This window comes from Sus scrofa, chromosome 7 (assembly GCF_054392235.1).
Source record: "Sus scrofa isolate SSC_HxYL_T2T_F1_AM1 chromosome 7, Sscrofa_HxYL_maternal_Yorkshire_Landrace_v2.0, whole genome shotgun sequence".
NCBI classification, from domain to species: Eukaryota; Metazoa; Chordata; class Mammalia; order Artiodactyla; family Suidae; genus Sus; species Sus scrofa.
This window is the reverse complement of record NC_139389.1, coordinates 84,840,162-84,912,250: the sequence shown is the minus strand read 5'-3', so window position 1 is coordinate 84,912,250 and position 72,089 is coordinate 84,840,162. Positions and strand designations below refer to the sequence as shown.

Sequence of the window (72,089 nt, the reverse complement as noted above, 5' to 3'; positions counted from 1 at the left end):
ACAACCCACCTGTCTAAAGTATAGAAATCAATAGCTTTTAGTACTTAGTTGTGCATTCCTCATCACAATCAATTTAAAAACAATTTTAGTGTTGCTGAGGCTCTGGCATAAGCCAGCAGCTACAGCTCCAATTCCACCCCTAGCCTGGGAACCTCCATATGCCATGGGTTTGGCCCCGGAAAAATGAACCAAACAAACAACAAAGCAAATAAAAACAATTTTATCAACCCCTCCTACTCCTGGCAATTATTTATTTACTTTCTGTGTCTGGGGATTTGCCTATTCCAGACATTTCATATAAATATACTATATGGAGTTCCTGCTGTGGCACAGCGTGTTAATGATCTGGCTTGTCTCTCTGGAGGCACCAGGTCGCCTGGCATAGTGGGTTATGGATCCAGCATTGCTGCATCTGTGATGTAGGTGCAACTCAAGATTCAATCCCTGGCCCAGGAACTTCCATATGCTGTGGGTGTGGCTAAAAAGGAAAATTTTTAAAATATTGTACAATACGTGGTACTTTGTGTCTGGCCACTTTCCCTTACCACAATGTTTTCAAGGTTCTTCCATGTTGTAGCACAGATCAGTGCCAAGGATCTCAAAGAAGGAATGTGGCAGGAGGAAAGGCCATGGCCTCAGGGAGAAGCCCTGTCCTCCTGTCATAGCAGACACACTTGCTCGCTCGCTCTCCCTCTCCCTCTCCCTCTCCCTCTCCCTCTCCCTCTCCCTCTCCCTCTCCCTCTCTCTCTCTCACACACACACACACACACACATAGCAGTTACCAAGACCAGATATACTCAACTCTAGAAAATCAAGAAGAATGGTGAAGAGAATAAACCTATTACCAAATCTGGAAATTTTATGATGAGGGAATAAGACAACTCATTTAATGCTCAAAATGTGTCTTTGCAGGAATTGCCACTTGTACCCAGTGGAAAGTAACCCCCTTATATCAGAAATATCAAGAAGTTTAATGAAGGCAAAAATGAATGCCTTAGATTATAGCAGGAACTTTTGTCCTCTAGGCAACTCAGAAAAGCCAAATTGTTGTTCTTCATTCAGCTCAACCAGGGTCCCTCATGCCACCTCTAAGCTCAAGTCTGCTCATTCAGGTTTTGCTGCCACCTAGAACCTTCTGCAGTAATTACCTTGATCGAAAGCAACAGTGAGCTTCTCATTGGACCAGCAGCATCTGATAGGTGTAATGAACCCCTCCCAAATCATCTGGTCTTCTGCCTTAGCTGTGAAGTCTTCCCTGATGGGTGTGCACATGGTGTAGACAGCTGGAAGATTTAGGAAGTAACTTTCAGTCTAGCTGGGCCATCCATTGACCAACTGGAGTTTCCCATGCGTCTGCACAATCTGACCCTGCCACCACCAGAGATCCTGAAAAAGGGATGGCGTGGTATAACAAAATACACGAGACTCTTACATTTAGAAAGGGGGGGACCAGGAGGCACTCTACTCTGCAGAACAAAGGCGCTAGGCTTTAGCCCAGATGAATTTTATTAAGGAAGGTAAAGCTATCTCTTAGTGATATCAAAGGGGCCTACCCTTAGGATATAGCACAGCTGTTTATGAAAGAGCATGGTGAATGCCTAAGTCCCTTATCTTGTCTTTGAAGGACACCCTGTACTTGAGAACTCTGCATGGGCATACATGCTTTTCTCTGGCTTTCCACACACCAAGTTTGCTTTCTGCAGAGTTCAGCAGCTCAGTGGCTCCAACATGACCTGGCTAGGGGGGATGGTGGGAAGCTCCTCCAGGAAGCTATAGGATGATAGCTATAGGATGATTTGTCCCCTTCCTGTGCTGTCATGCCCCTCTCTGGTCCTCTGCTCAATGCTACAGCCCAGTCGTGGTTGCTTCTTGTGGGGAGAAACGCAGCACTCACCTGATAGGCAACAATTAGCATCCTGCTTCTCTTATTTCCTCCTTCTCAATCTACCATTTACATCCTCCTCATCAGATGTTTTCAGAGACTGGTAGGCCAAGGGTCCCTACAGGTAAATTTCTGAGTTACTGAGGACAGTTGAAAATTGTCAGGAGACAATATAGTTAGTGCATCAAGAAAAATCTGGACTTGGAGCCAAGAGACCTGATTTCAATTCCACCTCTGACCACTTTTGAGACTGGACAAATCACTCAACTTTCCAGATGTCTGCCCATAAATCCTCACATGCTAAGCAGGGATAATACTCTTTCTCACAGCCTAGTCGAGAAGCTCAAAACTGAAAATAAAATACTTCACATGAAGAGTCTTAGGAAATCTTAAACCACTATCAAATGTTGCTGTTGTTTCAAGAAGCTCTGCTATTCTGCAATACTGGCAAAGAACAAATCCTGTTTTCCTCATCTTTATGAGATATCCTGTTTTCCTCATCCTGCCTTGGAATACTGTCACTTCTGGCCCTGAGATACATCCTGTCAGACCACAGTTCTGCCTCAATCATTTTTTCCTTGGACAGCATATCTTGTTGGCTACAAAGAGTGAAGACAAGGGAAGATGCTTCTTTACATGGGAATTTTGCTTGATCCACCTTGCCTAGGATTCCTGGAATGAAGAAACCACCCCATTGTCCTCCCCCACCTGCCTTCTACATCAGGGTCAGCAATTCTCAAAGCAACACTTACAAGGGGGCTTAGCGATACTCACTTTAGCCTAAATGAGGCAGATTGGCCAGTCCCCAGCATGTCCTACCCACAGGGCAGCCCCAGGCTTGGGCACTCTCACACTGAGACTTCTACTGCTGCTGACAGACTCTGTACCATCAGGACTGAAAGGAACAATACAATGGAAGGGTCTCATGTTTGGATCCCAGGCTTGGACTCCACTGGAGTGAGGTGGGGCAGGTTTGGCTCAGATGAGAGCATGCACTTTCTGAGAAGGATCCAATCATGGAAGAGTCCTCAGGGGCACAATTTACAAAGCTGTCCCTTAACACCGAAACTGAACCTGAGGCCCCTGAGACCCACTTAGAAAGGATGTGAATCCAAACATGTCTACACTAGCCATTATCAACACCACCAAATACATCCCAGAAAGTCTCAGAGTACATAGTCCTCCATCCACCCTTCTCAGTCCCACCATGACAACTGCATCCACCCCATCACTCCATGCTTCCTAGTACCCTCCTCTCCAGCATCCTAAAGTACTGCTATTAATTTGCCAACTCTTCAGTAATCTGCCACCAGCCAAAAGGAAAAACTGGAGTTCCCGTCGTGGCTCAGTGGTTAAAGAATCCGACCAGACACCAGGAGGTTCTGGATTCGATCCCTGGCCTTGCTCAGTGGGTTAAGGATCCAGCGTTGCCGTGAGCTGTGGTGTAGGTTGCAGTCATGGCTCGGATCTCGCATTGCTGTGGCTCTGGCGTAGGCTGGCAGCCACAGCTCCAATTCAACCCCTAGCCCGGGAACCTCCATATGCCACAGGAGCGGCCCAAGAAATGGCAAAAAGACAAAAAACTAAGCTGCTCAGCTGGGTGCTCAAGAGCTCCACCCATGGTGGCTCCCATAATTACCTCCCTGCCGTGGCTCCCACCTTACACACTCTTGTACGCAGGCATCTTGTGCTTCAATCTAACCACTCTCTTCACTCTGCCCCCGCTTGCCCTGTGTCCCCACGTGTCCTACCATTGAGAATGTCTTTTCCACACCCTTGGTTTCCAGAGCCCAGCTCTTGTCCCTCCTACTCAACCCTAAGCTGGGCTCTCCTCTAGACATATTTTTCTTGTACTTGGAATCCAGATTCCACAATGTAGAGCTTGAGGGTTTTAAACTTTTTTTTTCCAGTATAACACATACACACATAAGTGCACAAATCATAAGCTCAGTGAATTATCATAAAGTGACCTCTTGTGTAACCACCACCACTTACGTCAAAAGATAGAAAGTTACTAGCATCCTAAAAGTCCCTCTCCAGCTCCTTCCCTCCATCCCAAAGGTAAACTTTATCCTGATTTCTAACATAATGGGTTAGCTTGGCCTGTTTTTGAAACTCATTTAAATGGATCCATGTAGTATGCATGGTTTTGTGCCTGGCATCTTTTGCTCAAACTTAAATTTGCGTGATTCAACTGTGCTATGTGTGACTCATTTTCATTGCCATATAAAATTTCATCATTCCATGTATGTACACATACTCCTTTAGTCAAATAGCTTGAATAGGACTTGGTGTTTTTTTAAAAAAACTTTTATTAAAGTATATTTTATTTACAATGTTGTGTCAATTTCTGCTATACAGCAATGTGACCCACTCGTACATATACTTACATTCTTTTTCTTGTATTATCTATCATGTTCTATCATAAGTGATTAGATATAGGTCCGTGTGCTATATAGCAGGACCTCATCGTTTATCTTCTAAATGTAATGGTTTGCATCTACTAACCCCAAACTCCCAGTCCACCCCACTCCCTCCTCTTCTCCCTTGGCAACCACAAGTCTGTTTTCTATGTTCTCAAGTCTTTTTCTGTTCTGTAAATGGGATCATTTGTGCCATATTTTAGATTCCACATATAAGTGATATCATATGGTATTTGTCTTTCTCTTTCTAACTTACTTCACTTAGTATGAGAATCTCTAGTTGCAACAGTGTTGTTTTTTTTTTTAATTGAAGTGTAGTTTATTTACAATGTTCTGTTAGTTTCGGGTGTACAGCAAAATGATTCAATTATGCATTCTTTTTCAGATTCTTTTCCATTATGGGTTATTATAATATACTGAATATAATTCTGTGTTATACAGTAAATCCTTGTTTTTTATCTATTTTATATATAGTAATGTGTATCTGTTTATTTATTTATTTTTGTCTTTTTAGGGCCACACCCATGGCATATGGAGGTTCCCGGGCTAGTGGTCAAATCAGAGCTGTAGCTGCTGCCATACAGTAGCAATGCAGGATCCGAGCCTTGCCTGCGACCTACACCACAGCTCACAGCAACACCGGATCTTTAACCCACTGAGCAAGGCTGGGGATCGAACCTGCAACCTCATCGTTCCTAGTCAGATTTGTTAACCACTGAGCCATGACCGGAACTCCCCTATGTTGTATTTTATTTTGTTTTTAATTTAATTTAATTTAAGTTAAGTTAATTTAATTTAATTTTAGTTTTTTTGCCTTTTCTAGGGCTGCTCCTGCGGCATATGGAGGTTCCCAGGCTAAGGGTCAAATCAGAGCTATATCTGCTGGCCTACAGCAGCAACGCAGGATCTGAGCTGCGTCTGTGATCTACACCACAGCTCACGGCAATGCCAGATCCTTAACCCACTGAGCAATGCCAAGGATAGAACCCGAAACCTCATGGTTACTAGTCAGGTTCATTAACCACTGAACCACGATGGGAACTCCAATCTGTTAATCTCAAATTCTTAATTTATCTCCCCTACCCACCTTGGTAGCCATAAGTTTGTTTTCTATGTCTATGAATCTATTTCTGTTTTATAAATAAGTTCATTTGTACCTTTTTTTAGATTCCTTATATAAGTGATATCATGATATTTATCTTTGTCTGACATTTCATTTAGTACAATAATCTCTGAGTCCATCCATGTTGCTGCAAGTGGCACTATGTATTCTTTTTTACTGCTGGGTAGTATTCCATTGTATATCTATTCCACATCTTCTTTATCTATTCATCTGTTGATGGACATTTAGATTTCTTCCATGTTAGACCTCTGCTTTTTACATTCAAAGTATCAATGACTAAGGAAACAATATCACTTCTCTAATCAGAAATTTATTCTTTAAGATCCAGAGCAGAACTCTTACTCCATAGAAATTTATTTAATATGAATAGCATTTATAAGTTTATTGACTAAAGCACAAACTTACTATAAAGACCAATGATCTTAGACTAGTACCTATATGAGGACAATCCTTCCTGAAAGTTTAAGGCTGCCATCTTAGAGTGCTTTAATTTCAGTCACTCCCATGCTTGCCTTCACTTTACCTGAGCATGTTTATAGCTCTGAAGACTGGCTAATTATGATAGGTGCTAAGGACAAATATTTTCCAGACTCAACAAAGAATTTTACGATGTGCTGGCAACCCCCATGAGGATGCTACCCATAAGTTGTTTTTTCGCTTTTTTTTTTTTTTTTTTTTGTCTTTTGTATTTTTAGGGCCGCACCTGGAGGGCATATGGAGGGCCCCAGACTAGGGTTCCAACTGGGGCTACAGCTGCCGGCCTGCATCACAGCCACAGCAACGCCAGATCCGAGCTGTGTCTGCGGCCTACACCACAGCTCACAGCAACGCTGGGTCCTTAATCCACTGAGCAAGGCCAGGGATCAAACCCGAAATCACATGGTTCCTAGTTGGATTTGTTTCCGCTGCACCACTATAGGAACTCCAGTTTTTTTTTGTTTTTTTAAAGCATTAGCTTTGCTATATCATTGCTGTTTCGTATTAGCCATTGCCTCCCTCCAATTGTAAATGACATAGAATTTTAGAGATGGAAGAATCCTGGCACTACAACCTTCTCATTCCACAGATGGAGATATTAAGTCTAATACAGGAGCTCCTGCTGTGGGGCAATGAGATCAGCAGCCTCTTGGGAGTACTGGGACGCAGGTTTGATCCCCAGCCTGGCACAGTGGGTTAAGCATCCTAAGTTGCCACAGCTGCGGCTTAAGCCAAGACTGCAGCTCTTATCTGATCCCTGACCCCACAACTCCATATGCTGCAGGGCAGCCAGAAAGAAAAAATCCAACACAGGTCAAGTGAGTTACCTGAGGCAAGAAAACTGTTGAAGAAATAAAACACAGCTCTCCTGACTAGAGAAGTTCAGTGGAGAACAAATCAATGAAGTTGCAGGCAAAAGAGTCATAGAAGATGCAACATTAAACTTGAGTGTGAATATATAACTTCAGGGTCTTTAGACAGAAGCAATGAGCACTGGAATGTGAGTAGAAGGAAACAGGTACTGGGTCAGGCTATCACTTATCAGTTACAGAACTGAAAGCAGAAACTAGATTTTTTTTTTTTTTTTCTGTTGGGTTCCACCTGAAGCGTGGAAGTTCCTGGGCCAGAAATTGAACCTGCGCCACAGCAGAGACCCAAGCCACAGCAGTAAAAAAGCTGGATCCTTATCCCACTTCACCATCAGGAACTCAAGATTTTGTTCATCTTTCTGTTCTCTAAGCCTAGTACCACATAAGAGACATGAGAGAGGCTCAGTACTGAGTGATCAGGACTGAGAGAGAGGCTCAGTACTGAGTGATCAGGACTGAATGAGTGGATATGAAACTGTATACTCTGGAGAAACTTATGTAGAGAAGGAAGAAAAGGATGGAGCTTCAGTGAAAGCCCTTGGTTCAACCACCACAGGGAATGAGAGGAGTAGTCAGAAAGCAAACCAACAGAAACAGACTCGTGCAGGGTTAACAAGCAGGGGAGGAGAAATCCAAGATGGCAGGAGTGTCAACCGTACCAAATACATGAAGAGGTTAGAAAGAACAAGAATAAAGAAAAAGTCACTAGACTATTTTTATTTTTTTAATTTAATTTAATTTTTGCTTTTTAGGGCTGCATTCACGGTATATGGATGTTCCCAGGCTAGGGGTCTAATTGGAACTGTAGCTGCCGGCCTACACCACAGCCACAGCAATGCCAGATCTGAGCCACATCTGTGACCTACACCACAGCTCACGACAACACCAGATCCTTAGCCCACTGAGCGAAGCCAAGGATAGAACCCACAACCTCATGGTTCTTGGTCAGATTTGTTCCTGCTGAGCCACAATGAGAACTCCCATTAGAGTATTTTTTAAAATAAGGCAAAAAATATGTTACTAAGCTAGATCCGCAACATATTTTGACTGGGCAAGAGCTGGGATTCTAGTGCATCTGGGAAAAGCAGCTAACATCCATCCATCACCTGGTACCACTGGCATCTTCCCTGAGTTCATATCCCAGAGCATCCACTTATGTTAATTAGTGCTTTGAATTCTGCAGCAAAGAGAGGTAAGAAGTGCCCCCTCATATCTATTTGCATATACCAATTTGCATTTACAATAAGGCCTCTCTCTCAGGGATTCAAAGGGAATGGAACTCTAACCTTCATTGAGATTCAAAGACATAAAAATAGATCTGATATATATGAGTGGTCCCAGTCTGACTTGCAGGAAAGGACAATGGTGTCCCTAAGAGGGAGCTCTCCACAGGGAAGAGAGGGTGTGAACTGGTGGGCTACGCAGAATAGTGTCTACTATTCTGGCAGTACTTGGGGAGAATCTGTGAGTTGGGGGCTTCTGAATTGATAAATCTTTTTCACTAAAGTCTCTAACGCTTTGAGACCCAGTCCTCTTTGCTATGGAGTCCCATTTCCTTCTGAACTTATAGAACCTAATCCCAGGCTAGTCTCAAGCATCTTGACTGGTTCCTCTCGTTCCCTCCCTGGCAGTGGCAGAGGACTTTGAAGTGCCCCAGATCAGCATTTGTCAAGCATCCTCCTGGAGCCCAACACACACTAAGATGCTTAGTAAATGTAACTGAATGATGACTTCAGAGAAGCATTTAGAATAAATTGATATCAAAGGCACTGCAAAAACGAGGTATAAATGTGAGAACCTTCAAAATGTCACTTCTCATCTCTTCCCCAGACCCCCATTACCATACATGCCTCAGGTCACCACACCAGGTCAGGACCCGAGGGTCCGGAGAGCAAAGAGCTCACACTCCAGCAGCCCCAGATTTAAATGTCAAGGCAAATAGTGATGAGGATTTCTCTATCAAAACGTCTTGAGGCATTGATGCCACTAATGTTTGCACACCCTGGCCTGGCTTCTGCCAGACAAGTGCAGGTTTTCTTCTACCTTTGAGTACTTAACAAACATTTATTGACACTTTCTTTATCTCAGGCACTTTTAGTAGGCACTGTACTTGCTTTTCAGGAGTTTACAGTCTAGAGCAGAAGGTCCACAGATGAACTTCAGGGTATTTTGGGAAAACCCTTAAATTATATGCAAAAGGATGTGTCTGTGTAGGTTAGGGTGGGGGAGGGAAGAGTTAAATTGTCAAGTGGCTCTATGATTCCAAAAAGGTTAAGAAGCACTGATGGGACCATCCATTTCTCTCATTTCCTGGTAAGTAACCATGCGCTGACAGCACCTCCCAGCGTCTCTAACCTTTTGCTGTGTCCATAACTTACCTTCCCCACCAGCTCATGGCAGACTCCTGATGGCAGTGAAGGGGAGCATGTCTCATGATTACCACTGTCTCATAGTTCCCAGTGCTCTGTCCCCAGGAAGGATGATTTCATCCAGGGAGTGACTGCCCTGCTCTTTCGGATGACTTTGGGCTTATCCAGGGAGCAGGCCACCACTTACTCCCTGATAGGCAGATTGACTAGAGAGGATTTTTTTCTTTTGGCTGCACGTACAACATGTGAAATTTCCTAGGGTAGGAATCCAACCTACGCCACAGCAGCAATCCAAGCCACTGCTTAACCTGCTTAATGGCAGATCCTTAACCCACTGGGCCACAAGGGAACTCCCTAGAAAGGAATTTTCATCCGTTTGTGAAGTATCGTTTGCTTCCTGAGACTTCTCTAGTCTAGACATCCACCAACTGAGATGGAAGAACACACTTTTATTTTACAAATGGGTCAAAGAGATCTCAGCAAGTGGTTCTGACTAGAAGAAAGCAGGCAGAAGGAGAGTGCACTGAGTCCTATTTCTCAGGCAAATACTCATCACTATTTTTTATTTTTTGCTTTTTAGGGCTGCACCTGTGGCATATGGAGGTTCCCAGGCTAGGGGTCAAATCAGAGTTACAGCTGCTGGCCTGCATCCCTGCCACAGCAACGCCAGATCCGAGCTGCCTCTGTGACCCACACCACAGCTCACAGCAACGCCGGATCCTTAACCCACTGAATGAGGCCAGGAATGGAACCCACAACCTCATGGTTCCTAGTCAGATTTGTTTCTGCTGAGCTACAATGGGAACTCCGCTCATCACTCTTAAGTACATTTTTGTTAGTGTGACTCTCTTGGAACATGACACACCTTTGAAGGGGAGGAACAGGTTCCCCTGGCCTTCCTTCAGATGACACCACCATTCTCCTCCTAGCTGCTTTACTATTCTACTGATTTCTGTAAGATATAAAACACTTTTACAGGAAAAAAAAAAAGTGTACTGGACTTGTTGAAGACACGGCCTCTGTCAATCAGTGCCAAATAGCAATGCAGAGACAGAGTTCTGGGTGAAGTAGAAAGAAGTAGCTTTCATTGCTTTGCCAGCCAGAGGAGGCCACAGCAGGCTAATGTCTTAAAGACTGTGTCCTCCTTTGGGAGAGAGTAGGAAAGGGTCTTATAGCTTGGGAGTAGAAAACAGGGCCACAGATAAGGATGAGGGTAGATGCAAGCTTGCATTCTTCTTCAAAGCTGGAGTCAGACAGTCCCCAGACGTGTTCTAGTTGTCCTTATGGTTATCACACTATGACCTTCTTTCTGGAAGGAGCAATGCTTCAACAAGTAGTTAACATCTTCCATTGGCTGGGGGTTTTATTTTTGCAGAAGAGCTCAAAGGTAGAGTTATGTGTATCCCTTGGGGAGAAACCAGGACCCTACCCCAAGACCACCTTATTGTTTCTGGGTTTTTTTCTTTCCTTCTTTCTTTCTTTTTCTTTTTTTGGCCTCGCCCATGGCATGTGGAAGTTCACAGAACAGGGATCAAACCTGTGCCACAGAAGAGATCCAAGCCGCTGCAGTGACAATGCCATGTCCTTCAACTGCTGAGCCACAGGGGAACTATTGTCTCTTCCCTTGTCTCTGCATCCCCCCCTCCCCTCTATTAGCAACTGTTTGAACCTGTCCTTTGGAACTCATGGAAGATCATGGACGCTGAATGAGGTCTATTTCCTAAAAACAAGAAATGGGGAACACGGAAAGGCTTTTGTGTCCAGGAGCCCCACAGGGCCCTGCTCAGTTTCAAAGTGTTCTAATGAGGTTGAACTCCAAAACGTTTCAAAATGTCATGCCTAAAATCCAGAATAAGTTATATTTAAAATATCATCAATTTTCTTATTCAGTTTTAGGAATAGCCTATGTTTGTTGGGGAAAACATTTCAATGGCTTTCTGGCAATAAAGCCAAGTTAGTGTCTTTAATGGTTTAAGAAGGAGAAAGCTACACTGCTATCCTTGAAGATATATATTGAAATGGCTGGCATTGTAGAATAAGATTCAACTCTGCAGGGGGTTCCCTGCAGAAGTGAATTGTGGCTCAGCGGAAACGAATCTGCCTAGCATCCAAGAGGACGCAGGTTTGATCCCTGGCCTCGCTCAGTGGGTTAAGGATCCGGCATTGCCGTGAGCTACGGTGTAGGTCACAGATGCGACTCAGATCTAGCATTGCTGTGGCTGTGGTGTAGGTCAGTGGCTACAGCTCCAATTTGACCCCTAGCCTGGGAAACTCCATGTGCTGAGGATGCAGCCCTATGAAGAAGAAGAAAAAAAAAGATACAACTCTGCAGAATAAGATGTGTCCTGGGAAGTGAGCCTGGGCCTAAAATGGGATTTTCCCTTTTTACTGGGCCTCAAAGATCAGGGTCCCACACTCAGGAGCAAAAGGAGCAGAGAGAGATGTAGGCAGGGATACTGCACGGCAGAAGGTAAGATTTGTGGCCATGTGGTCACAGAATGAGAAATGAGGGGAGTATAAAAGAAAAAACAATATCTTGTGTAGGTGTGTGGCAGGTAGACTCTAAGAACAATAGTTTCCTCTATCTCATTCTATGGGATTTTTCTCCCTTTATCCCCCACTCCTTTTCTAAACAAGAATCCGTTTCTATTATCCCAAAGCTTCAGTAGGGGCTACAGCTGGTCTCTGATGTGCTTGGACAGATAACAGAGAGGCCTTTGTCTGCATTTGGGGTAAGGAGGTATGTAGAAAGCAGTAGAAGTTGGAGAAGCGATTGGTCATAAGATGGCCAGCAGGGATGGGCAGAAAACATGTAAGTCTTCCTTCGGGCATTACATGGGAGGGGAATCAGCCAACTGCTGAACATTTTTTTTTTTTTTTTTTGTCTTTTCTAGGGCTGCACCTGCAGCACATTGGAGGTTCCCAGGCTAGGGGTTTAATTGGAGCTGTAACCGCTGGCCTACGCCAGAGCCATAGCAACTCCAGAATCCGAGCTGTGTCTGTGACCTACACCACAGCTCATGGCAACGCCAGATCCTTAACCCACTGAGTGAGGCCAGGGATCAAACCAGCAACCTCATGGTTCCTAGTCAGATTTGTTAACCACTGAGCCACGACAGGAACTCCATGAACTTTCAGTTGTTGATCAGGATTCGGGCTTGGACTCTTGCGATTTTAAGCAGGAAAGGAAAGGATGACCTTTAAAGACTAGAGAAGCCAAAAACTTCAGAGTTAGTTGGTTGTTACTTGGGTTGCCCCCAAATCATTCATGGTCAAATGTTGTGAAAGCATGAACAGCAAGACTTAAAGGGGTTCAGAGGAAGAAAGTTTGCTCTTCCCTATGGTGTCTGGGAAGGCTCCACGAAATAAGAATTTGAACTAGGTCTTGAAGCGGAGGTAGCAGTTAGAACGGAGGAGGAGGGAGAGCTCTCTTGTTAGGAGAAATGGCAAGAGCAAAAGCAGGAAGGCCAAGGGTAAGTGTGCTTTAAACAAGGTATGGTCCTACCTGGCTGGAAGCAAGTCTATATTCTTGAATATTCATCCTCCATACCTCAAACCACTTTAGGTCCCCTTCTTGTGGTCAAAGGATGAGAACATATTAAGCTCAGCTCAGGGGAGCAATCAAAAGCGCTGAAAACATTTGAGTTAACTGGTATCATTCTCAGAGAGATGTCAATCATCTCAAGAGGATGGGAACTGGTCTAAGTGATTCACTGTTGGTTTTCTTATGTCTCACATCCCCTTCTCAAAAGGCGCTCCTGGGAATTCCCATCATGACTCAGGGGTTAATGACCCCAGCTAGTATCCATGAAGTTGTGGGTTTGATCCCTGGCCTCAGTGGGTTAAGGATCCAGTGTTGCCATGAACTCTGGTGTAGGTCACAGATTCGACTCAGATCCTGCATTGCTGTGGCTGTGGCAAAGGCCAGCAGCTACAGCTCCAATTCGACCTCTAGCCTGGTAGCCTCCATTTGCCTCAGGTGCAGCCCTAAAAAGACAAAAAAAAAAAAAAAAAAAAAAACAAGGCGCTCCTGTGTATTATACCCCAAACTCCTGCAAGATGCTGCAAGAAGTATGCATGTTTCCCCTTCTGCCTGTAGCCCACAGCTACTCTCCTCCATGCAAACATTCCTCTGGGAAAGACAAGTATTGCTTTCTTATTTTCATAGAAGATGCTTTTTCAGGAATTCCCTTGTGGCGCAGCAGGTTAAGGATCTGGCATTGTCATTGTAGTGGCTTGGGTCGCTGCTGTGGTGCGGGTTCAATCCCTGACCAGAGAACTTCCATTTGCCACAAGCACAGCAAAAAAAAAAAAAAAAAAAAAAAAAAAAAAGCTTGGAGTTCCCTCTGCGGTGCAAGGGCATTGGCAGCATCTCTGCAGTGCCAGGACACAGGTTTGATCCTCACCCAGCACAGTAGTTTAAAAGGATCTGGCGTTGCTGCAGCCGCAGTGTAGGTTGCAACTGCGGCTAGTATCTGATCTCTGGCCCAGAAATTGCATATGCTGTGGGGTGGCCAAAAAAGAAACGGGAAAATGTTATTCAGCACCTCCTCTTTGTCAAGCCTGTTCTAAGCACAGAGTATACAGCAATGAACACGTCAGTCTGTCCATAGTTTTCCTTCTAGCAGAGAACACAGACAAATATAAATATGTAAATAAACTATCAGGTAATGTTATGAATAAAAGTAACTAAGCAGAGCAAGGGGACAGCCCATCTAAAGTGGTGACATTGAGCAAAGAGAGGCTGTAAGTGCGGGGGCTCCAAGCCTTGAGATGAGCCCAGGTTTTGAGAAGGCTGCTCTGAGTGGGGCAGGCTCAGTGAACATGGGAGATGAAGAGGTCCAGGGGCAGACAGAGATGCCTAGGAAGGGGGCAGGAGGAATTATCCTGCAGCCCCGGGACTTGGTGCAATCCTGCCATTAGGGTTGCACAATGCCCACAGTCATAGCCCCAGTGGTCCAGCCCTTGGAAGGGCCTTTGCCTGCCATTTTTTCCTTCACTCCCTCAACCAGACTCATTAATCTTCTCCAAATTTACTAGGCTCTACAACTGGGAATAAAAGGGCAAACTTCCAGTTTTAAAGTTAGAGCAATCAAGAACCAAGGTATTTCAGGTGGCTGGGGCCTTGTTATCATAGGGTTGTAATGAGTCTCCAGAGAAGTCCTGCAACTTCACTCCAGAGAGGTGAAGAAAGTCTCCCTCAGTGAATCAGTGCTTGGGGCTCCAAGTTTCAAAATTCCACAGAAACCAGGAAACAATCTAAACACACCAAGCCTGTACTAAATGCACCCGGAGTCATCAAGTTTCCCCAAAATGGCATATACCAAGACCTTGTTAGAGATGTTACTTCTGAATGTGGATGAAGGAGAATCCAGAAGGCCCCCTGGGACTGACAAGGTTGAGCTAAGTGACTCTCATCTCCCACAGTTACCTTTCTAGCACAAGAGGAAAGGACAGAAAGGAAGGACAAGGCCATCACCATAGGATGGTTTACTTGCTTCATCACCTGCAGAACCCAATAGCAAGGGTCAGAGTCCCCACAGCTGAGAATTTAGCGGTTTTGATAAAGCTAGAAAGGCAAGAAGCTCCTGAGAGCCTAGAAACTCCCTCCAGCTGGGTCACCAAGAAAATCCTTCTCAGCTCTGAGGGAACAAGGCCTGTTGAAAGTAGCCGAGCTGCTGGAAAATGAAGAGCAAAGGGCTTATCAAAGAAGATACAACACATGCTAGGAGTTCCCATGGTGGCGCAGTGGTTAATGAATCCAACTAGGAACCCTGAGGTTGCAGGTTCGATCCCTGGCCTTGCTCAGTGGGTTAAGGATCTGGCATTGCTGTGAGCTGTGGTGTAGGTCACAGATGTGGCTCAGATCCCATGTTGCTGTGGCTGTAGTATAGGCCAACGGCTATAGCTCCAATTAGACCCCTAGCCTGGGAACCTCCATATGCCATGGAAGCTGCCCTAGAAAAGGCAAAAAGACAAAAAGACAAAAAAAAAAAAAAAAAGATACAACACATGCTAATAATAACAGTGAACATTCACTGAATGTTACTACGTGCCATTCCAAATGCTTTAAACATGTTATCTCAAATTCTCCAAGTAGGCCCCATCTCTAAGTACTGTTATTATGATACCTAATCCACTGAGGAGGAGGCTGAGTCATGGAGACTAATAAGGCACTTGCTTACAAAGTTGGATAACTGGTTAATGGAAGAGTCAGGTTTTAAATCTGGGTCCAGGAGTTCCCATCATGGCGCTGTGGAAACGAATCCATCTAGGATCCATGAGGTTGCAGGTTCGATCCCTGGCCTCGCTCAGTGGGTTAAGGATCCGGCGTTGCCATGAGCTGTGGTGGAGGTCGAAGACGCAACTCGGAACTGGCGTGGCTGTGGCTGTGGCATAGGCCAGCAGCTACAGCTCCAGTTCAACCCCTGGCTTGGGTACTTCCATGTGCCAAGGGTGTGGCTCTAAACACACACACACACAAAATAATAAAAATAGAAATATTTATTATTGGAAACCACACGCGTTTAAAATGTTTGTTTTCAGAAGACTACGTGTGTTCATGTAAAGTTGTAAATTCTGTTTTCCTGAGAGGCTGATTTAGTCACCACTATTATTATTATTACCTCACATATAGAATTATATAACTAAATGAATGCTCAGGGATTCATAGCCTAAAATGCTTATATTAATAAATAAGAAAGAATAAAAAGGAATGAATTGATATGCAAAACAATAAATTGGGAAGAAAAAATTAAGAGGAAGGAATTAATATGGAGAAAAGCACAAAATAAGGAGTTTTTATAACTAAAAACAGCAAATACAAGAACTGATTTTTGAAAATCAACTAAATAGATTAACTATTAGTGAGCCTAATATTCTTTTTTTGTTTGTTTGTTTGTTTGTTTTGGTCTTTTTAGGGCTGAACTCACAGCACATGAAGGTTTCCAGGCTAGAGCTCTAATTGGAGCTGTAGCCTCTGGCCTTCACCAGAGCCACAGCAACGCCAGATCCAAACCATGTCTGCAACCTACACCACAGCTCATGGGCAACACCGGATCCTTAACCCACTAAACTAGGTCAGGGATTAAACCTGCAACCTCATGGTTCCTAGTAGGATTCATTTCCACCACGCCACAATGGGAACTCCGAGCCTAACATTCGTAAAAGGAGAAAGCACAAACACACCAAATAGGAAAGGAAGAAATAACCAGTTAGAAACAGAAATGTACATATATATGTATACACAATAAAAATACACATATTTGGTTTTGCTTACATCTATTCGAATACATTTGAAAACCTGTATGAAATTGATCAAAACTGACCCAAGAAAAGACAGAAAATTTAAATATACCAAGTAGCACAGAAGTAACATAGAATGAAGTTGTCAAAGAGTCACTCTCTACATGCCCTCTCCCTCCAAAAAAATCATCAGATACAGATAATTTCACAGAGCTAAGTACAGAAACATAAGGTCATTTTCCTAATTATTCTCATAAAGCAAGCATTATAGCAATAGGAAAACAGCAAAAATAGTACAAAAAAAGGAAAACTACCCACTTATAAATACCAATGGAAAAAGATCAAAAAATATCAGCAATGACAATGGATTAAAGCATTTAAAAAAATAAGATACCATGACCAAGTGAGATTTTTCAAGGAATGCAAGACAGTTTAATACTAGAACACCTATTACTATCATTCATTATATGAGTAGGAAAGTCATTTCCATAGATGTTGAAAAAAATTATAAAAATCAACTTCCATTTTTAACTTTTTCAAATAAGAAAGTTCTTAATAAAATGGGGACAACGAATACTTTATTAACATTATATATCTCTAATATCCAAAGCCAGATTTATTTCCACCCGGGAAGACTAAAGACTAGAAACTACCCTATTAAAGTTAGAAAAATCATAAAATGTTCACTATTGCCTACAATATATGGTGCAAATATTCAAGAGAAATGAGGAAGGAATTAGCAGAGAGGGGATGAAAACTGTACAATTTTTTTTTTTTTTTTTGTCTTTTTGCTATTTCTTTGGGCCGCTCCCGCGGCATATGGAGGTTCCCAGGCTAGGGGTCGAATCGGAGCTGTAGCCACTGGCCTATGCCAGAGCCACAGCAACGCAGGATCCAAGCCGCGTCTGCAACCTACACCACAGCTCACGGCAACGTCGGATCGTTAACCCACTGAGCAAGGGCAGGGACCAAACCCTCAACCTCATGGTTCCTAGTTGGATTCGTTAACCACTGCGCCACGACGGGAACTCCAGAAAACTGTACAATTTTTAACTGGAAATCCCCAGAAAATTATCTGGAAAAACTATTACAGCCAATAAATAAATTAAGATGACTCAGTACAAAAATAATATACAAAAATCAATAATCTTATTATTAGTGAGAAATAGATCACAGATAATAGAAATCATCCAAATTGGTATAAGCAGAAGTCTATTTGAGTGTGTGTATGTGTAAATTACAAAGTTACTGGAAAAGCCTAGAAGAAGAGGATCTAAGCAGAACCTCCAGGAACTCTTAGGGTACTTGTGCTGTGACGGGTGCACTGCCATTCCTGCTGCTGGAAGCTGCTGGATCAGGAAGATTGACACTGTCTGTGGGGAACCATGTTGGAATATGGTTATCTCATGCCCTACCACTCTCCCCACATAACACAGCTCCAGATTTCATTTTCTGCATGTACAAAATCTAAATTTCATCCAGAAAGCTAGTTATGATACAGTGTTGGAAATGTAGTTTTCTGCTATAGAAAGTCAGCTCTAGTGAAAAGTCGTAAAAAATAATCTCTGTGGACCTAAAGCACTTTTAAATTTAGATGCTGTATTATGAAATGCCTTGTTTTGTGCTGATAAGAAAACTTAATTTTATAAGCTTTCAAATTAAACACAGCTGGTTAATCAACCAGAGTGAAAGATTCAAGTACGAATAAATTGAACTGTGTTCTCAAACAAAAGTAGCAGATTTCTCTGTTGCTTTCCTGCTGTTCAATATAAAAGTAAATAAGTAAATGTAATTCTCTCACTGTTAAATTATTTCATTACTTGTTTTAAATGAATACTTTGAAGTTGGTCAAGAATTACGAACTGGATTTAGTTAAATAGGAGAAGTCATGAGGCACAGCTAAGTGTAGGAGATAAGAATAGTTTATTAAGGTTATTTGTGAATCATTTCCAGTAAATCTGATCCTCCAATGAACTCCCTAAAGATTCCTGGTTGGTATTCAGATGTGGCTCTTCGTAAGCTATAAAAAGCCCAAATGACTTTTAATTATTGAGCTGAGTGCCAGAATTAATTAACTCCTTTCTGCAAAAGTTTAAAACAATCTAGACAGAATAACAAATAGTTGATGAATATTCTCCCAAGTTTTCCAGCTACTAAAAAGAAAAGTATGAAAGAATTAGGATATGACTACATGAAATATTCTTGCCAAGGAAATCAAATCTGAATCTGATCCTCTACATCAAACGAATCCCCAGAGAATACAGAGGGGCAGAGGAACAGGTTACACAGCACCACAAGGATGCAAACAGTAAGCAGAGACTGTGAGCATGCTACAGGACAAACGACCAGTTCATTCAACTAAACTGAAAGGAAAAAAGAGAGTGAGGATGAGGATCTAGATTTTGGAAATCTGGGGGAATGTCAGCAAGTTGTAAAGTAATGTCTGTTATGTTAAAATTTTTTCAAGATGATAAGAGAGATATATGGACAGAATATATGAAAGGCTACTCAGTACACCAAGTTACTAGGCTGTATTAGATGGCTTGTTCTATTAATATCATGTATATTAATATGTCAGATCATTAGTATAAAGAAATTATTGTTAAATGTTAAAAAATATGTCAAGAGAGAAAAAATAAACGTGGTACACTGTTAACATATGGGAACTCTGGATGAAGGATATATGGGCCTTCCTTCCAAGTTGACTATAAATCGAAAGTTATGCCCAAATAAAAAGCTAAAAGGTAATAAAACTGTGTTTCAATTCCACCAGTCTCAATTAAAAACAAAATAACCAAGACAGTTAACCGTCACAAAATCCCAGTTCATACTGAGGAAGTTTATATTTTCCAGGTGGAGAGCCAGCTGTGCCATCATCACTTATTTAATGTCTTGGCCCTGGGGCGGGGTGGGGGAGACTGACAAAAAGCAGGAATGGACCGGGGTCTCTGGACTCTGCGTCTCTTCGCTCCGCTGTCCCTGAGCTGCGGTGGAGCCAGAGGGAAGGCGCGGCAGTCAAGCCCCGCCCCCTGACCCCGCCCACGGCCGCACAGCCCCCGATCTGGGGCAGACGCTGGACTGAAGCCCCATCAGCCCTTGGGGCCGGTTGCCAGGTCACCAGAGCTCCCAAGCTATGGTAGCTCCTAACGTCGTCTTATCTCGGTGTCTCTTAACCTGTGGACTCCTTCAAGGCCAATTAGCATCACAGCTTTGGCTGAACTAGATCTGGGAGTTGCCAGGGCTTTGGCTTTCAGACAAGGCTTGGCGGAGTCCACGGAGACGGCAGGTTCGTCTCCTCAGGACATACTGGAGCTTCAGCTTCTGGGCAACTCTGTCCTTGCAGACCGTAGACGAGTGTCCTCAGGACCCACTGGGAGGCCACAGCACAGGAGAAAAAGGTGAAGAAAAATTGGGGAGAAGTTTCCTGGATGTGGTTTACTGCTGAGGGGGGGGTCCATTTTCAGAGGAGCCAGCAGAGGAAGGCCTTGATGTGGAAAATGGTGGATTTCAGGTAGGTTTGTGTGTGGGGTAAACAATTTCCAGTGTCTTTCTTTGGTGTTTGGTATCTAGTTTCTTTGGCATCGATTATTGAGGGGTCTTTCCCCAGTGTATGTTCTTGGCAGCTTTCTTATAAATTAACTGATCACATACACTCGGGTTTATTTTAAGGGTTCTCTGTTTCTGTTCCTCTGGTGTGTGTGCACCTGTCTTTGTTGTTGTTGTTTTGTTTTGTTTTTTGCCAATTCCATACTGTTTTTGTTCCTGTAGCTTCGTAGCATAGTTTGAAGTCAGGGAGCAAGTTGACTCCAGCTGTGCTCTCTTGTCTTAGGATTGCTTTGGCTGTTTGGGGTGCATTTTGGTTCCACACACACGACAGGATTGTTAGTTTTGTTTTGTGAAAAATGCAGTTTCAGTTGTGTTGGAGATTGAATTGTATGTGTACACTGCTTTGGCTGGATGAATGTTTTAACAATATTTCTCCACTGCCTGACCGCAGAATATTCTTCTATTTATTTGTTTCTTCATCAGTTTTGTTTTTGCTTTTGTTTTGCTTTTTAGGGCGGCACCTGGGGCATATGGAGGTTCCCAAGCTAGGGGTTGAATTGGAGCTACAGCTGCCAGCCTACGCCACAGCAGCTCGGGATCTGAGTCACATCTGCGACCTACACCATAGCTCAGGGCAACGCCGGATCCTTAACCGACTGAGCAAGGGAAGAGATTGAACCTGCAACCCCATGGTTCCCAGTCAGATTCCTTTCTGCTGTTCTAGAACAGGAACTGCTCCCCCCCCCTTTTCTTTTTTAGGGCCGTGCCCCCACCCCACCCTGGGCAAATGAAAGTTGCCTGGCTAGGGGTCCAATCAGAGCTGTAGCCACTGGCCTACACCACAGCAACACCACATCCTAGCCAAGTCTGCAACCTACACCACAGCTCACAGCATTGCCAGATCCTTAACCCACCGAGCTGGGCCAGGGATCTAACATGCAAACTCATGGTTATTGGATTTCCTTTCTTTTTATTTATTTATTTTTTTTATTTTCCCACTGTACAGCAAGGGGATCAAGTTACCCTTACATGTATACATTACAATTACAGTTTTTCCCCTCCCTTTGTTCTGTTGCAACATGAGTATCTAGACAAAGTTCTTAATGCTATTCAGCAGGATCTCCTTGTAAATCTATTCTAAATTGTGTTGATAAGCCCAAGCTCCGGATCCCTCCCACTCCCGATCCCTCCCACTCCCTCCCCCTCCCATCAGGCAGCCACAAGTCTCTTCTCCAAGTCCATGATTTTCTTTTCTGAGGAGATGTTCATTTGTGCTGGATATTAGATTCCAGTTATAAGTGATATCCTATGGTATTTGTCTTTGTCTTTCTGGCTCATTTCACTCAGGATGAGATTCTCTAGTTCCATCCATGTTGCTGCAAATGGCATTATGTCATTCTTTTTTATGGCTGAGTAGTATTCCATTGTGTATATATACCACCTCTTCTGAATCCAATCCTCTGTCGATGGACATTTGGGTTGTTTCCATGTCCTGGCTATTGTGAATAGTGCTTCAATGAACATGCGGGTGCACGTGTCTCTTTTAAGTAGAGTTTTGTCCGGATAGATGCCCAAGAGTGGGATTGCGGGGTCATATGGAAGTTCTATGTATAGATTTCTAAGGTATCTCCAAACTGTTCTCCATAGTGGCTGTACCAGTTGACATTTCCACCAACAGTGCAGGAGGGTTCCCTTTTCTCCACAGCCCCTCCAGCACTTGTTATTTGTGGACTTATGAATGATGGCCATTCTGACTGGTGTGAGGTGATATCTCATGGTAGTTTTGATTTGCATTTCTCTTATAATCAGCGATGTTGAGCATTTTTTCATGTGTTTGTTGGCCATCTGTATATCTTCTTTGGAGAACAGTCTATTCAGGTCTTTTGCCCATTTTTCCATTGATTGATTGGCTTTTTTGCTGTTGGGTTGTATAAGTTGTTTATATATTCTAGAGATTAAGCCCTTGTCCGTTGCATCATTTGAAACTATTTTCTCCCATTCTGAAAGTTGTCTTTTTGTTTTCTTTTGGGTTTCCTTTGCTGTGCAAAAGCTTTTCAGTTTGATGAGGTTCCATGGGTTTATTTTTGCTCTAATTTCTATTGCTTTGGGAGACTGACCTGAGAAAATATTCATGATGTTGATGTCAGAGAGTGTTTTGCCTATGTTTTCTTCTAGGAGTTTGATGGTGTCCTGTCGTATATTTAAGTCTTTCAGCCATTTGGAGTTTATTTTTGTGCATGGTGTGAGGGTGTGTTCTAGTTTCATTGCTTTGCATGCAGCTGTCCAGGTTTCCCAGCAATGCTTGCTGAATAGACTTTCTTTTTCCCATTTTATGTTCTTGCCTCCCTTGTCAAAGATTAATTGACCATAGGTGTCAGGGTTTATTTCCGGATTCTCTATTCTGTTCCATTGGTCTGTCTGTCTGTTTTGATACCAGTACCACACTGTTTTGATGACTGTGACTTTGTAGTATTTCTTGAAGTCTGGGAGAGTTATGCCTCCTGCTTGGTTTTTGTTTCTCAGGATTGCTTTGGCGATTCTGGGTCTTTTGTGGTTCCATATAAATGTTTGGATTGTTTGTTCTAGTTCTGTGAAAAATATCATGGGTAATTTGATAGGGATTGCATTGAATCTGTAGATTGCTTTGGGTAGTATGGCCATTTTTACAATATTGATTTTTCCAATCCGGGAACATGGAATATCTTTCCATTTCTTTACATCTTCTTTGATTTCTTTGATTAAGGTTTTATAGTTCTCGGCATATAGGTCCTTTACCTCTTTGGTCAGGTGTATTCCGAGGTATTTGATTTTGTGTGGTACAATTTTAAAAGGTATCGTATTTTTGTATTCCTTTTCTAATGTTTCATTGCTGGTATACAGAAATGCAACTGACTTCTGAATGTTAATCTTATATCCTGCTACTTTGCTGAATTTATGAATCAGTTCAAGTGGTTTTGGGGTTGAGTCCTTAGGGTTTTCTAGGTATAGTATCATGTCATCTGCATACAGTGACAGTTTGATCTCTTCTCTTCCTATATGGATGCCTTTTATTTCTTTTGTTTGTCTAATTGCTATGGCTAGGACTTCCAAAACTATGTTGAAGAGCAGTGGTGAGAGTGGGCATCCCTGTCTTGTTCCAGATTTGAGTGAGAAGGCTTTCAGTTTTTCCCCATTGAGGATTATATTTGCTGTGGGTTTATCATAAATGGCTTTGGTTATTCAGGAATGTTCCCTCTGTACCCTCTTTGGCGAGGGTCTTGATCATGAATGGATGTTGAACTTTGTCAAATGCTTTTTCTGCGTCTATTGAGATAATCATATGATTTTTGACTTTTTTTTTAAACATCACAAATAAGATCTTTTATTTGTCACCATTAAAACTCTGAATTTTAAACAGATTCTTGCACTGGGGGCTCATCGTCATCAGCTCATTCAACTTTAGCACCTGTCTCATCCCCAGTAGCTTTTCCAGAACTACTACCTTCACCATGTAGCTCCATGAGTTTTCCCAATTCAAACTTGGGCTTCTTCAGCATTTTTACTTTTCCAACGAAGACGTCATGAAGCAGATAAATAGATTGGCAAGCCTTTTCTATGTCCTTTCCAATGCTGTCTTGAATCAATTTATTGACCACCTCTTTCAAGTCATTTGTCTGCACCTCTCGTGTCATGATTTCCATCATCTTCTTCTGGATTTGGCAGACTTGTTGGTGCTGGGTGTAAGAGGTCTTCCGAATCTGATTGTTGCATTTTTTAGTAAAACCAACACAGAACAGACGAAGCAAATAACCATCGGTAGTCTTGACATCAACGTGAGCTTCAATCATGGTCTGCCGTTTTTTGACCATTGAGCACATCTTGTCATGGGTAAGATCCATGCCGTGGAAGTTGGTCAAGCAGTTTTTGCCCTGAACATCCTCAGTAATCAGCTTGAATTTTCTAAATGCAACTTCATCGTTCTGCAGATAGGCAAGGCTCACTTCAAACACACGACCCTTGAGGCTGTCAGATGCAACTTTGGTTCCTTGAGTTCTTGTGACCAGTGTTTTCCCAATATTTCTTATATTGAACATAGCTGGTGCTTTCACATCATACCAATCTTTCTTAGAAAATGGGTCAACCACTTTCTTCTTGGCTCCCTTTTTGCCGCCTTTCGTAAGGCACTTATTCTTGCCAACCGCCATGGTGCTGCACAGAGAGCCAAAAGGCTGGATTTCCTTTCTGCTGAACTACTACAGGAACTCCCAGTTTCTTTATTAGTGTCATAAAGTTTTCTGCAGATCTTTCACGGCATTGGTTAAATTTATACCTAGGTATTTTGTTTTTGTTGCCAATGTAAATGGTATTGTTTTCTTAATTTTTCTTTCTGATACCTCTTTATTACTGTGTAGAATACAGTAACTGATTTTTGTGTATTGCCTCTGTATCATGCAACTTTACTAAATTATTGTATTACTTCTCACTTTTGGTGGTTCAATGTGGAAAATTGTCATTAAAAAATCCCATTGTTTCTACTATAGCTCAGATCATCCACAACACTCAAGACATAGTGACTACTAATATAATCTTCCCACAGTAAAAAGTAAAAAATCAAATCTCCGCATTTTCCCATTTGGTTGCTTTTCATATATTTTAAGCTCTCATACACAATGGGATGTATTTTGGTTCTTTCATTCTATTTCACCACTCTATTTGCTATTCTTATGTCACAGTCATTCTGATTTGCTATCGAGCTTTGAAGTCCATTCTGATATGTGGGAAGGCAAGCACATCATTGCTTGTTTGTAATGTTTCACACACAACAAATTCCTTGCCTATTCTGAGGCACTTTTTCTTTTTTCTTTCTTTCTTTCTTTTTTTTCGGGGGGGGGGCACACCTGCGGCGTATGGAGATTCCCAGGCTACAGGTGGAATCAGAGGCTGCAGCTGCCAGCCTACACCACAGCTCACAGCAACACCGGATCCTTAACCCACTGAGCAGGGCCACGGAGTGAGCCCATGTCCTTATGAATGAATTCTAGTTGGGTTAATCACTGTTGAGCCACAACAGGAACTCCTCTCTCTTTTTTTTTTTTAATTTTAAAGTTGTATTGAAGTATAATTGATTTACGATGTGATAATTTCTGCTGTACAACAAAATGCTTCAGTTATACACATACACTTAGCCATTCTTTTTCAAATTCTTTTCCCATATAGATTGTCACAGAATATTGGGTAGGATTCCCTGTGCTATGTAGCAGATCCTTGTTGGCCAAACATTCCATGTACCACAGCGTGTATGTGCCAATTCCAGACTCCCAATCTGGCCTCCCCTCTACCTGTCCCCTTTGGTAACCATAAGCTTGTTTTCAAAGTCTGTGAGTCTGTTTTTGATCTGCAAATAAGTTCATCTGTATCCTTTTTTTAGATTCCACATATGTGATAACAATATGATGTTTGAATTTCTCTGACTTACTTCACTTAGTAAGGTCACTCTAGGTCTGTCCATGTTGCTGCAAGTGGCATTATTTTATTCTTTTTATGGCTGAGTAATATTCCAGTGTATATATTACCACATTTCTTTTTTTCTTTTTTTTTGTCTTTTGTCCTTTTAGGGCCACACCTAAAGCATATGGAGGTTCCCAGGCTAGGGGTCTAAATGGAGCTGTTGCTGCCAGCCTACGCCAGTGCCACAGCAATGCCAGATCTGAGCTGAGTCTGCAACCTACACAACAGCTCATGGCAATGCCGGATCCTTAACCCACTGAAGTGAGGCCAGGGATCGAACCTGCAACCTCATGGTTCCTCGTCAGATTCGTTTTCACTGCGCCATGATGGGAACTCCATATTACCACATTTCTTTATTCATTCCTCTTTTGTTGGACAGAGGTTTGCATCCATGTCTTGGCTGTTGTAAATAGTGCTTCAATAACATTGGGGTGACTATATCTTTTCTTTTCTTTTCTTTTCTTTTCTTTTTTCTTTTAGGGCTTCACTGGCGCATATGGAAGTTCCCAGGCTAGGGACTGAATTGGAGCTGCAGCTGCCAGCCTGTGCCACAGCTGCAGCAACATCAGATCCAAGCCAAGTCTGCAACCTACACCATAGCTCATGGCAATGCCAGATTCTTAAACCACTGAATGGGGCCAGAGATTGAACCTGCACCCTCATGGAGACTAGTTGGGTTCTTTACTACTGAGCCACAATGAGAACTCCTGTGTATCTTTTCTTTCTTTCTTTCTTTTTTTTGGGGGGGGGGTCTTTTTTTTAGGGCTGCACCCAGGGCATATGAAGTTTCCCAGGCTAGGGGTGGAATTGGAGCTGTAGCCACTGGCCTACACCACAGCCACAGCAAGGCCAGATCCAAGCCACCTCTGCAACCTACACCACAGTTCACAGCAACGCTGGATCCTTAACCCACTGAGTGAGGCCAGGGATTAAACCTGCATCTTCATGGATACTAGTCAGATTAACTTCTGCTGAGCCACCACAGGAACTCCCCCGTGTATCTTTTTGAATTATGGTTTTCTCCAGATATATGCCCAGGAATGGGATTGCTGGATCATATGGTAGTCCTTTTTTTAGTTTTTTGAGGAACCTCCAAACTGCTTTCCATAGTGCATGTACCAATTTACATTCCCACCAGCAGTGTAGGAGGATTCCCTTTTCTCTGTATCCTCTCCAGTATTTTTTGTAGACTTTTTGATGATGGCCGTTCTGACTGGTGCAATGATATCTCATCGTAGGTTGTTTGGTTGTTGGTTTTTTTGTTTTTGTTTTTGTCTTTGGCTACATCCAGGCCAGGGATTGAACCCATAGCAGCGACCCAAGCCACTGCAGCGACAACATCAGATCCTTAACATGCTGGGCCCTAAGGGAACTCCTCGTCGTAGTTTTGATTTGCATTTCTTGAATAATTAGTGATATTGAGCATCTTTCCATGTGTTTGTTTTTTTTTTTTTTGGCCATCTGTATGTCTTCTTTGGAGAGATGTCTATTTAGGTCTTCTAAATAGATATTTTTTTGATTGGGTTGGGTTTTTTTGATATTGAGTTATACTGAGGTATCTGTATACTTTGAAGATTAGTCCTTTGTCATTTGCAAATATTTTCTCCCATTCTGTGGGTTGTCTTTTTGTTTTGTGTATGGTTTCCTTTGCTGTGCAAAAGCTTTTAAGTTTAATTAGATCCCATTTGTTTATTTTTGCTTTTATTTTCATTACTCTAGGAGGTGGATCCAAAAAGATATTGCTGCAGTTTATGTCAGAGAGTGTTTTGCCTGTTTTTCCTCTAAGAATTTTATAGTATCCAGTGTAAGATTTAGGTCTTTAATACATTTTGAGTATATTTTTGTGTATGGTGTTAGAGAGTGTTCTAATTTCTTTTTTTTACATGTAGCTGTACAGTTTTCCCAGCAATACTTAATGAAGTGACTGTCTTTTCTCCAGTGTGTATTCTTGCCTCCTTTGTCATAGACTGGTTGACCATAGGTGCCTGAGTTTATTTCTAGGCTTTCTATTTGACTCATTCTTTTATTTAAACATTAAGTTTTTTTTAGTTATATACACCCACATACATACACATGGGTTAGTATTCTGATTATAATTACATTGGATTTACTTTTGAAAGAACCAACTTCTTTAATATTAAAGAGTTCCCAAGAGTATGGTATGTCTTTCCATTTGTTCAGGTTTTACATAAAATAATTTTCTTCATAAAGAAATGTTTAAAACAACCATTTTTTAGCTCTTGTTATGAATACATTATTTTTCCTATTTGCTTATTCTTTATTAACTCTAGTGATATAGTACTAAATCTCTTGGGTTTTATACAGTCATATTACCAGCTTGAAGAAATGTGTTTATCTCTTCTTTCCCAGTGTCTCAACCAGCTATTTCATTTTGTGTGATTGTATTTGCTAGAAAGCCACAAGATAATATCAAATAACAATGTCAATAGCAAGCATCCTTATCTGGTTTCTAGTTTTAATTAAAACTGTATTTCTGTTAGCTCTGCTGGTATGTTTGGTAATTGGTTTTTAAGAAGTCTGCTTTTCTCCCTATTTTTATAGAGTTTTTAAATTAAGAATGGCTGCTAAATTTTATCAAAAGAATTTTTAGCATCTATTTATATGGTCATATTATTATTTTTTATGATCATATTATTTTTTGTTTAATTTTTTATTGTCCTAGATTATGTTGCTAGATTTTCTGATATTGAACATACTTATATGCCCAGAATACTTTTCTAGACATGATTTATTATCCTTTTAAAAAAATTTCATTAAAAAAATTTGTGTTGAAGTTATGTTGATTTACAGTGTTATGTTAATTTATGCTGTACAGCAAGGGGCTCACCTATACCTATATATCCTTTTTCATATTCTTTTCCATTATGGTTTATCACAGAATATTGAGTATAGTTCCCTGTGCTACAGAGTAAGACCTTGTTGTTTATCCATACTGTATATAATAGTTTGCCACTACTTATCCCAAATTCCCATTCCTTCCCTCTCCTACCCCCCTTTGCAACCACAAGTCTGTTCTCTATATCTGTGAATCTGTTTTTGTTTTGTAGATATATTAATTTGTGTCATATTTTAGATTACACATATAAGTGATATCATATGGTATTTGTTGTTCTCTTTCTGACTTACTTGCTTAGTATGATAATCTCTGAGTCCATCCATGTTGCTGCAAATGGCATTATTTCATTCTTTTTAATGGCCGAGTAATATTCCATTGCACATATATACGTCATCTTTATTCATCTGTTTATGGACATTTAGGTTGTTTCCATGTCTTAGCCATTGTAAATAGTGCTTCTATGAACATAGGGGTGCATGTGTCTTTTCAGATTGTAGTTTTGTTTGGATATATCCTTAGGAGTGAGACTGCTGGATCATATGGCATCTCTATTTTTAATTTTTTGAGCAAATTCTATACTGTTTTCCATAGTGGCTGCACCAATTTACATTCCCACCAACAGTCTAAGAGAGTTCCCTTTTCTCCATACCTCCTGCAGCACTTATTATTTGTAGACTTTTTTTTTTTTTTTTTTTTGGCCATATCCATAGCATCTGGAAGATCCTGGGCCAGGGATTAAACCCACACCACAGCAGCTTCAACACCAGATCCTTTAACCACTAGGCCACCACGGAACTCCTATTTGTAGACTTTTTAATGATGGCCATTCTGACCAGTGTGAGGTGGTGCCTTATTGTAGTTTTGATTTGTATTTCTCTAATAATTAGTAATAACGAGCATCTTTTTTTCTTTTTTTTTTTTTTTTTTTTTTTTGTCTTTTTGCTATTTCTTGGCCCGCTCCCTCGGCATATGGAGGTTCCCAGGCTAGGGGTCGAATCGGAGCTATAGCCACCGGCCTACGCCAGAGCCACAGCAACTCGGGATCCGAGCTGAGTCTGCAACCTACACCACAGCTCACGGCAACGTCGGATCGTTAACCCACTGAGCAAGGGCAGGGACCGAACCCTCAACCTCATGGTTCCTAGTTGGATTCGTTAACCACTGCGCCACGATGGGAACTCCCAGCATCTTTTTTTCATGTACCTGTTGGCTGTCTGTATGTCTTCTTTGGAGAAATGTCTGTGTAGTTCTTCTGCCCATTTTCCAATTGGGTTATTTGGTTTTTGTTATTGAATTTATGAGCTGCTTGTATATTTTGGAAATTAAGCCCTTGTCGGTTGCATCATTAGCAAATATCTTCTTCCAGTCTGTAGGTTGTCTTATCCTTTTGATAAATACTAAATTTTACTTACTAGCATTTAATATAGAGATTTTTCCTCCTAAATTCAAAAGCAAGCTTGCTCTGTATTTCCTATTTTTGTAGGTTTGAGTTAAAGTTATGTTGGCTTCCCAAAAAGAAACATAGAGATTTCCATCTTTTTCTATGACCTATAATAATTTAAATAACATTGAGATTATCTGATCTTGAAATATTAGGCAAAATGTAGCTGTGAGTCTGTCTGGTTCTGCCCCTTTATTATTAAATCTGTCTTTCTTTCTTTTTTTAATCTTTTTAGGGCTGTACCCACTGCATATGGAAGTTCCCAGGCTAGGGGTCTAATCAGAGCTCTAGCTGCCGGCCTACGCCACAGCCACAGCAACGCCAGATCCAAGCTGCATCTGCAACCCACACCACAGCTCATGGCAATGCCAGATCCTTAACCCACTGAGCAAGGCCAGGGATCAAACCCACATCCTTGTGGATGCTAGTTGGATTCATTTCCACCAAGCCACGATGGGAACTCCTATGGAATCTTTCTTTAATCACCATTCTAGTCTTTTACTTTTTATTTTGTTTTTATTTTATTTTTAAATTTTTTTTTGTCTTTGTCTTTTTAGGGCTGCACTTGGGGCATACGGAGTTTCCTAGGCTAGGGGTCTAATCAGAGCTGTTGCCGCTAGCCTACGCCATAGCCACAGCCACAGCCACATGGGATCTGAGCCGCGTCTGTGACTACACCACAGCTCACGGCAACACTGGATTCTTAACCCACTGAGCAAGGCCAGGGATTAAACCCATAACCTCATAGTTCCCAGTCGGATTCGTCTCTACTGCGCCACGACAGGAACGCCCATTCTAGTCTTCAGTATTTAATTGGTCTATTCAGGCTGCCACTGGCCCATCTAATTCACTTTCCCACCCTAGAGAGAAGTCTAATTCTCAAGAAACCTAGCCAACTTACACAGAACCAACAGTTGGCACTCTTGGTCAAGGAATGGCCCTTTTATAGAAATAGACTCCTCTTGGGAGAAAAACCTGCACCAGGTACCTTTATTTAACAGAGCCTTTATTCATAAATATAACTGGGAGTTCTCTTATGGCACAACAGGTTAAGGATCTGCATTATCACTGCAGTAGCTTGGGTCACTGCTGTGGCACAGGTTTGATCCCTGGTCCAGGAACTCCCATGTGCCGGGTGCGAGGCCAAAAATAAATAAATAAAATACAGTTGGATTCTCAAGTGCCACCAGATATTTGATGAAAATCAGTAGCATGAAGAAAGAGGTAAAAAGATGAACAAATGGGCAACTAACATTAGAGAAACCTGAGATGATTAGGAAACTAAATTTTTTTTTAATTTATGCAGAACTTAAAATGGCTGAGTAGATATGATACTCATAAAAGCATGTAGTCTGTGAGGAAAAAAGAGCAATCAGAGGTTCTCTTATGGCACAGTGGGTTAAGAATCTGGTGTTGTCACTGCTGGGGCTCAGGTTGCTTCTGTGGCATGGGTTTGATCCCTCACCTGAAATTTCTACATGCCACAAGCACAGCCAAAAAAACCCAAACTAACAAAAAAAAGGAGCAATCTGAGAATAAAAATATTTTAGGACATTGAAAATACAGATGTTGGGAATTCCAGTTGTGGCTCAGCCCATTATGAACCCAACTAGTATCCATGAAGATGGAGGTTCGATCCTTGGCCTCGCTCAGTGAGTTAAGGATCCAGTGTTGCCATGAACTGTGGTGTGGGTCACAGACATGGCTTGGATCCCGCATTGCTGTGGTTGTGGTGTAGGCTGGCAGCTGCAGCTCCAATTCAACCCCTAGCTCCAGAAACTTCCATGCCACAGGTGGGTCCCTTAAAAAAAAATGCAAATGTCATCTTGAGTTCCCTCATGGCTCAGAGGGTTTAGGATCTGGCCTTATCACTGCTGTGGCTCTGGTTACAGCTGTGGCACAGGTTCAATCCCTGTTCCAGAAACTTCCACCAGCCACAGGCTTAACCAAAATAATAAATTACAAATGTCAAAAAATTGTACCAGACTGTGTAAATAATAAAATGAGTATAAAGAATAAGAAATCAGAATTAAATTTAATCCCATAGTGGAGACTACAAAGTAAATAATTCCAAAATGTAAAAATTAATTTAAGCCATATGGAAGATGGATCCAAAAGTCAAAGATCTGTCTAAGGAAAGTTCCAACCTGAGACAATGGCAGGAAGGAAATATTCATGAGAATAGCTGAAGAGAACCTCCCAAAACTTCATGAGTCATTATTTTGAAATGATCTATGTAGAGGCAAACAAAATTAATTTTAAAAATACCTACTCCTAGATTCAATCTAGTAACATTTAAATTCTTAAGGGTAGAGAAAATCCTGAAAGTTCCCAGAGAGAGAACGAAGAAACAGTTACCAGAAGAAGCAAGGGTAAGAATGGCACCAGACTCCTCATCAACAACACTTAATACTCAAAGACAGTTGGACAATATTTCAAATTTTGAGGGTGGAAAAAAGTTGGTATTTTTGCTATTCAATTTCTTTATAAACAATACTTTTACTTGGTAAAGGAATGAAATTACTTTAAAATGTGTTCAGAGTCTCACTCCCACTCTCCCCCATTCTCCCTACTCCCCATTTCCCATTTTCTCTCTCCCTGAGAGAGGACAAACAGTATAAACAGCTGAGCATGACCTATGAGAAATTAAAGAAGCTGAAGAGAAGTTGAGGGGAATCTGCTAGACCCAGAGACAGGTTACTAGGAAACTAGTAAAGATAAGCTTCAGGGTTCCTCATTCACTTGAGACCTTTCCAAGGCCAAGGGATAGACCTTAACTGTGTGTATTTGTATTTTTGTATTTCTTCTCTTAAATACAGCACCCCCAAATTGTATAAAATTCAAGACCTATAAAACTTGGATCTGTCCTTTTAGACCTTTGCATTTGGAGGATTTTTCTTCAAGCAAGGATGTTTTAATGACATGAATTACATTTCTTTCTTTGGGGCAAATCAAACTATAATAATATTTATTTAATAATATGAAAAATATTTTTGTTTATTGATTTTCACTTTCTGAAATAAACCTCTAGATAAGAAATGAAGATTTAATTGGGGTTATAGAACAGAACAGGAATGTTAAAAATCTTGGAAATATGAAATTCCAATATAGCTAGAGTTCCTACTGTGGCACAGTGGGTTAAGAATCCGACTGCAGCAGCTCAGGTCACTGTGGAGGTACATGTTCGATCCTTGGCCTAGGGCATGATTAAAGGATCTGGCATTGCTGCAGCTGCAGTGTAGCTTGCACCTGTGGCTTGGATTCAGTCCCTGGCCTGGGAACTTCCATATGCTTCAGGTCAGCTATAAAATAAAAATTTTAAAGGTTTACAATATAGCTAAAAAAATTAGGGCTTGGGAAGAGAGATGGAAGGATAATCGGTTTATTAATCTTTGGTAAGGAGCTATCTAGGAACACTAAAGTTGACAATAAGAATAGAGATTCAATTATATTGTATATTGTTAAATACATGAACAAAAAAGTAATTACTACAGTCTGTAGTTGGAGGGGCCAGGGAAGTGGGAGGTACTACAGAAGTGATAAATTCCTCATCTTTCTTTGAGAATATAGCCAGGACACTGTTGCAAGATGATAAACCAAGGACAATGCAGAGATATTACTAAAGACAGAAATATTAATTAAAGATATAATTAACCAAAGAATATTAATTAAAGATAAAATAGTAATCATGAGAACAATCCAGTCAGAAAGTATTATCAGATGCTTGTTAATTGAACTGAAGAGGAAAGAACATTTTTTTACTTTTTATTTTATAACTTTCTATAAGTTTGAATTTTTTACTTTGTGTATACTTCTATAATTTTTAAACAGTTTAAAAAGTGTGTATAAAAATATATTCTTTGTAATGTTTATAATTGTGTGAATTGGAAACAGTCTAAATACTTACAGAGAGGCAAATATGAGACTGATTAAAATAATTTATATTAAAAAAAAATAGAAAGGAGTTCCCGTTGTGGCTCAGTGGTTAACAAACCTGACTAAGAACCATGAAGTTGCGGGTTCAATCCCTGACCACACTCAGTGGATTAAGGATCTGGCATTGCTGTGAGCTGTGGTGTAGGTTGCAGACTTGGCTCGGATCCTGTGTTGCTGTGGCATAGGCCGGCAACTACTGCTCCTATTCGACCCCTAGCCTAGGAACCTCCATATGCTGCGAGTGCAGCCCTAAAAAGACAAAATAATAATAATAATTTATATTGATTTTATATATTTACTAACATGGAAAGATACCCACACTCTATCAGGTTTTTTTATTTTAAAAATCTAGATGCTAAATAACATGTACATCACAACCTTTTTTTTTATCTGTGGTATATATAAATGTATGTATGTACAAGATGCTTATTCTAAAATGTGAATAATTATTGCATCCAGGCCATAAGAATGCAAGTGTTTAAAAATAAGAAGGAAAAAAAGATGGCATAGTGTCTGTGAGGATGAGGGTTCAATCCCTGGCCCTGCTCAGTGGGTTAAGGATCTGGTGTTGCCGTGAGCTATGGTGTAGGTCGCAGACGTGGCTCAGGTCTGGTGTTGCTGTGGCTGTGGTGTAGGCTGGCGGCTACATCTCCAGTTTGAGTGCTAGCCTGGGAACATCCATATGCTGTCTGTATGGTCCTAAAAAGAAAAAAAAAGAAAAATAATGCAAGTGGTTTTTATTTTTCTCTCTTTGCTTGGGTTTTTAAAATTTCCTATAAAGAATGTAATTATTTTTGTTATGTAAAATAACATAAACGTTATTTTAATACATTTTTCCTTAATTCATTCCACGTTTCTCCTGATTGAAACAAGGTCACAAGATTCTACTTATAATTCTTGGCACAACAGAATATTTATTTGAGTCAAAATCTGTTTGACGTCACCCTCAAATCAAAGTGTTCATGTACAAAGATGTCCTTCAACCCACAGTGATAAGAGTACAATTTCATAGCTAAAAGCAGATAAAAAGAACATCATTTGCCTGGTACCTTGTGCAGCTGTGACATGGATTTCAGAGCCAAGGAGAGGGAAATCTAAATCATCACAGCTGACAACAAAGCACAAGCTGAGTTTATCAGAGGTAGTTCATTGTCTGGGATGCTCTTTTCAAATCGCTTTGGGAAGGCAAGGTTACTGCTGCTAAATTTCAAAACATCTGCAAATCTGTGATTTTTCCAGTCATAAAGAACAGTTCCTGCAAACCTTGATAAGGAAGTTTTCATTGACTTCATTACAACAGATTTAACAGTGAGAAAACAAAGCCAAAAGCAATAGGTGCTAATGCTCTGGTGCAAGTTCCAGCCCAAAGCATTTTTATCATCTCGAAGCAAGCAAGAGGATCACAAAGCATATCTCCCTGGTTTGGGACATTTTAGTTCCAGGTAAAGGCTGTTCTGTATTTCAGAGTTTTTAAAGTGACAAGAGACATTTCAAAGGTAACCACAGTACACTTTCATCCAGTTTCAATTATATTTTTTGGCCTTTGTCTAACCTTAAGCATATTTATCTGAGAACCAAAAGTAATTCTGAAAATCAAAAAAATGTCTATCCCAAACTGAAAAACTGTCCAAAAGACAGTGTTGGAGTAATAATTATGATAACATTTCTTGAGCTTCTCCAATGCACCAGGTACCATGTTAAGTACTAATTGAGTACTGAAGTGTTAAGTACTTAATCAGTACTTAGGTACTTAATTAAATTAAGCAAGTAAATTAGTACTTCTGTGCTGATTAGGTATTATGTTAAAAACTTTTCTCATTGGAGACTCACAAAACCTTATGAAGTAGGCAACAGTATATCTAAATGTGGCAGATTGTATTTTCTAAATATGGCTACACCCATGTCTCCCATTCTGAATGCTTTTCTGAGATGTGACCTTGCCCAAACTTTCATCAACAGGTTGGGCCCTGTGTACCGTCCCTTTGAACCAGGGCGGGCTTGGGTCAATTGACTATGGTAAAATGATGTCATATAACTTCGAAAGATAGGTCAGAAAAGGCTCTGTAACTTCTGCCAGGCTGTCTTGAGACATTTGTTCTGGGGAAAACCAGTTACAACTTAAGAACTCCAACCTTAGTTAGGCCATCATGCTGATGAGACCATTTGTAGATATTTCTAATCAACAGTGCCAGCTGAGCTCCCAGCCACAGCCAGTCTTCACTGACAACCATGTGAGTGGACCGGACCATCTTGGACACCCAGCCCAGTCAGTCCTTCAGCTGATTGCAGTCTCAGTCTCATGAGAGACCCTCCAAGTAAGAATTTCCCAGTCAAGCCCTTCCTGAAGTCCAGACCCACATTTTATACCACTGAGTTTAGGATGCTTTGCTACACAGCACCTGTAACCAGACCACCCCACTTTGCAAATGAGGAAATTGAGGCTTAAAGAGTGATTTGGGAGTTCCCGTCATGGCTCAGTGGTTAACAAATCCGACTAGGAACCATGAGGTTTCAGGTTCGATCCCTGGCCTCACTCAGTGGTTTAAGAATCTGGCGTTGCCGTGAGCTGTGGTGTAGGTCAAAGATGAGGCTTGGATCTGGTGTTGCTGTGGCTGTGGTGTAGGCTGGCAGCTGCAGCTCAGATTCAACCTTCCATATGCCACAAGTGTGGCCTTAAAAGAGCAAAAAACAAAAAACAAACAAGAAAATAACCAAAAAACAAACAAAAAAGAACAATCAGCCTTGGCTAGAGGAGCAAAGACAACCACAGAGGAAGGGCTAAGATCCTTCTAGTTATACAAGTGACCTCTCTCCCTTTCTTCTCTGCCTTCTCTAGAAGGAGCTAGCTTATGGAAGAAGGAAGAGGGAGAGGTGTCTGAAGCCAAGACAGATTGCCCTCACCCTCCACTCTAAATTCATAGATGCTAGAGCCACAAACAGGCTTAAATTTTGAGCAGAAAAGACTCAGAATTGAGTCTGACATTAAAGGGTTAAACTGAAGGGCATTTAAAACTAAGCAAAGCTGAGTCTTAAACACCAATTTGAGAACTCTAAGTGACTGGAAACATATAGGCTCTGGATGAGATATTATTGAGAACCTGTGACCTATTGGAAAAGAATTTTTGTTTTTTAGGTTTTTGGCTGCACACGTGGCATGCAAAATTCCAGGTCAGGGATCAAACCTGTGCCACAGCAGTAACCAGGGCCACAGTAGTAATAACTCTGGATCCTTAACCTACTGCACCACAAGGGAACTCTAGGAAAGAGGAGTTTTACATACCTCAACTGTGAAGCAATTATTGGAAAAAATAAAACTATTTCATGATTTTATTCCTCCTAATTGAGACTTTTCAATAACTCTACCATATTTTTAAAAAATAGAACCTTGATTAAGATACCTAATATTCTGAAAGAAAGTTCAGTACGGTAGAAAATATTACCAAAAGAAATTTCTTTCCATGAAGATAAAGTTCCTCAGATGTGACACTATTTCAAGGACCAGAAAATAATCCACGACTATTTACCACTCACAGTATGATGTCACAATGTATGGGTCTTTCCAGGGAAGATCACCACCTGAACCAGAAGGGCAGACCATGGGAAAGGAAAGTTTCAATGCTCAGTTCTCAGACCTTTCCTCTTCTTTATCTACCACTAGCTCTCTAGGTGAACTCATCCATTCCATGGCTTTAAAAATCACCTCTATACTGATAAATCTAAAATTTATATCTCTAGACTTAATGTGTCCTCTCAACTCAGAATCATACATTCAGTTCCTTATTCAGTATCACCACTTGAGTGACTACTCCTCAAATAAAGCACAGCCAGAACACCTATAGGAAGGCTCAGAGCTGACAAGCCCAACTTTACGTTCAGACTGCCTAACAGCTTGATAGTTCCCTGGTATGATTTTGCTTCATGGTGTTGGTGCCCTTGTATGCCCTTTCACAGTGAATGAGGCTGACCCATACCACCAAAAGAATATCAAAGGAATGGTTGTGTATGTCTTCTAAAGATAGGCCATAGCAGTCATTGCAGTTTCCAATTTGGAAGCTCCATTTTGGATCACTCACTCAGAAGGAAGCCAGCTGCCATGTCATGAAGATACCCAAGCAGACCTTTTGGAGAGACCCACATGTCAGGAACTGAGGCCTCCAGCCAGAAGCCAGTATGAACTTGCCAGGCATGTGAGGAAGCTACCTTGGAAGATCTTCCAGCTCCACAAGCCCTCAGAGGACCACAGCCTCCATCTCCATCTTGACTGTGGCATCGTGAAAAAAACCTGAGCCAGAACTATCCAGAAACTATGTGAAATAATATCTCTTTATGTTATAAAGAGATAAGCCTTTATAAGTCTTTATAATACTTCAATGTACTTGCTACATTTGGGATAATACATCACATAGCATTAGATAACTAATGATATTGATGCTTGCTAGTTTGGCTCATTTTCCCCTGGCTACCCAGCCAGGCAGTGATACGGAGTAAGGCCTGAACCTCAGATTATGTTAGTCTCAAGAATCTTAGGGTAGGTGCAGGGGAACCCTTGGGAATCTCCAGGCATCCAAAATGCTCAAGAAATTACTCCTCACTCCAGAAAACATGTGTTAAAATCAGAGTCCTCTTGACCTCAGCAAAAAACAGCTTTACGGGGCAACCTTACCTTGAGAATCTGGAGTGGAAGGGGTAATAGAGCCCCTGACCAAAGTTAATCAGTGTCCATCTGTTTTTCTCAACTTCTTGTAAGCACTGGGCTTCCCCAGTGCCCTGATTTTATTCTGAGGCCATCTGGGCCAGAGTTCTTTGAGTCCACACAAGTATTTGTCCCAGAATAATTGTGTAGGAGAGGCAAAGAACACAATGCAATTATTCATTTTCCCATTTTAATCTCTGCAACAATGCTCCAGGCCAAAGCCGCTGCCACCACCACCTCACACATACACATGCATAAATCTGTTCAGACAGCACTCCTTGTCCCCAGAAACCCAGGGATTTCTCATGCTTTTTTTCAAGTTTTGTTTTTTTCCCTCTCTGTTTCCTTTGTTACTTATCTTGAGGAAGAGACTGCAATTGTGTTACTTTAGCATCTTGGCGGGAATTAAGCCAACCTAGAATTCTGTACCCAGACCAATAATCAATCTAGTGTCGGGGAAAGATATTTGCACACAAATTCTCAAAAAATTCATTTACCCTTTCTCAAGAAGATATCAGATGATATGTTTCATCAAATGAAGCCAAGAAACATGTAATCATGGGAGACAAGGATCAGATTTAGTGACTCCTCGGAGTTCCCGTCATGGCACAGTGGAAATGAATCTGCCTAGGAACCATGAGGTTGCAGGTTCAATCCCTAGCCTTGCTCAGTGGGTTAAGGATCTGGTATTGCCATGAGCTGTGGTGTAGGTCGCAGATGTGGCTCGGATCTGGCATTGCTGCAGCTGTGGTGTAGGCAGGCAGCTGTAGCTCTGATTAGATACTTAGCCTGGGAGCCTCCATATGCCTCAAGTGTGGCTCTCAAAAGCAAAAAAAAGAAAAAGAAGAAGATTTAGTGACTCCTCAGGATAGGGGTATGGGGGAATTTTCAAATGATGGTAATAGTTATAATCCAGATATAGAGGAACAAGTAATCAGTCAAGATTGAAGCCAAAAATGTATGTTAAAAATGTAAGGCAACTGGAGCTTCTGCTGTGTAAAACAGAATCAGCAGCCACAATGAGATTGGGAGCTACTGGGACACAGGTTCATTCCCCAGCCAGGCAGAGTGAGTTAGGGATCTGGTGTTGCCACAGCTGTGGCTTAGGTCATGACTGTGGCTCTGATTCCTGGCCCGGAAGCTCCATATACCATGGGGTGGCCAAAATGACCAAAAACAAATAATCAAACGAAAAAAAAAGCAAAAAAACAACTAAGGGAACTACTAAGAGAGCAGAAACAAACTGTATAACTTCCAAAATAACAGTGAAAAAATGAGGATCAAAATGATCATAAATCATAAAACTAGATCACAAGTTCCCTTCGTGGCTCAGTGGTTAACAAACTTTACTAGGATCCACGAGGATGGGGGTTCAATCCCTGGCTTCACTCAGTGGGTTAAGGATCCAGCGTTGCCCTGAGCTGTGGTGTAGGTTGCAGATGTGGCTCAGATTGGCCCAATCCAATAGAAGACCAGAAAGGGGGGAGACTTGGAGTTTATTTGTGGCTCAGTAGGTTAAGGATCCGGTATTGTCACTGCTGTGGTGCAGGTTTGATCCCTGACTTGGGAACTTATGCATGCTATGGACATGGCCAAAAAAGAAAAAAAAACATGCAAGGAAAGGGGAGAGAAAATACTTGGAATAGGTGGAAAAGGGGAAGTAATGGTAAATATAAAGTATAAAAGAGTTTAATAGAACTGGATCCAAATATATAAATAATCACAATAAATGTAACAGATTAAATCCCCTAGTTAAAAGACAGAAATCCAAGAGGACACACATACAAAACAAATCAGGTATAAGCTATTTAAGGAAACATCTTGTACATGGTAACACAAGAAGCATGACAAAGTGATAGGAAAACATACACCAGAAGAAAGCTAGTTTTGCTGTATTGATATCAGACTAAGTAGATTTTGAGGCAAAAAACAAAAAAAGTTGTGAAAAATAAAGAGGGTTGTTACATATGATCAAAGGAAGGAAAACAAAATAATTCTGAAGTGTACACATCTATCCACATAGCCTGAAAAGATACGAAGCAAAAAAATGAAGAACTTCGAGGGGCAACTGAGAAAACACAGTCATAGGAGGTTTTAACATGTGTCTTTCAGAAACATATATCAATCAGACAAAATATTGGTTATGTTGTAAAAAAAAAAAAAGAATACAATTAATAAGCATGGGCTCAAGAGTATAGAGCCCTTTATCTAAAAGAGACTATACATTCCTTTTAACACACATAGATCATTTATAAGAAATGATCACTGACAGAATCACAAAGCAAGTCCCAACAAATACTGCTAAAAGGCATCAAAAATAGGAGTTTCCGTAGTGGCACAGTGGTTAACAAATCCGACTAGGAACCATGAGGTTGCGGGTTCGGTCCCTGCCCTTGCTCAGTGGGTTAATGATCCGGCGTTGTCGTGAGCTGTGGTGTAGTTTGCAGACGCGGCTCGGATCCTGCATTGCTGTGGCTCTGGCGTAGGCTGGTGGCTACAGCTCCAATTCGACCCCTAGCCTGGGAACCTCCATATGCCGCGGGAGCGGCCCAAGAAATAGCAACAGCAACAACAACAACAACAACAAAAGACAAAAAAAAAAAAAAAAAAAAGTCATCATAAATAAAATCTTGGAAAGGTGGAAAAAAGGGAGGGATGCATGTTTCCTCCTCTCCCTGGAGTACCTAGAGATGCTGTCCGTAGGTGATGAGTCTAAAAAGAGACATATCACTTAAAGATATAAAAGTAATAGAAGAACAAAAACTCAAAATTGTAAGAAGATATCAGAGAAGAGAGAGAGAGACACTGTCAGTGAGCAAAACAACTCACGTTTCATAAAATAAATATATATTGCTTAAAATAGATAACAAAAAACATCAGTATAAACATGTTATTCAAGAGTTGTGGGTGTAATCAACAGACGAATTTAAAACAAATTTTAAGTTTATTTAATAGTAATAATTTAGGAGTTCCCATCATGGCTCAGTGGTTAACAAATCCGACTAGGAACTATGAGGTTGCGGGTTTGATCCCTGGCCTTTCTTAGTGGGTTAAGGATCCAGCGTTGCCATGAGCTGTGGTGTAGGTCACAGACGTGTCTTGCATCTGGTGTTGCTGTCACTGTGGTGTAGACTGGCAGTTACAGCTCCTATTGGACCCCTAGCCTGGGAACCTCCCTGTGCCATGGGTGCGGCCCTAGAAAAAAAGACGAAAAATAATAATAATTTAAATAATGTGTTTAATATAATAAAGATTATTTAGTGATAATAGTTATGACAGACCCACACGTTAGGCCATCAGAGACGTCGTGGGACAAGTCAAAGGGAAAGGGAGGAAACTAATGTGTATTTTGTATGTATTACCTATGAAGAAAATGAGGCTCAGAGATGACAAGTCATCAGCTAGCAGGTTGCAGGACTGAAATATCCATCCAGGTTTATCCGACTCTAAGGCAAATACTTTTTCACTACACCACATAGTTAATGGATCAAGAATCACTAACCCTCAGAACAGTGGAACACTTACATTTTTATTGATAAAGGATTAATAATCTAAATTACATTTAGATTGAAAAGTTTATAGCAATTTGATATATGTACTACTCCTTTGTACATTTTACATTTAATTTTTTTTTTTTTCATTTTTGGCTGGCCCGAGGTATGTGGAGCTCCCAGGCCAGGGATCAGATCTGAGCTGCAGTGGCAACCCAAGCTGCAGCAACGCCAGACTCTTAACCCACTGTGCTGGGCCAGGGATTGGACCCATGTCCCAGTGCACCCTAGACACCACCAATCCTGCTGTGCCATAGCAGGAGCTCCTACATTAATTTTTAATTAATTGATTTGTAACACTATCTGATGCCAGGGAAAGCAATTACTAATCTTAGTTCACAAACTCATGTGTACACCAAGTTTAATTTACTTTCTATTCTTAAAACTCAGCTTAATTTCCCTAGACGCCCCATTAACCTGAAGGTGAAAATTAAATCTCAGTCAGTTCTGGCTTCTCCCACAAGCACACTTTTCTCCAATGTTGTGTCTAAGTTTTGAGGAAGATAGGGGAAGACAAGGAGGCCCTCCTTCACCCACCTGTTCTCTGGACCCTCCCATCCTGCCCCCAGTCATCGGTCCACATGTAGCTGGCACATCACACCTCATTTTCTTCAATGAGGCCCTTGCAGGCTGGACAGCTCTTCCTGCAACCTCTGTGCCCCTTTCAGGCACTCTAGACTTTATTACTCTATTTCTGCACCTCTCTGAGCCATAGAAACTCTGATGCTCTCTAATGTCCCACCTGCCTGAAACTTTATGCAGCCACCTCTCCTCAAAGGTACAGCCACTGTCCTGGACCTTCCCAGAAAACACATCACAAATTCTCTCTGTTCTCAGACCTACAACTCTATGTTGGGTTCTGTCTTCTCCTCTCTTAGTCTCAGCCTAGGGTTGGGAAAGTCTCAGCCTAAAGTGAGAAAGATCGTAAAATGCAAAGGGCTCCACCTCTTCCCAAGGAGCCCTCAGCTCTGAGCTACTCTTCTTCTTCATCTCCTCTTTCCCCTGTTATGCAGAATCTCGGGAAATAAGCTTTGCCCTGACTCATCAGGTTTTTCCTAGGCCCTGAGTCCTAACCTTGAAAAGGCTTTATCCTGCCTTCTGCAATAATATTTCTTTCCCAGTTTTGTTACCCAAATGAAAGGAATATGACAGCTAGAAGAGATAAGAAACACTCATTAAAAACAATGGTTAACAATTAAAAACTGTGATGCTATCTCAAGGGTACTGTGCTAGATGCTTAAAATACAAAGAAAAGCATGGTTCAGTTTCTGCTCTCAGGATTTGTCCAGGGTCATATAGCTAGCAGGGAGATACAGAGGAAGAACTCAGTGGTGATAATATTGTATTTAGTGCAATATCAGAATTTATAATTGAGAAGAATGTGGTTGGGCTGAGGGTTGGGGGCAGAACTACTTAGAAAAGTTTTCTCAGTTCAATCCGTTTTTTGCCAAGGTTGGAAAGGCATTTCAAGTAGAAAGAACAACATATATGTAAAGGCATGTAGGCCAGAGAGAATATGATATTTTCAAGAGAAGTAAGCCGTTTGGTTGAAGACTAAGCTATGAAAGAAGACTCATAGCAGAAGGAACTGAAGCAGTAGGTGGTCCCAAGATTGAAAAGATGCTATACTAGAAAACTTACATTTTACTCTGAAGGTTACTGGAGGCATCAAATGATTTAGGCTGAAAAATATTGTAGTCCATTTTGTGTTGAAAGATGACTCTAGCATTATGTGGAGAACTAAAGTGAGAAAGATAGTAAAATCCAAGTAAGAAAAAACCCAAGCTAAGGCAATAGCAGTGGGTATGGAAAATTTATTCATGAAAAATTTTTGAGGCAGAATTACAGAAGTTGGAATAAGAGAGTAAAGGAGAGAAAAGAGTCCAGGATAACTCCCCAAATTCTGGCGTGGGTGACCAAGGCAATGATGATACCATTCACATAAACAGGAGTAAATGAGAAGAGCAAGTTAGGGGAGAAGTGGATGGGTGGAGAGAAAGGAACGATACATTCACATTTTTTCATTCATCAAGAAGACATATGGTGAGGAATCATGCTGTCAACACTGCCCCTACCCACCCCAGACTACCACCTGCAATAACTAGTGTTGTTTTATTGTTCTCCTGTGTATTTTTTCAGTCAGTTTTAACACAGTGCTTTAAGTCACCCAGGTAGAACTCTGCAGTAAGCAGTAGGATAGATGGTTCTGGAGTTCAAGAGAGATACTTGGGTTTATGAAGAATCAACTCAAAAGCCAAAAAAAAATCAAATAAGTCCTTTTAACATGGGCAAAGATCCTGGGTAGACATTTTTCTGAAGAAAACATGCAAATGGACAAGTACATGAAAGTGTACTCAACATCACTAATTATTAGGGAAATGCAAATCAAAACCACAGTGAGATGTCACCTCATACCTGTTAGGGTGCCTATGATTTTAAAAAGATAAGTAATAACAAGTGTTGGTGAGAATGTCAATAAAAGGGAACCCTTGTACACTGTTGTTAGGAATGGACATTGGCACAGCCATTATGGAAAACAGATTGGAAGTTTCTTTGAAAAATTAAATATAGAACCACCATATGATCCAGAAGACCTACTCTGGAGAGTATATCCAAAGGAAACAACAAAAAAAGTTTTTTCAACTGTTAGGACCTCCTTGTGATCCTCAAAGACCTTTGCTAAATGGTTCTTTCCATAGGAGTCACACACTGACAGGGCTGTGGGTAGGCATTTCTTCCAGCTCCTGTTACCTCAGGGGAACAAACTGGACAAGTCACTGACTACTGTAGTCCATGGTCACTTCTCCAGGGGCACATAGTTGTGCAGCTTTATAATCAGGTCCAGCAAGCCAGCCCCATGTAGCCTCAGCAGTCGTGCTTCAGGCCCAGTGCATCCAGGGCATCCCCCTGTTTCAAAGAGAGATCTGCAATCCATGTTTTTAGCAGCATTACTCAAAATAGTTAAGATATGGAAACAAGTGTCTGTCACCTGTTGAATGGATAAAGAAGATACGATTCTGTTTAAATCCCAGGTAAATAGAATTGAGAGACCAGAAGGGGAAGTTCTCACTCCCTGTGATGATAGCAGAGCCCAGCACGAAGAAGAAAGACTCCTTTTTTTCCTGGCAAGGACTCAGCCAATGAAAAGCCACACTCTTTTTTTGCCATAGCCCTCCCAACTTCCTTTTCTCTATAAAAGCATTCTTCTTCCCTTGCAGTACAGGGAGTTGCACATGGTTCACCATGGTTGCAACCCCAAATAAACCCATCTTTGCTGGAAAAATATCTGACAATTTATTTCAAGTAGATATTACATTGGAATATTAATCAGTCATAAAAAAGAAGAAAATCTTGCCATTTGCAAAAACAGATGAAACAGAAGGAAATTGTGTTAAATGAAATAAGCCAGACAGAAAAAGACAAATACTGTATGGCGTCACCTGTATGTGGAATCTAAATAAACAAACAAAAAGTCCAGTTCATAGAAACAGGATGGTGGTTGCCAGGGCCTGGGAGAGTAGAGGAAATGGGGAGATACTGGTCAAGGGTACAAACTCCTAAATATAAGATGAATAATTTCTGGAGACCTAATGTACAGCACAGTGTTCATAGTTGATAATATTATATTTTATACTTGAAATTTGCTAAGAATTAATCTTAAGCATTCTTACCACATACACACACATAAATGTGAACTATGTGTCGTGAGGGATGTGTTAATTAACCTCATTGTACCAATCACTTCACAATGTACACATTCATTACATTGCACCTTTTTTTTTTTTTGCTTTTTAGGGCCGCACCTGGGACCTATGGAAGTTCCCAGGCTAGGGGTCAAATCGGAGCTGTAGCTGCCAGCCATAGCCACAGCCACACCAGATCCAAGCCATGACTGTGACCTACACCACAGCTCACAGGAAACACTGGATCCTTAACACACTGAGCAAGGCTGGAGATCAATCCCACCTCATGGATACTCTTTGGATTCTTAACCTGCTGAGCCACAATAGGAACTCCCATGTACACTTTAAATATATACCTTTTTATTTGTCAATTATACCTCAATAAAGCTGGGGAAAAAATTAATCCTAACTTTTTCTTTTCCTTCTCCTATGTCCCTTTCTACCATCTCTCAGCCCCAGTGAAGTAGGGATTAGGGTAGAACTAGCCAAGTTCCTGTATTACTTGTGATGGTTTCTTATATCCCTGTAATAGTAGGACTGCCTAATATTAGACAGGAGCTCCAGTTTCAGAGAAATAATTAGATATATTACTTTAACTAAAAGTAACTGTTATTCCTGATCTGAACAAACAACTGAAACTTTTGTTTGAAAAGCTATAGTGAGTAACAGCAAAGAGAGCTGGGAAGAAGCTGAGTGAGGCTCATTATTACTAATTCTCCAGGGATCCCAAGCACCATGAAACTTAGAAGAGTAGATCCCTAAAGAAAACAAAACTGCAGTCCAAATCTTTCAGCCCTGATGTCATCTCCACAAAGAGATGTGTTTATTCCAGAAGTAGTTCATTCATTGTCTCATAGAGCCCCATTGTTCACAGGAAAAATATCACCTCACAGAGATTGGCCCAACATGAGGATGTAATAAGTCTTTCATCAGTCAAAATCACCAAAAGAAGGATGAAGGAAGATTCCACTAAATGATAATTGAACTCTTCCAAGGCTTTCCCCAGGATGAGCTTGCTGAAAATGGAAAATTTCAAAACATCCTGGACTCATCAGATCCTGTGAACTGAATAAAGACAGAGTCCAAGGAAACCATTCTCCCACTGGCTGACCATTCAGGATACTTTGGAAGTGCCGGCTGACCAGGATACTTTGGAAAAGGATAGTTGTCTTTAAAGAATGCTATCGAATTCATGAGGGATGGAGGTCTCATACCTAACAGTGTAAGATCTGCATTTAGAGTCCATAGATAACATTGCAAGGTCAAGAAATACCTTTGAGCCAAGAATCTTCTGCAGTCTGTAAGTAGTGTATGGCCTGACTGGAACTTCCCCAAATGGCTGCTAGAACCTAACCCTCGGCCTGAGGGGTAATCTTCACCTTGGCACTGCAGAGGATGGCGCAGCCAAGGCTTCCCCAAACCCTCCCCTTCCTGGTACTTGTCTTTTATATTCCATCATAAGGTAGGGCACATAAAGCACATGTACTGGGTCTTGTTTGTAACTTTAGCTGCACCATCCTGGTCAGTGCTTAGGCAAGTCAGTGTTTATCCAAGCAGAACCATTAAGTTCCTTGTGTTGAGGACCTTTGCCTGTCCCATCTTATGCTCTGTGTAACTGTCTCCTTGGAAAACCCAGAGCTCAGAACAATATCTGGGTGAAACTTAACAATTTTCATTAGAAGAAGATTTCACCCACCTTCTAAGAATAATAGAACTGTCCAGAAGGCAGAACAAACCTCCAGGACATGGCTCTCAGACTGCCAGGCAATTCTCCACTTTAACTCACCAAGGATAAAGGGAGAAGTGCCTGAGATTGATGAAGCAGATCCCTTCTCTTTGTATCTGACCCCCTAGCTGTTGACCTCCCATTTGCAGTAGGAAATAAATAGAAATTTATCAACAACCCTGCCTATGAGCTCTATCCTTGGGCTGATCACAATGTCTTTTCATGCTTTATTTGTGCGAAGCTCATGATTCACCATGAACCCAGACCTTTCTATTCCCCTTCCACTCACATCCAACTCTTCCTCATCTCAGTCTTTATTCCCGTTTCTCTCCCAGTGTGTCCTATCAGGATTTTGTCTAAATGATACTCATCCTATTAGCTCCCGATGATATTTCTGGGTATCACATTCATGTTGGATTCTGTTTCTGTTCCGGAAAGATCTGGGTAAATTTCTTGTCTGACTGAGCTCACCTTTGAACCAAATTATTGGGCTACAAAGAACTCTTTTTCAGGTCACTGAGGATCTAAGCAATATTGAGCCTGAAAATAACCCCTGGGGAATTAGCACCTAGTCACATCCTCAGAGGTTGATCAACTATTTTGTGTTCTTTAATAACTGTCAACAAAAGTTAGATACAATAGTAGTTTGTGAAATAACTTTGAATAGTGTAGCCTGTGCTGAAAAGAAGGCAAATCCATAAAAAAGGGAAAGTTTTTATAGTTTACCATTTCATCTTCTCTACTAATATGGCCTAGCATCTCCTCTATCCTACATACCTAAACTGGATCCCAGTCTTATTCTCCACTGACTGGCAAATAATTCTTGTTACATCTCTGCCTGATAATTAAGGTAGCAGTTGGTAATGCTTAAGGAAGGAAATTTCCAGGGATGCTGACTTTTAAAGAGAGATTTTTTTAAAAATACAGCTTTATTGAGATATAATTTAAATACCTTAAAATTTACCATTTTAAGTGTAGAATTTAATGACTTACAGTGCTGAGTAACCATCACCACAATTCAATTTTCAAAGACTTCCATCACCCCCATAAGGTCCCTCATGCCCATTCCCAACCTCAGCCTCAGGCACCCACTAATCAACTTTCTTTTTCTATATATTTGCCTTTACAGATAATTTTTTATTTTTTATTTATTTTATTTTTTATTTTATTTTATTTTATTTTGTCTTTTTGGCATTTCTTGGGCCGCTCCTGCCGCATATGGAGATTCCCAGGCTAAAAGAAACAAAATGTCGTATTATCCCATTGTGTCATCTCTGCCTCCTTTCCTCTTCAGGGGTGATCATTATCTAGAGGTTGGTTCTTATCCCTCCTACCCATAGTTTTATGCTTTCTCAACATTGTGTTTTTGAGATTTACTGTATTTACACATGCAGATCTAGTTTATTCATTTTCACTGTACTGTTCCAATGTGCTACTTTAACACTTTGATGGATATTTATATTGTTTTTCAGTTTTCTCATTATAAACTATATTATTTTCACCTTATAAATTATAATTATCATTTGTGGCAGGGACAATGATATGTATTTATCAAATTCTTTTTCATTTTGCTCCTTCTTGAACAATAGAAACTGTACTTTCTAGTCACCTTGCAGGGCCATGTGACTAGTTTTGGCCAATAAAATGTGAGCAGAAGTGATGTGAGTCACCTCCTGGGTGAAGCAGTGAAGAGTCTCTGATTCTCTGTGATAGTACCCCTCTCCCCTCTCTCCACCCCTCTCTCCTTCCCTCCCCATTGCATCATGGGCCTGGAGGTTGGCTGTAGAGATGATGGCGCTACATGCGCATAGTGGCCTTAATTCCTCAGTCATTGACAGGAGTTGTTCTGTTGTATAAGTATCTACATAATATCCTCAAATTTGCCCTTTGGCATGAAAAGCCTAAACTGTTTACTATCTAGCCCCTTACAGAAAAATTTTCCTGATCTTTGGTTTGTTTTTTGTGCTAATCTCATGTTGTTTCAAAATTAATATAATTTTATAATAAATTGATACCTAGTATGGTGAATACCCTCTCATTCTTGTTCAAAATTTTCTTGAATGTTCTTGGCCTGTTACCTTTCCTTTTTTTACTTTTATTTTTTTATAATGATTTTTATTTTTTCCATTATAGCTGATTTATACTGTTCTGTCAGTTTTCTACTGCACAGCGAGGTGACCCAGTCACACATACATGTATACGTTTAAAGAGATATCTTTTTAAGGATTTTGGGCTCTTTGCTGCGAGGAGCACTCTAGCAGACCCAAACAGATATATGTCTATTTACTAGCTCAGACTCCAGACCATTTCAAAGGTAGAGTTTTTCCCCTTAGAGAATGTTTGTGAAGAGACATCTCCACCTTCTCATAAGGAAAAGCAAACTCTTTTCAGATGGACCAGTTATATGACTCTGCAGGGTTGCTGTCCTCTAGGAAGTATAACATAAGTGACACATCCTCAACCTCTTCTGTGTCAAACACCACCAAATGCATCTTGCAGACATTTGAGGTATTATTCACTCATTCAATAAATATTTACTGAAGCTGATTATTTACGGAAACTTGTACTAAGGGCTATATAAAATTTAGAAGTTAATAAATCTTTGATTTAATGAATGACAAGTGAAAAAAATGGTAAAATACAATAAAAATTAAGTGGTATATAGTAAAATTATCAGATACAGGGGAAAAACTCAATATATTCAAAAGAGAAGTCTTCATGGAAATGATAGCACTTAATGAGGAGAGACTTAAAAGATAAATGGGACTTGGAGTTCCCATTGTGGCTCAGTGGTTAACGAATCCGACTAGGAATCATGAGGTTTAGGGTTCAGTCCCTGGCCTTGCTCAGTGGGTTAAGGATCCGGCGTTGCCGTGAGCTGTGGTGTAGGTTGCAGACACAGCTCGCATCCCACGTTGCTGTGGCTCTGGCATAGGCCGGCGGTTACAGCTCCCATTAGACCCCTAGCCTGGGAACCCCCATATGCCGCGGGAAGCAGCCCTAGAAAAGGCAAAAAGACCAAAAAAAAAGGTAAATGGGACTTGTAAGGCTGATTATTCCAGTCTGAAAGGATGCCATGTACTAAAACCCAGGTGCATAAAACGGATAAAGAATAAAAAAAATCACAAAGGGTTTGTTGTATCTAGACCAGATGAGAGGATGTAAGTAGAAGAGACACTTGCTATATCATATGAGGACATATCATTAAGAACCTTGAACACCAAACTCCCACTAAGGGATTTTTATTTAGGCATATTTTACTTGGATTCTTCCTTTTTGATGGATATGAGTTGTGCTTTTCTCTTTTAGATTTCCTCATTCCTTTTTATTAATCCAACTACCAGTAAAAGTAATCAAATTTTCAAGTAATGTTAAAACAGCAAGAGAGTGTCCATGCATCCTCAATCAGTATAGCCAAGGATATGAATTCCCTGTAGTGAATGACTAAATAATGGAAAAATGTTACCACCCTGAAATATGAACTACTTACAGATGAAGACCCAATACTGAAATAAAGATAAAACCGAAAGATACTGAAATAATGTTGGGCCAAAGGAATTTGTTGAGTCAAGAATAAAAATATGGTTAAGAAATGTAAGCAAGAATGTTCCCTTGTGGCACAGCAGGTTAAGGATCCAGCATTGTCACTGCAGCACCCTGGGTTGCTGCTGTAGTGTGGGTTCAATCCCTAACCTATGAACTTCTATATGCCGTGGGCGCAGCCAAAAAAGAAAAGAAAAGTAAGCAAGAATAATTTTTGTTTTGGTATCTTCCTTAGGGTCCCTGCAACACCATTCTCTCCTCTTAACACACAGACACAGCAGGGGGACCGTACAAGAGACAAGTACCTCCAGAGGCCTCTGCAAAACAGGAAGAACCCTTTAATCTCAAAGGAAACACTCATCCCTGTTCCTTTCACTTCCAAGCATCCTCAGGTCCCTAGAACATCATGGCTCCTGATGCTGCACACTCTGATTGGCCAGCCCCAGCAGAGCTCAGAGGAGCCATGGGGAACCTCACCACTGTCACCGAGTTTGTCCTGCTGGGGCTCTCGGATGCATGTGAACTGCAGATGCTCATCTTCCTGGGGCTCCTCCTGACCTACCTCCTCACTCTGCTGGGGAACCTCCTCATCGTGGTCGTCACCCTCATGGACAGGCGCCTCCACACCCCCATGTACTACTTCCTCCGCAACTTTGCTGTCCTGGAGATCTGGTTCACCTCAGTCATCTTCCCCAAGATGCTGACCAACATCCTGACCAGACATAAGACCATCTCCCTAGCAGGCTGTTTCTTACAAAGTTTCCTCTATTTCTCCCTGGGCACCACAGAGTTCTTTCTCCTGGCAGTGATGTCCTTTGACAGGTATGTGGCCATATGTAACCCCTTGCATTATGTCACCATCATGAGCAAAAGAGTCTGTGTCCAGTTAGTCCTTTATTCATGGATGACAGGATTTCTTCTTATTGTCATTCTAAGTTTCATCATATTTCGGCAGCCATTCTGTGGCCCCAATGTCATTAATCATTTCTTCTGTGATAACTTCCCGCTCCTGGAACTCATATGTGCAGACACAAGTCTGATAGAACTCCTGGGTTTTATTATGGCCAACGTCAGCTTACTGGGCACTCTGTTGGTGACGGCCACCTGCTATGGCCACATCCTCCACACCATCCTGCGCATCCCCTTGGCCAAGGAGAGGCAGAGAGCCTTCTCAACCTGCTCCTCCCACATCATTGTTGTGTCTCTCTTCTATGGCAGCTGCATCTTCATGTATGTCCGGTCGGGCAAGGGCCGCCAGGGGGAGGACAGGAACAAGGTGGTGGCCTTGCTCAACACTGTGGTGACCCCAGTGCTCAACCCTTTCATCTACACCCTGAGGAACAAACAGGTGAAGCAGGTGTTTAGGGAGCAAGTGAACAGACTTTTCTTATAATGCTGTGGACCCAAGTGGCTGAAGCTAATAACCCCAGTCAAACAAAGGGGACATCAGGCCTTGGCAAGAAATGGGGGCTTTCTTATTCAAAAAAGCTTGATTAAAAAAAAAAAGGCTTGATTACCAGTTTATGGAGTTCCAGTCACTGTGCAACTCAGCATCAACTCGTAAGCTCTCTGGACCCTTAAGGCATTTTTAGTAATCATCAGATCTGAATATTTCTGTTCATTCTATGTGTGTCTTGTCTGGCTTCCCAATAGAACTCAACAAGCTCTTTGAGGACAGGGACTAGCTCTGTAATCCACCACAAGCCTCAGGCACCAATCCTTGGTCATGGACCATATAACTAGTCAGTAAGTACATTCAGACAATTGATTGCTTTCTGTCTGTTTCTCCCACACCTTCAGAGGAGAGAATAGTCCTCCGTCAGACCTGTCCTCATTTCTCACTTATACTCCTGTCAGAGAAATAGATCACCAAGAGCCTCCCCAGATAAGGCCAGTTGCTTATTACCTTGCATGGTTCTTTAGTCTTAAATTTCCTAGAAATGCCTCATTCCTATTGAGAAATGTACTAGTTGGTTACTTCCCTTTGTCCCAGATTTCTCATCTGTAAAAAGGAGAAGACATGCCCTTTCCAAAGGATCGTGATGAAAGTCCAGTGAGATTTCTATGAAAAGTGCCTTTGATTGTGACAGGAACCTAATAAGTCCTCAGTAAATGTTGGTTCCTTTCCTCAGTTCTCTTTCTGCCTTCCTTCTTTCCCTTTTGAATTTCACACCAATTATTAACAAAAGCTTTTTTGTTCAAAATGCTATAAATTCTTTTTTTTTTTTTTTGTCTTTTTGTCTTTTTAGGGCCGCACCCTCAGCATATGAATTTTCCCAGGCTGGGGTCTAATTGGAGCTGTAGCCACAGCCTATGCCAGAGCCACAGCAACGCCACATCCAAGCCGTGTCTGTGACCTACACCACAGCTCATGGCAATGCCGGATCCTTAACCCACTGAGTGAGGCCAGGGATTGAACACGCAACCTCATGGTTCCTAGTCGGATTCATTTCCACTTTGCCACAATGGGAACTCCAAAATGTTGTAAATTCTGTATTCAAAATATTATACTAGAAAGTTAAATATAATATTTGACCTACTTAAATGTGTTACTAAGATGGTCCCTATTTTGATAAGATGAAAAGCTCATATGGGTAAATAATCTAATGTTGAGAAATGATTAAATTAATTAAATCAATCACAAAATAATTATTACATAAATGCCTTGTTTCAGAAAATGTCCTGGGGGAGCTCCCATTGAGGCAGAGCAGAAATGAATACAACTAGTATCCTTGAGATTGAAGGTTTGATCCCTGGCCTTGCTCAGTGGGTTAAGGATCCAGTGTTGCCATGAGCTGTGGTGTAGGCTGCAGACTCGGCTCTGATCTCAAGTTGCTGTGGATGTGGTGTAGACTGGCAGCTGCAAGTCCAATTCGACCCTTGGCCTGGGAACTTCCATATGCCTCAGGCATGACCCTAAAGGAAAAAAAAAAAAAAAGCAGTAGGTTTGTCTGAGAGATAATACATAGTGTATACCTTTGAAGAATTAAAATCTAATAAGGAAGATAGAAAATATACCTATAACTATAATTAAGGATGTAACATGAATTGTGTAAGAAAATATCATGGTTTGTGTGTGAAAATAATTCTTAAATCACAGTTTTTAAAACCGGGAGGAAATGGATGATTTCCTAGAGAAAGAGAATTTTCAAAAATCTAGGAGTTCCCTTGTGGTGCAGTGGGTTAAGGATCCAGCATTATCACTGATACAGCTTGGGTTCAGTCCCAGACCTAGGAACTTCCACATGCCAGGGGTACAGCCAAAAAAAAAAATCTAAAATAAAATAGAAAACTTAACTAGGCAAGTTACCATAGAAAGATTTTTAAAAGGAATTATATAAACTAAAAATCTATGTCCTCAAGAACAAAAACAACCTAATTCTACAAATGGCCAATAAGTATGTGAAAAGATGTGCAACATCACTGATCATTAGGGAAAAGCAAATCAATGAGATTCCACTTCATACCCATTAAGATGATTATTTTTTAAAAAAATTTAAACAGATAATAGCAATTGGCACAAATGGGGAGAAATTAGAACGCTTGTGCTTTATTGATGCAAATGTAAACTAGTGCAGACAGTGTTGAAAACAGTATGGCAGTTGCTTATAAAACTAAACATACATGTATCATGAAATCCAGCATTCTCACTTCTGGGTACATAACCAAAGAATGGAAAGCAGGGGTTCAAACAGGTATTTGTACATCCATGTTCATAAAATCATTATTCGCAATAGCCAAAAAGGTGGAAAGAACTCAAATGTCCACTGATGAATGAATGGATAAACAAAATGTGGTATATACATACAATGGAATATTACTCAGCCTTAGAAAATAAGGAAATTCTGATAAATGCCACAACATGGAGGAACCGTGAAGACATTATGCTAAGTGAAAGGAGCCAGACACAAAAGGACAAATATTGTATGATTCCACTTATATGAGGTATAGAGTAGTGAAAATCACAGAGACATAAAATAGAAGGGTGGTTACCAGGGGTGGGAGGTGGGGTTAAGAATGGAGAGTTATTTTTTAATGGTTACAGAATTTCAGTTTGGGATGATGAAAATGTTCTGGAGATGGACAGTGGTGATGATTACACTGCAGTGGGAATGTACTTAATGCCACCAAACTGTACACTTTGAAGTGGTTTAAAGGGTAAATTTTAGGTTAAATTGTATTTTACCACAGTAAGAAAAATGGTGATTCCAGATCAATAACAAAACCATCTTATCTTTGACTGCCTCTCTTTCTCTTATATCCCACTTTCTCTTATATCCAGCCAATCTATCAGCAAATTCTGTGGATTATATATTCAAAATACATATAGAAGCCCACCATATCTTGCCACCACCACTACCATCTTTGGCCATACCACCTTCCACTTCCTCAAGGACACCCATCCCCTGCTTTCCACCCGCATCCCATCCCCACATCCCTGGAGGAGGGCAGAGTTAGAAAACACAGCTGAGGGGGAGGTGGGCCTGCCGAGTGAAGATAGAGAAAGCCAAGAACACACAGCCTTCCTCTCTGAAGATTTCTTGCCTGAAACAGGCCTTAGATGGAGGAAGGAATCCATTTTACCTTTAAGTGAAGTTCAAAATTTTACCAATTGCATTGTAGTGGACAACTCAATAGCACCATCTTGTAACAGATGGAGAGTGGAGGACCTCCTGAATTATAATGGTAGTCAGAAAAGTGGCCTTACCTGTTCTGGGTTCCATCCAAGAGTCAAGGAAGAAATAACTACATGAACAGACTTAAATGGGCATTCAGAAAGGAGGTAGAATGGAGACTGCATATTATAAATAAAGGATTATTATTCATAATATGCAAAGTAAGGGAATTCCCATTGTGGTTCAGTGAGTTAAGAAACCAGCATAGTGTCCCTGAGAATGTGGGTTCAATCCCTGGCCTTATTCAGTGGTTTAGGATCCAGTGTTGCTGTGAGTTGCGATGTAGGTCACAGATGTGGTTTGGATCTGGTGTTGCTGTGGCTGTGGCATAGGATGGCAGCTGCAGCTGTAGCTCTGATTTAGCCCTTAGCCTGGTAATGTCCACATGCTGCATATGTGGCCCTCAAAAAAAAAAAAAAAAAAAAAAGGTGCCTAATTAACTCAAGCCTTTTGCACAGCAAAGGAAACCATTAAAAAAACCAAAAAGATAACCCACGGAATGGGAGAAAATCTTTGCAAACTATGCAACAGACAAGCGCTTAATCTCCAGAGTATACAGACAACTCATACAACTCAACAACAAAAAAACACACAACCCAATTGAAAAATAGCCAGGGAGTTCCCGTCGTGGTGCAGTGGTTAATGAATCCGACTAGGAACCATGAGGTTGCGGGTTCGGTCCCTGCCCTTGCTCAGTGGGTTAAGGATCCGGCGTTGCCGAGAGCTGTGGTGTAGGTTGCAGACGCGGCTCGGATCCTGCGTTGCTGTGGCTCTGGCATAGGCCAGTGGCTACAGCTCCGATTCGACCCCTAGCCTGGGAACCTCCATATGCTGAGGGAGCGGCCAAAAGAAATAGCAAAAAGCCAAAAAAAAAAAAAAAAAGAAAAAGAAAAATAGCCGGAAGACCTAAGCAGATATTCCTCCAAAGAAGACCTACAGATGGCCAACAGGCACATGAAAAAATGCTCAACACCACTAAGTATTAGAGAATTGCAAATCAGAACTACAGTGAGGTACCACCTCACACCAGTCAGAACAGCCATCATTAACAAGACAACAAATAACATATGCTAGAGAGAGTGTGGAGAAAAGGGTACCCTCCTTTACTCTTGGTGGGAATGTAAATTGGTACAACCACTATAGAAACAGTATGGAGCTACCTCAGAAACTCAATATAGAACTGCCATATGATCCAGCAATCCCACTCCTGGGCATCTATCCAGACAAAGCTTTCATCGAAAAAGATACATGCACCCCTGTGTTCATCGCAGCACTATTCACAACAGCCAAGACGTGGAATCAACCTAAATGTCCACCAAAAGAAGAATGGATTAAGAAGATGTGGTCCATGTATGCAAGGGTATTCTACTTAGCCATAAAAAAGACAAATTAATGCGATTTGCAGCAACATGGATGGGACTAGAGATTCGCATACTAAGTGAAGTAAGCAAGAAAGAAAAAGACAAATACCATATGATATCACTTATCTGTGGAATCTAAAATATGGCACAGATGATCCTATCTACAAAACAGAAAGAGATCATGGCCCAGGAGAGCAGACTTTGTGGTTCCCAAGGGGGAGAGGGGAAGGAGTGGATGGGCAACGAGGTTGGGGTTTGGGGATGCAAACTGTTATATTTGTAATAGATGCACAGTGGGTACCTGCTGTACGGCACAGGGAACCATGTGTGATTAGGTCACTTTGCTGTACAACAGAAATTGAAGAAACATTGTAAACCAACTAAACCTTTAAAAAAAGAATAGCCATGACTTGGTTATTGTTGAAGCTAAGTGGTGACTACATGAAGACTCATTATATACATATTTTGCATATGTTTGAAATTTCCAGGGAGTTCCCGTCGTGGCGCAGCGGAGGAGAATCCAGCTAGGAACCATGGGGTTGCAGGTTTGATCCCTGGCCTCGTTCAGTGGGTTGGGAACCTGCTATTGCCTTGAGCTGTGGTGTAGGTTGCAGACGCGGCTCAGATCCCACATTGCTGTGGCTGTGGTGTAGGATGGCGGCTACAGCTCCATTTAGACGCCAGCATGGGAACCTCCATGTAGCGTGGGTACTGGCCTAAAAAAACAAAACAAAACAAAATTTAAAATTAAAAAATTAAAAAATAAATTTCCATAGTAAAAAATAAAACTAAAAAAAAAATGGAAAACTTGAAACAAAAGGTAATGTCATTATGACCTTGGGTAGCACCCATGGTAATGCAACAAGAAAAAATATGCGAGAGATATTACACAGGAAGAACTGGATAGGGTTGGGTACTGAAGAGATAAAATGATCAGAGAAAAAAAAGTAATTAAAGGAAATCCCCAGGTATTGAATCTAGGTAATTATAAAGATGTTATCACAGAATGAGAGCAGTAAGGAGGGAAAGCTAGCTTAGGGATAAGAGTGGTTCTATTTTAGACATCTATATCGTGGGCACACCCAACATGGGACATGCATGTTGATTGGAATAAGAAACTCTTCACAGCAGTTTCCAGTGGGATTGGAATTGTCCAGTTAGTCATCTCTCATTCTCATTGTTTAGTTTTTGCAAAGAAAGCTGTCTTAAAAGTGAATTGTCTTTAAACTGAGAAGAAAATTGTTAATATTTTTAAGTTTGTCCCTAACTGCTTCAACATCTCTATATTAAACCCAGGAGGTAGTGAACACTGCTCGATATACCTTTATATAAGAATCATTAATGATATCAACCAAGTTCAAAGTTCAGAGTATAAGTAAGTTCAAAAGAGCTTTCATCCTTAGATTTCAAGACCAAAAGTTATAGGAGGTGTGACATCTAGAATCACTTCATCATACACTGAGTGCCCCGCCATGACATTTCACATATAAAGGGTGGACAGTTAAGGATCTGGCATTGTCACTTCTTTAGCTTGGGTCACTGCTGTGGTGCACTTTAGTCCCTGGCCCAGGAGCTTCTGCATACTGCAGGTGAAGCCAGAAAAGCTAGAAGAGAACTATATTAGTTATCTATTGAGTATATTGAGTTATATGTTGAGTAACACATTACCCCAAAACAACAAGCATTTGTGAGCTCACAGCTTCTGAGTTAGCAATCGGGACAGGGCTCAACCATGTGCCTCTGGCTCAAGGTATCTCTTAAAGCTGAGTATACCAAGGTTTAGGCTGGGACAACAGTCATCTCAAGACTAGTCTATTAGAGAATCTGCTCCCAAATTCACTCGTATAGCTGCTCATAAATCTCAAGTCCTTACTGGCTGTTGGCAGGAGATATAAGTTCTTTGCCATGTGGGCCTCTCCATAGGGCAGCTCACAATGTGGCAGCTGGCTTCCCTCAGAAAAAGCAAGAGAGCAAGAGAGGGCATGCAAGGTGGAAACCACAGTTTCTTCGTAACATTCTCAAAAATGTCGTCTCATCCCTTTTACTGTATTCTAGCTATTAGAAGCTAGTCACTAGGTCCATTCACACATAAGGGAAGGGGATTACATAAGGACATGAATACTGGGAGGCGGGGAGTTCACATCTCTACTCAGAACTCTCCAGTAGCTTCCAGTTGCACTTGAAGCCCGTCCTTCTTAGCAGGTGTGGTCCACAAAACTCTCCAAATGTTGATCCCAGCATGAGTTTTCAGCCAGATCTCAAATCACCCTCATTCACTTTCTGATTCACTGGCCTTCTTGCTTCAACTTAAAAGTACCAACTCTGGGAGTTCCCGTCGTGGCGCAGTGGTTAACGAATCCGACTAGGAACCATGAGGTTGCGGGTTCGGTCCCTGCCCTTGCTCAGTGGGTTAACGATCCGGCGTTGCCGTGAGCTGTGGTGTAGGTTGCAGACGCGGCTCGGATCCCGCGTTGCTGTGGCTCTGGCGTAGGCCGGTGGCTACAGCTCCAATTCGACCCCTAGCCTGGGAACCTCCATATGCCGAGGGAGCGGCCCAAGAAATAGCAACAACAACAACAAAAAAAAAAAAAAAAAAAAAAAAGAGACAAAAAGACAAAAAAAAAAAAAAAAAAAGTACCAACTCTTTGCCATGCCATGGCCTTGACATATACTCTTCTCTTACCAGAAACTCACTCAACCAGTCATCTGGTAAACCCCTATTCTGCCTTCAAGTCTGAGCTGCCTTCGCACTTCCTCAGGCCTGCCTTTTCTGGCCATCAGTGCAACACAGGTCTCACCACTTGTTTTTCCTCTCCTAAAGCACCCAGTTCTGTCTTCACAGCCCTCATAACATCTTGTTATTACATATCTATTCACATGATTTTCTCTCCATGAGGTTTTTTTTTGGCCCTTTTTTTATTTTATTTTTATCATAGTTGATTTACAATGTTCTGCCAATTTCTGCTGTCCAGCAAAGTGACTCAGTTCTACATATATATATACACATTCTTTTTCTTGTAATTATCTTCCATCATGTTCCATCACAGTGATTGAATATAGTTCTCTGTGCTACACAGCAGAACCTCGTTTCTTATCCACTCTAAATGCAATAGTTTGCATCTACTATCCCCAGACTCCCAGTCTACCCCACTCCCTGCCCCTCCACCTAGGCAAGCACAAGTCTGTTCTCTATTCTCCCTGAGTTTTACTATGACAAAAAGATTAATTTTTTTTTCTGTTCAGTAGAGAATAAATCAGGTTCTTTTTCCTTTAGATGAGGGCCCTTTTCCTAGAAACAAAGATGTTCTTAGTAAAGATAAAGTCATGAGCAAGTTTTTATGTCCTCCCTGACTCTCCCAAGACCCAGTGGGGAAGAAAAGGAAGGATCCTAGTCAAACAGGGGAGTTGAAGTTTCTCTTTCTCATGAGGCCTGGCAAGTGTTCACAGATGGATGATCACCACCTGAGAGCTACAGGGATTGGAAAGCCAGGCCCTTTCTTGTCTGTCCAGAGGAGGAATCCATTGTCTATAAGCATATCCCAGCTGGTGCAACCAGCGTGTGCCATGTACCCTCCTTAACCTCAGCTATCCAGCCATCTGGGCCTCCTTCTTATCGCTTAGTGGTGTACCGATGGTTCTTAGCAGGAGTAAAGTGTCTAACAAGCAGTTCATACAAGATAACCAGGTGTTCAGGGAGGGGTTTGCCAACCCTTGCCATCCTGCTACATCAAGGATAGCCAGGCTTTCAGGGGAGGGACGCCCTAGTCAGATTAAGTCCCTGATCCATTTAAAGCAGAGAGCTGAGTTCTCCTGTGGAGCAATGGGTTAAGGATCCGGCATTGTCACTGCAGCAGTTTGGGTTGCTGCTGTGGCATATATTCACTCCTTGGTCTGGGAATTTTCACATGCTGTGGGTGTGGCCAAAATAAATAAACAAGTAAAACAGAGAGCTGAAAGCCAGATCTTCATTTGCCTTTTGGAACACATTGTTGGCTCCTAAAATCATACTACTTAAGTTTATTCAGGTCACATTAGTTTTATCCAGTCTAGGGAATAGTTTGGTGACCAAAGAAAGAAAGAGGGATTACAAAGTAGTTTTAACTGGAATGGCCCAAGGACCATGATGAAGACTGTTTCAAGGTCCTTTTACCAAGATTCCTCCAATGGAGAGTAAGCTCCATGGGGACTGAGAACCATGCCTGTTTCATTCACCACTCGGAGACATCCTCAGTACATCACACTACAGTGCCTGGCATGTAGTAAGTGTTCAGTAAGCATATTCTGAATGAATGAATAATAAATTAAAAGTTCTTCACTCAAACACACTCCAACTTATCCTTCAGGTCTCAGCTTTAAATATCTCCATCAGAAGCATCTTCCCTTATCCTTCTATCTGGTTCAGGATCTCCTAGGGGCTCTTCATCAGAACTACTAGTCACAAGAGTAATTCATATTTGTGTGTTTCGTGTCTGTATTTCCCATAAAACTCTGCTCATCTCTGATATCTAGGACTGTGCTTTTCACAAAATAAGTACTCAATCGAAATTAGTGGGACATTTGAATAACTGTTACTTTGCTACAACTAAGCCTCGTTAGAAGTTTCCACACTTCTTGGTCAGAACAAAGTAAACTTTCAGCCCCAAAGTTGAAGAGAGTAAGAGACAAGGGACCTGCCAAGATCCCTGTTACCACTGGTGGTAATGGCTCTCCAGGGACACATGGCTCCATTCTTCAAGAGAAGCGTGAGAATCTCTAGACTGCTTAAGTGTGAGCTGTGTCCCTTGTGTTATCTCTGAGTTTCCATGGAGACCAAACAGAACCCCAAGCAGTCCAGGCCTGATGCCAGCTCCACACAGACAAGGAGTCTGCCGTGATTACTTTATCCCCTGAATCCTCTGTGGGCACCATGCCCCTGGAAGGGCTGGAAACCTCTTTAGCCCAACTGAAGATGAGTCATATGAATCTGCATCAACTGATAACCTGTCTCTGCCTTGGTGTAGGAGGGATGGAAGAATAATAAAATAGATTTTTATATCCATTTCCCCAGGAAAGTGGTCACTGGTGACCCTGTGAGGAGTCAGGAACAATAGAAGCTTCCTCAGAAACTAGTGAACCCAGACATTCTGGGGAATATCCAGGGATCATTCATTTCTGAGGAAGATCTGGGGATGTGTCTATGACAAGAGAGAGAACATTTAAGAGAGATTGGTTGTTGGAAAATATGGCAGTTTGGTGACATTTGCATGTGCTTCAGAAAAGAAAAGAGGACTTGTTGATGACCTACAGGCCATGTTATAGCTCTGGAGCTTCCCTCACTTTGAATCTCTGATGAACTCCCAAAAAGTGGACATTAATGAAGAGTCAAGAGCTTCCTGTGAAGACCAGGAGTCTTCATCATCAGAACTGCCTTGAAAACAACTGAGCACTTCACTCAGTAGCCAGTGAGGTAACCAGCATGTGGTGCAATTTGTGGAGTGAGGGGAAGAGGAATCTGATTCCTCTGGATGCTCTGCCTAGAAGCCTGTCCTCTGTTTTCAGGTGTCCACTGGTGAGCTATGACACAGCTGACTTCCTTTCACTTTTTTTTTGCCATGCTCAGTATCCTGACAGCTGATGAGTCACAGAATCATTAAGGCTTTTTCTCATGGTCTTCATAGACAGCCGTTTGTTTTTCCTTTGTCTCTCTTGCAATGGTCTACTCAACTCCAAGCCAAAATGGGCCCCCTGGGCTGGCTTCTTTTATGAATTTGAATTTAAGTTATGGTCTAAGCAGTAATAAAGGAAATAAAGAGAGGGAAGGAAAATCGCCCACAATCTTCCCATCCTTATGTGGCTGGTAGTTATGTTCCTTTTTCCATATCTCATTGAATTCTTCTCCACATAAATATATTTTTTCCAGGGATATAATGAACTGTGTTATCCTTTCTCTAAGGCAAGCTTATCCATTAGTTCCTGCTCCTGTCTCTGACAGACTCAGCTCTTCCCTACAAAAGCTTGCCTTAACTTGTCATTTCTCTCTCTCTCTCTCTCTCTCTCTCTCTCTCTCTCTCTCTCTCTCTCTCTCTCTCTCTCTCTCTCGTGTGTGTGTGTGTGTGTGTGTGTGCTGTCTTTTTAGGGCTGCATGTGCAGCATATGCAAATTCACAGGTTAGGGGTCAGTTTGGAGCTGCAGCTGCCAGCCTACATCATAGCCACAGCAATGCCACATCCGAGCCACATCTGCAACCTAAACCACAGCTCAAGGTAACGCCAGGTCCTTAACCCACTGGACAAAGCCAAGGATCAAAATCGGCCAGTCCACTGGTTGGGTTCATTACCATTGAGCCACAATGAGAACTCCAAAAACTGTCATTTGTATAAAGGACAACTTAGGCAGGCATGCTTAGTTCTTTATCCAGATCTCTAAGGACAATGTTCATCAATGCAAAAACTAGAAATCATAAATCCTTTAAAACTGGACATGTTTCCTAAAATTGACAGTAAGCCAATGAACAATTCTGAATATCAGCATTTATCATTATTATTCTTTATAATTATTACCTAGGAAATGATCCCAAAGTATTAAGCATGATACCTCTCCTGCCAATGCATGCTCTCCCCTTCTACATATAATAATTTCATAGAACGTGGATCCCTCAAAAGATATCAACCAAATAACATATTAACAGGAAGTTTGTAATAATGTGACACAATTTCGTTATAATAGAATGTTGGAAGGAAAGAAGTGCCAGATGCATTATCTATGAGTGTAGCTATAGGAAACAATAAACACTGGATAAGAATAAAAAATACAGTAGAAACCAATCAAAATCACAGTTGTCTCTGAGGAGCGATGGTGATTCTTTTTATTATAATTTCTTTATTTCCTCAACTTTCTGTAATAAGTTGATACTACTTTTATATGTTTAAGACTTTTTCTTTAAATATGTAGGCCCTGGAGTTGCCATTGTAGCAGAGCGGGAACGAATCCGACTAGGAACCATGAGGTTGCGTGTTCGATCCCTGGCCTTGCTCGTGGGTTAAGGATCTGGCGTTGCCATGAACTGTGGTGTAGATTGCATATGGGGCTCAGATCTGGCATTGCTGTGGCTGTGGTCTAGGCCGGAAGCTACAGTTCTGAATAGACCCCTAGCCTGGGTGCGGCTCTAAAAAGACAAAAGACAAAATAAAATAATAGGAGTTCCCGTGGTGGCGCAGTGGTTAACGAATCCGACTAGGAACCATGAGGTTGCGGGTTCGGTCCCTGCCCTTGCTCAGTGGGTTAATGATCCGGCTTTGCCGTGAGCTGTGGTGTAGGTCGCAGACGCGGCTCGGATCCTGTGTTGCTGTGGCTGTGGCTTAGGCTGGGGGCTACAGCTCCGATTCGACCCCTAGCCTGGGAACCTCCATATGCCGTGGGAGCGGCCCAAAGAAATAGAAAAAAAAAAAAAAGTAAAATAAAATAATAAATAGGTAGGCCCCAAATCCTGGTATTTTTTCTCCAATTTTATTCTTATTTAGTCTTTTTGTTATCCTGCTAGGGTTTCAGCCACAAAGGGAGAGATAAAAATAGCTAATATTATGTGACTGCATGCTCGGTGGCCAGCCTTGTGCTAGGTGTTGTGTATATGCATTATTCACTTAAGTTCTGGGAGGATTTTTGACGTATGTAGTGTTAGAATTCCAACTGAAGAAGCAAAGTGTTGGTGAGTAAGATAACTGGCCCCAGACCAGCTAGTAGATAATGGAACTCAGATGCACCCACACAGTGTCTCTAACTTTAAATCCTCTGTAACAAGTTCTAGAGTATATGTCCCTTCAACACTTCCAATAAAGATCTGTGATCCGCTGGATATAGGATTGGCAGAAGGAAAGGTTTTATGTACTTGAGAGGCTCCTTACAACGTTTGGACAAATCTAAGAAAAGATGTCACCTGATCTAAAAGAATGAAAGGGATTTCATACAGTTTCTTTACAAAAACACAAGAAAAGGAAAAACAGTTAATAAAGGCAGAACATTTCCCAAACAGAATATGAGACCATTGGGTTAAACAATGTGACTGATGCAAACTCAATGAGGTATCTGGACAACCAACCTGAGGAAGGAGAAAAAGGGACTTGTAGATCAAAAAAATAAAAGATGCCTTCAGCTCAAAGTGCCTCTTTCCTTTCCATTCCAAGCATCCTCAGGTCCCTAGAACATCATGGCTCCCGATGCTGCACACTCTGATTGGCCAGCCCCAGCAGAGCTCAGAGGAGCCATGGGGAACCTCACCACTGTCACCGAGTTTGTCCTGCTGGGGCTCTCGGATGCATGTGAACTGCAGATGCTCATCTTCCTGGGGCTCCTCCTGACCTACCTCCTCACTCTGCTGGGGAACCTCCTCATCGTGGTCGTCACCCTCATGGACAGGCGCCTCCACACCCCCATGTACTACTTCCTCCGCAACTTTGCTGTCCTGGAGATCTGGTTCACCTCAGTCATCTTCCCCAAGATGCTGACCAACATCCTGACCAGACATAAGACCATCTCCCTAGCAGGCTGTTTCTTACAAAGTTTCCTCTATTTCTCCCTGGGCACCACAGAGTTCTTTCTCCTGGCAGTGATGTCCTTTGACAGGTATGTGGCCATATGTAACCCCTTGCATTATGTCACCATCATGAGCAAAAGAGTCTGTGTCCAGTTAGTCTTTTATTCATGGATGACAGGATTCCTTCTTATTATTGTTCCAAGTTTCATCACAATTCAGCAGCCATTCTGTGGCCCCAATGTCATTAATCATTTCTTCTGTGATAACTTCCCGCTCCTGGAACTCATATGTGCAGACACAAGTCTGATAGAACTCCTGGGTTTTATTATGGCCAACGTCAGCTTACTGGGCACTCTGTTGGTGACGGCCACCTGCTATGGCCACATCCTCCACACCATCCTGCGCATCCCCTTGGCCAAGGAGAGGCAGAGAGCCTTCTCAACCTGCTCCTCCCACATCATTGTTGTGTCTCTCTTCTATGGCAGCTGCATCTTCATGTATGTCCGGTCGGGCAAGGGCCGCCAGGGGGAGGACAGGAACAAGGTGGTGGCCTTGCTCAACACTGTGGTGACCCCAGTGCTCAACCCTTTCATCTACACCCTGAGGAACAAACAGGTGAAGCAGGTGTTTAGGGAGCAAATGAGCAAGCTCCTTTCCTAAAGATGAGCTGAACACGAGAGTGGGAGAAAGTTGACTCCTTACCTGAATCTGTAAACATAGCTCCTTCCTAATCTCCACGAATTATCCCCTCCTAGACAGTTTTATTTGTTTGTTTTGTTGTTGCACCCATGGCATGAAGAAGTTCCTGGGCCAAACCATGCCACAGTAGTGACCTGAGCTGATGCAGTGACAATGCTGGATTCTTAACCCACTGAGCCGCATGGGAACTCCCATAGGCAGTTTTTTAGCATGTGCTCCAATCTGCAGAGGTGTCTTACATTCTAATCTTCGTTGGCTCATGCAGTCTTGTCAGAGAATATAAAAAACTCAGTGTACCACAACTATGTCTGCTATGTCTTAATGTTTCTGACCCTAGATTATATGTGTGTTTCTTAATCTTGCCTCATTTTTAAGTTATAGCAATTCAACATACCTTCTTCACTAGAACCTTTCAAAACCAATTCAGATATTCTCAATGAGAATGTATTTATGATAGACTTCTGAATTATTAAATGTCCAAAAAATTAATGAGGTGAAATAACCAAGAAATATTGAATAAAAAATTTATCATATATTAAAACACTAACTCAAGAACAAACAAGTCAAACAGTGGAATCGATAGTCTAGAAGATAAAACAGTACACATAAACATCTAATAGATGATTAAAATAGACTTTCTAATCATCAAAGTTCAAATCAACAAATGATGCCAAGAGTATTGACTAACCTCAGTAGAAGACTTCCTTAAAGAAAGATTTGGGTCTAGTACATAGTTATTTGGGTGGAGCAAAGTTTGGAGCAGAAGATCAATTTAGGAGTTCCCTGGTGGCCTAGCAGTTAAGGATCTGGCTTTGTCACTGCTGTAGCTTGGGTAAGTGCTGTGGTGGGGGCTCAATCCCTGGCCTGAGAAGTTTCAGGGGGAGCAGCCAAAAAAAAGTCAATTTAAAAGAAATACATGCCTTAAATATTTATTTGAAATTAAAGCCTGGAAATACATATGTATTCACTAATCTATGTATGTATCCTTATCTTTGAAAATGAATGTAATGATTGTTGTAGTCTTTCTTGTTTAAACCACATTCATTTTTTATTTTTTTTTTATTTTTTTTTTCCTTTATAGTTAGTTTACAGTGTTCTGTTAATTTTCTACTGTACAGCAAAGTGACCCAGTCACACACACACACACACACACACATACATTCTTTTTCTCACATTATCCTCCATCATGCTCCATCACAAGTGACCAGATATAGTTCCCATTGCTACACAGCAGGGTCTCATTGCTTATCCATTCCGAAGGCAATAGTTTGCATGTATTAACCCCAAGCTCCCAATCTACCCCACCCCCTCTCTCTCCCCCTTGGCAACCACAAGTCTATTCTCCAAGTTCATGAGTTTCTTTTCTGTGGAAAGGTTCATTTGTGCCATATATTAAATTCCAGATATAAGTGATATCATATGGTATTTGTCTTTCTCTTTCTGACTTACTTCACTTAGTACAAGAGTCTCTAGTTCCATCCATGTTGCTGCAAATGGCATTATTTTGTTCTTTTTTATGGCTGAGTAGTATTCCATTGTGTATATATACAACTTCTTAATCCATTCATCTGTTGTTGTACATTTAGGTTGTTTCCATGTCTTGGCTATTGTGAGTAGTGCTGCAATGAATATATAGTTGCATGTGTCTTTTTCAAGGAAGGTTTTTTCCGGATATATGCCCAGGAGTGGGATTACTGGGTCGTATGGTAGTTCTATATTTATTTTTCTGTGGTACCTCCATCTTGTTTTCCATAGTTGGAAATTTTCAACTTTCCAATGTATGTTGTACCAATTTACACTCCCACCAACAGTGTAGGAGAGTCCTCTTTTCTCCACACCCTCTCCAGCATTTGTTATTTGTTGTCTTTTTAATGATGGCCATTCTGACTGGTGTGAGGTGGTATCTCATAGTAGTTTTTATTTGCATTTCTCTAATAATCAGTGATGTTGAGTATTATTTCATGTGCTTATTGACCATCTGTATATCTTCTTTGGAGAAATGTCTATTCAGGTCTTTTGCCCATTCTTCAATTGGATTGTTGGATTTTTGGCTGTTGAATTGTATAAATTGTTTGTATATTTTAGCAATTAAGCCCTTGTCAGTTGCATCGTTTGAAACTATTTTCTCCCATTCCATAAGTTGTCTTTTTTTATGGTTTCCTTTGCTGTACAAAAGTTTGTCAGTTTGATTAGGTCCCATTGTAAACCATATTCATAACGTGTACTTTCAGGAATTCCCATTGTGTTTCAGCAGATTACAAATCCGACTAGTATCCATGGGAGTGAGGGTTCCATCCCAGGCCTTGCTCACCTAACACAGCTCATGGTATTGCCGTGAGCTGTGGGGTAGGCCGGCAGCTGTAGCTCCATTTCAACCCCTAGCCTGGGAACCTCCATATGCCATAAGTGCAGCCCTGAAAAGCAAAATAAATAAATAAATAAAGTGTACTTTCAGAATTTGTTTCAGTGGTGAAAAAAAAACTTTTAAAGATGCTTGAGGAAAATATCTGTGAGCATAATTCTAGAATTTTTGTTTTTCATTTGTCTATTTGCCAATCTTCATAGTCCATGCCCATACCTAAATCAACAACTTTTTTCATTATCTGGCTTTATGTAACCCACTGAAATGAATCAAAACTTAGTTTTCATAGAAACAGCTTTGCTTTTACACTCATATTTCACTGGCTTATCTTTAGCTAAAATATCTCATTAAATAATAAATCCAATTATGAAGTCAAGGCTTGGAAGCAAACAACTGACTCTTGGTGCAAGCCAACTAGTAGGAATAAAAATATTCATGAGTACAATAGAAACCTACTAGCTGCAAAGCTAGTAGTTGCAAGGCATGCTATAGACATCAATGATTTTGAAAGACAATATAGCAGAGACTGAGAACAGCTACTAGAAGCCTGCTACCTAGCTGCCTATTAGCCATTTGATTTTTTTTTTTTTTTTTTTTTTTGGCTTTTTAGGGCCGCACCCATGGCATCTGGAAATTCACAGGCTAGGAGTCAAATCAGAGCTGTAGCTGCCTGCCTATGCCACAGCCACAGCAACGCCAGATCCAAGCCGCATCTGTGACCTACACCACTGCTCATGACAGTGCTGGATCCTTAACCCACTGATCGAGGCTAGGGATTGAACCTTCGTCCTCATGGATACTAGTCAAGTTCATTACCACTGAGCCACAACAGGAACTCCTAGCCATTTGATCTTGAGTAATCAATACTTCTTTGCACCTCATGTATATATATGGAGATAATAATAGTAGTTACCTCATAAAATCCTTATAAATGTTAATGTCTTAATATATGTTAGAATGCTTAGCACAGGGCTTGTTATAGAAGTACGGGGTTAAGTATCAGGTTTTACTGAAGGGATAAGTGGAATAAGTGAAGATAAGTTAAAAGATTATTTAATAACTTGGAGAAAACTTTCTTAGATCCTCACCTCATATCTTTTTTTTTTTTTTCGTTTTTTTTTTTTTTTTTTTTTCCCACTGTACAGCAAGGGGGTCAGGTTATCTTTACATGTATACATTACAATTACATTTTTTCCCCTCCCTTTGTTCTGTTGCAACATGAGTATCTAGACAAAGTTCTCAATGCTACTCAGCAGGATCTCCTTCTAAATCTATTCTAGGTTGTGTCTGATAAGCCCAAGCTCCCGATCCCTCCCACTCCCTCCCCCTCCCATCAGGCAGCCACAAGTCTCTTCTCCAAGTCCATGATTTTCTTTTCTGAGGAGATGTTCATTTGTGCTGGATATTAGATTCCAGTTATAAGTGATATCATATGGTATTTGTCTTTGTCTTTCTGGCTCATTTCACTCAGGATGAGGTTCTCTAGTTCCATCCATGTTGCTGCAAATGGCATTATGTCATTCTTTTTTATGGCTGAGTAGTATTCCATTGTGTCTATATACCACATCTTCCAAATCCAATCCTCTGTCGATGGACATTTGGGTTGTTTCCATGTCCTGGCTATTGTGAAGAGTGCTGCAATGAACATGCGGGTGCACGTGTCTCTTTTAAGTAGAGTTTTGTCCGGATAGATGCCCAAGAGTGGGATCGCGGGGTCATATGGAAGTTCTATGTATAGATTTCTAAGGTATCTCCAAACTGTTCTCCATAGTGGCTGTACCAGTTGACATTCCCACCAACAGTGCAGGAGGATTCCCTTTTCTCCACAGCCCCTCCAGCACTTGTTATTTGTGGACTTATGAATGATGGCCATTCTGACTGGTGTGAGGTGGTATCTCATGGTAGTTTTGATTTGCATTTCTCTTATAATCAGCGATGTTGAGCATTTTTTCATGTGTTTGTTGGCGATCTGTATATCTTCTTTGGAGAAATGTCTATTCAGGTCTTTTGCCCATTTTTCCATTGATTGATTGGCTTTTTTGCTGTTGGGTTGTATAAGTTGTTTATATATTCTAGAGATTAAGCCCTTGTCCGTTGCATCATTTGAAACTATTTTCTCCCATTCTGAAAGTTGTCTTTTTGTTTTCTTTTGGGTTTCCTTTGCTGTGCAAAAGCTTTTCAGTTTGATGAGGTCCCATGGGTTTATTTTTGCTCTAGTTTCTATTGCTTTGGGAGACTGACCGGAGAAAATATTCATGATGTTGATGTCAGAGAGTGTTTTGCCTATGTTTTCTTCTAGGAGGTTGATGGTGTCCTGTCGTATATTTAAGTCTTTCAGCCATTTGGAGTTTATTTTTGTGCATGGTGTGAGGGTGTATTCTAGTTTCATTGCTTTGCATGCAGCTGTCCAGGTTTCCCAGCAATGCTTGCTGAATAGACTTTCTTTTTCCCATTTTATGTTCTTGCCTCCCTTGTCAAAGATTAATTGACCATAGGTGTCAGGGTTTATTTCCGGATTCTCTATTCTGTTCCATTGGTCTGTCTGTCTGTTTTGATACCAGTACCACACTGTTTTGATGACTGTGGCTTTGTAGTATTTCTTGAAGTCTGGGAGAGTTATGCCTCCTGCTTGGTTTGTGTTTCTCAGGATTGCTTTGGCAATTCTGGGTCTTTTGTGGTTCCATATAAATGTTTGGATTGTTTGTTCTAGTTCTGTGAAAAATATCATGGGTAATTTGATAGGGATTGCATTGAATCTGTAGATTGCTTTGGGTAGTATGGCCATTTTTACAATATTGATTTTTCCAATCCGGGAACATGGAATATCTTTCCATTTCTTTACATCTTCTTTGATTTCTTTGATTAAAGTTTTATAGTTCTCGGCATATAGGTCCTTTACCTCCTTGGTCAGGTGTATTCCGAGGTATTTGATTTTGTGAGGTACAATTTTAAAAGGTATCGAATTTTTGCATTCCTTTTCTAATATTTCATTGCTGGTATACAGAAATGCAACTGACTTCTGAATGTTAATCTTATATCCTGCTACTTTGCTGAATTTATGAATCAGTTCAAGTGGTTTTGGGGTTGAGTCCTTAGGGTTTTCTAGGTATAGTATCATGTCATCTGCATACAGTGACAGTTTGATCTCTTCTCTTCCTATATGGATGCCTTTTATTTCTTTTGTTTGTCTAATTGCTTTGGCTAGGACTTCCAAAACGATGTTGAAGAGCAGTGGTGAGAGTGGGCATCCCTGTCTTGTTCCAGATTTGAGTGAGAAGGCTTTCAGTTTTTCCCCATTGAGGATTATATTTGCTGTGGGTTTATCATAAATGGCTTTGATTATATTCAGGAATGTTCCCTCTGTACCCACTTTGGCGAGGGTCTTGATCATGAATGGATGTTGGACTTTGTCACATGCTTTTTCTGCGTCTATTGAGATGATCATATGATTTTTGACTTTTCTTTTGTTAATGTGGTGTATGATGCTGATCGATTTGCGTATGTTGAACCATCCTTGTGAACCTGGGATGAGCCCAACCTGGTCATGGTGTATAATTTTTTGGTATGTTGTTGGATTCGGTTGGCTAAGATTTTGTTGAGAATTTTTGCATCTATATTCATCAATGATAT

At 41.2% G+C, this 72,089-nt stretch overlaps 2 protein-coding genes and 1 pseudogene across 5 annotated transcripts; 2 read left to right on the top strand and 1 right to left on the bottom strand.

The window, feature by feature from the left end:
• The first annotated feature begins 19,477 nt into the window (after nt 1–19,477).
• On the top strand, nt 19,478–52,982 carry LOC100155532 (olfactory receptor 6E1-like). Of its 3 annotated transcripts, XR_014810861.1 has the most exons (5): nt 19,478–19,900; nt 25,132–25,327; nt 34,530–35,098; nt 35,843–35,971; nt 46,458–47,486. XR_014810861.1 is itself a non-coding variant. In XM_021100005.2 (2 exons), exon 2 carries the CDS (start codon nt 51,259–51,261, stop codon nt 52,243–52,245), a length of 987 nt encoding a protein of 328 aa, XP_020955664.1. In that variant the 5' UTR covers nt 19,478–19,787; nt 51,088–51,258; the 3' UTR covers nt 52,246–52,982. The 3 variants fall into 3 exon arrangements, 1 of the variants encoding a protein (XP_020955664.1); XR_014810862.1 differs by lacking the exons at nt 25,132–25,327; nt 34,530–35,098 and having other exon boundaries at nt 19,478–19,787; nt 46,458–49,347; XM_021100005.2 differs by lacking the exons at nt 25,132–25,327; nt 34,530–35,098; nt 35,843–35,971; nt 46,458–47,486 and adding an exon at nt 51,088–52,982 and having other exon boundaries at nt 19,478–19,787.
• Nucleotides 23,281–24,144, bottom strand: LOC100155572 (small ribosomal subunit protein eS1 pseudogene; annotated as a pseudogene). The gene has a single exon (XR_304540.4). The product of XR_304540.4 is annotated as a small ribosomal subunit protein eS1 pseudogene (transcript).
• A 12,004-nt stretch (nt 52,983–64,986) lies between the features above and the next one.
• Nucleotides 64,987–66,138, top strand: LOC100156740 (olfactory receptor 6E1). Its single transcript, XM_021100004.2, has one exon. It carries the CDS (start codon nt 65,072–65,074, stop codon nt 66,056–66,058), a length of 987 nt encoding a protein of 328 aa, XP_020955663.2. The 5' UTR covers nt 64,987–65,071; the 3' UTR covers nt 66,059–66,138.
• The last annotated feature ends 5,951 nt before the right edge of the window (nt 66,139–72,089 follow it).

Coding starts and splice junctions, on each gene's coding strand:
- LOC100155532 (XM_021100005.2), top strand. CDS start 51,259: ATGGCTCCTGATGCTGCACACTCTGATTGGCCAGCCCCAGCAGAGCTC.
- LOC100156740 (XM_021100004.2), top strand. CDS start 65,072: ATGGCTCCCGATGCTGCACACTCTGATTGGCCAGCCCCAGCAGAGCTC.